The 72,089-nt window shown below is 41.5% G+C and overlaps 2 long non-coding RNA genes and 1 pseudogene across 2 annotated transcripts; 2 read left to right on the forward strand and 1 right to left on the reverse strand.

Annotated features, from left to right (window-relative positions):
* The first annotated feature begins 7,199 nt into the window (after nt 1-7,199).
* On the forward strand, nt 7,200-33,727 carry LOC147994739 (uncharacterized; annotated as a pseudogene).
* Nucleotides 22,215-31,951, forward strand: LOC103692052 (uncharacterized). The gene is made up of 5 exons (XR_015685941.1): nt 22,215-22,313; nt 25,249-25,455; nt 26,486-26,761; nt 26,856-27,063; nt 30,877-31,951. It is a non-coding gene; the product is annotated as an uncharacterized LOC103692052 (long non-coding RNA).
* On the reverse strand, nt 22,388-31,485 carry LOC147994740 (uncharacterized). The gene is made up of 3 exons (XR_015685942.1): nt 30,980-31,485; nt 29,114-29,224; nt 22,388-23,823 (listed from the first exon to the last, which is right to left on the reverse strand). It is a non-coding gene; the product is annotated as an uncharacterized LOC147994740 (long non-coding RNA).
* Nucleotides 33,728-72,089: the final 38,362 nt, after the last annotated feature.

Raw genomic sequence — 72,089 nt, forward strand, 5'->3', positions numbered from 1 at the left:
TCACTTTAAGCCATGTTAAAGAGATGGGGGGTGGGTGGGGGTGGGGAATACTTTTCCTTCCCAGGATCCCTGCCCCTAGTGGACAGCAGTCATGCAAAGATCTGCTTACTTTTCTGAATTATTTTCCTCCTGCATTCTCCTCCTCCTGGTTTAAGAAACATTCATTAGTCTTTTCTGTCAAACACCATACAACTTCTGTTTAGGACAAAGAAATCAAATCTTTTTATCTCTCCCATCTTTTGAAAAACCTTTATGCAAATGTCCTAATCTCCCACCATCAGGCCTTTGTTTACAAAGACTCCCAGAACTTCACTGATTTAAGAGGCTTCTCATTTTTTTTTTTTTTTTGAAGATTTTTCTAAAACTAGCCAATCACAAAAGACTGTGAGGTCAAACCTCAACCTAAGGGGAAATGAGGAAGTAACCTCATTTAAGTTTAATTAGAATAAAACCTAGTGCCTTTGCTGTCCCTGTCTGCTTGTTCTTCTGCTTTTGTGAGTAGCACTTCCTTCTGCCTTGTCATAGTTCTCGCTTTTAGACCCTGAATGTATTTTTAATGTAGACAGAAGCTTGCCCCCTGTGGGTTTTCTTTTAAACTCTAATAAAATTCCCCTTGAACTTAAATTCTTTTGATGAGATTTAAAAGCCCTGAGAGGGGATCCCGACTTCTCTGGTAGTACACCCATTCACACTACAATATATATATTTATTTTTGAGATTTCGTGAGACTCATATGAGAGCTGAAAATTGTAATCAGTTTCTTGAGCTCTTTCTAGTCTTTAAAGTATCAGCTACCACAGTCAGTTTCCAGTTCAAATGGGTGGTAAAGGCTTTAAGAGCATCAGACTAAGAGGCGGTGTATCGACTGTCCCTTTCTGAGGGGAATAATCAGAAATGTCATCAAAAGTAACAGAGAGAACTAAATCTTTGTAGAGATAGAGTAATCCATGTTTAGCCCACTTGAACAAAATGCTCTGCCCCCTAAGCAAAATAATGGCGACTATTAAGGAATGCGTACTTGATTGAATTTAAATCTCAGTTATTATGGCTTGGATCTAAAATTTCCCCAAAGTGATGCTCACGAACCACATACAGGTCTGGTTCCCAAGGAAGGTCATAAGAAGGTGTTAGATCCCCTGGAACTGGAATAACCAATAGTTATGAACTACCATGTGGATCCTGAGAGCAAACCCAGATCTTTTCCAAGACTAACAAGTGCTCTTAACCACTGATCCATCTTTCCAGTTTTGTTATTTGACTTTTTAAAAGAAATATTTTAAAATTATATATAATTTGTATTCACCCATACTTTCCTGCTATACAATACAGGAGATCCCCTGTACAGTGTTCTCTCCTAACTTCAACTTGGTTTTCTTCTTTCTTCTTCTCTTCCTCCTCCTCTCCTCCCCCTTCTAAATAACTCATGAGTCTGATCGGTGCTGACCTCATGTGAATGGGTTTGTGGACATCCATTACAACATAGTTGGATTTATCTTCTTTTGACACTACTTGAGGGGCTGAGTTATGTGGCTCTGTGATAGAGCACCTGTTTAGCCTACACTTTTAGGATTCAATTCCTAAAAACGGAAATGGCAGTTATTTTGACTTCTGATTGAAACATGCAGGAATCAAAACATCATACATAGAGCAAGTCCCGGAAGCTAATCCAGCAAAAGCAGGAACTAAGACACACAGGAATCAAAACACCATACACAGACCAACACCAGAAGTCATTGCAGAGAGATCAGGAACTCAAAGGAAGCAGCTGGATGCAAAAACAGTTCTGAGCAAGGTAATATGAAGCCAAGTAAGAGTGAAGCTAACACTTGTGAGCGACCTTCTTACCTACCAAAAGTAAGTGTGGGGCTGGAGGGCTGGCTCGGTGGTTATGAGTACCCACATCATGGAGTTCAGAACTGCAGGCAACTCCAGCTGGAGGGTATCCGAAGCTCTCCTGTCCTTTGATGGAACCTGCAGGCATGTGAACCAACACACACATATACACATAAAATAAAAATGAAAGAAATCTTTTAAAAACATTAAATAAGTGCTCAACAGATTTTTAGAAACTATGCTGTCAGAGATAAGGAGGGCTTCTGCTGGGAGTGTAAAGGCACCATGGGTAATTTCATGTGATGCTATGGTTTGGTTATGACGTGTACTATATAAAGGCTCATGTGCTAGGGACTTGTTCCCGGCTGGTTCCACTATTTTCGAGGGAGTGGAAAGCCTAGGAGGTATATCCTACTTGAAGGAAGCAGGTCACTAGGTGTGGTTCCTCATTGGTATCTTGCCTCTGTCCCCTTCCCATCTTTCTACTTGCTGTCTGTCATGAAGGGTGGAAACTACTCTACCACATACTCCTTCTGCCGTGATGTTCTGCAGAAACACAAAGCACCAAGGCACGTTATTGCCTGAACTCTTCGAAACTGTGAACCAAAGTAAGTCTTTCGTCCCTCACGTTGTTTGTGCAGGGCCAATGCATAAGTAACTGGCACATGGGTTCCTTGACTACAGGATGGCCATATCATCTGGTTATACTATTTCTGGGGATGTCTGTGAACAGCATTCTGAAACATAGATTGAGTAAAACAGATAGCTTTTCCCCGGTGTGCATTATCCAACCCATCTTGATCTGTTTATTTATAAGCTTGAATTAAAAGAAAAAAACCATGGAAGAAAGGAGAGAGCTCTCTCTCCATCTGATTGTTTGAGTGGGGACATCAGTTTTTTTCCTGTTTGGAACAGGATTTGCTATGTTTTTGTTTGTTTGGTTTTTTTGCTACTGTGATGACAGTATAGCTTATAGAAGGAAATATTTGTATTTTTAGCTTGTGGTTCAGTAAATACCTGGTAAGATATTTCTTTTTGGTCCAATACGAGGCACAGCATCATGGTTGGGATCATGTGGCAGAACAAAACTGTTCACCTCATGACAGCTGGGAAACAGAATGAGAAAGAATGACAGGACAGAGTGACGGACAAAATATTCCTTTCTAAGAGGACCTCCAAGAAATTTTCCTCGCAGTAGGCCTCACTTCCTAGTTCCTATCACTTTACCTCAACACCACCAGTTATGATGCCATCAGTGGATCAGCTCTTGATGATATCAGAGTCTTCACACTGTAATCTTCCCTTGAAGGTCCACTTCTGATCACTGGAGTACTGGGACGTTAAGTCTTATAAAGACTTAAGTCTTCAACACATGGTAGGCTTTTGGTCTTTGAGAGGACAACACTTTATACCTAAACCATAATTGGCTTATACTAGAGGGCTGCAGCTTTTATGACTTCAGACTTGACCCAGAATCTATTTCATTGATTTCCTGGTTCTAGTAGAGTCCACTTCAGCCTGAAGCTGCAGTACCTACTCTCATGGATGTCTAGCTTGTGCTTGGCAGTTCCTGAGACTTCTTAGCCTCTAAAACAGTGTGAACCAATTTCTTATACAATTACGCAGGAGACAGTAATATAGAGTAATAGTAACACTAATACTAATACAATAGAGGAGGCGGCATTCAAGAGAGATCTTGAAGTTGGATGGAATCTTAACATACAGGGGCAGATGAATGAACAGGGACCCATGAACAGAGCGCTGAGTCCTTGGTGCAGCCTGAATAGATTGTTTTTCTAAGAAGCTCCAAGTCCCAAGTGCTCCTTTGCCTACGGTATCCTTTTGAAATAAAATGAGAAAATGTTGTTCTAGATATGTGCTCAAATATAGGGCATGTGAGTCTCCCTTGCAAGTCAGCTTGGCAAGTCTGAATATCCCCCAAAAACAATGACGTTGGAAAAGGTCAAAGGAAGGGCACTTTAAACCATCAGAAGGGCAGAGGCACCTCTGAAGATATGATAATAGACTAGGAAATGAAGGGTTTTCTAACTGAACTGACAAAGGGAAAAGCAGGAAGGCATTTTGAGAGACTTATTAGCTCTCAAAGGAGCCAGGTAAAGGTAAATATGAATTAGTTCACCAAAGACATTTTTACTTTAGTGGTATAGTGAATAGATGACTGAAAATCTTTCTATGTTGAGATTAAAAGCAGCAGTAAGAATAAACAAAAGCCAATGTTACTTTTCCGTCTCTGCTACTTAGGAGCTGTGTAACACCACCAGCAGCCACCAGTAACAGTGGTAGTAAATGATTAGTTATTCAAAACTCTCAGTGACCTGATTGACACTATGTCACTGCACTAACCTACTTTATTCAGTAAGCATCAGAGGTGAGCTTTGTAGGGTTGTAAGCAGAGCTTGACCTTTTCTTTATTTAATTTTACTTTAATTCACTCTTAGCTTTTGCTATGTTGGTGACTGAGCCCAAGGCCTTGTACGTTATAGAGAGCATACTATTATTGAGTAGTTCTAGTCTGGAATAGGCTCTTTTAGCTCTTTTCTTTTCCTTTTCTGTTCTCTCTCTCTCTCTCTCTCTCTCTCTCTCTCTCTCTTTCTAAAGAAAGGGTCTCAGGTATCCCAGGCTGGCCTTGAACTATGTAGCTAAGGGAGGATATTGTACTTCTGACCCCTTGGATGGTCCTCTGAGTGTTGGCATTACAAATGTGCACCTTTTTGCTGAGGATTGACCCAGGGCTTCTTGTATGCTAGGCAAGCACTCTTGAGACTCTAGATGACATTTGTGAGCTGTGGTGAGACAGGTGTTGTTCAAGGAGTGCTGAAGAGGAGATGATGGTGTCACCAGGTGACTGTGGGGCATTCAGAAGGCAGGGTTCAGACAAACTTAAAGAAAGCGGTATTGGTCTGGAACCAAGTTGAAAGTGGACACACAGGCAGGAAGGAATTCCTTAACATTTTTTTTTTTTTTAACAGCATGGGAGTTATGCCAAGACATGCAGCTTGGTCTACAGGCTGCAATTAAGGGTAAACTTTAAAGAGGAAAATGAAATAGAAGAGAGTTTGACCCCTTTTTGAAGTTATAATGACATAATTTGCATGTTCAGCTCTTAAGCTTCCACCATGCCGCAGTAAAATTATGTCCTCTCTAACATGGAGGAAATAGGTGGATCACTACAAGAGAAAAGCAGAGGATAGGATCACAGGGCCACAGCATAGACAGGGATGCAAAGATCACCTCAAAGCTTGAACTGTTCATTGAAGGAGCTTTTCTTCTTGATTGGCTTGTCTGCTTTTCTCTCTGTCAACCCCATGCCGGGAGTGGGGCATGACAATCCATTTGAGAACTCTGAGGTTTGCTTCCCCAGCTCTCAAAAGATTACACCAGGAGCCAGAGAGATGACTTAGTGCTTCAGGATCCTTACTGCTTTTGGAGAGGAATCTGAGTTCGAGTCATAGATTCCACGTTGGTCAGACCAAAGCTGCCCGTACCTCCAGCCGCACTCCAAGGGCACCTGCACTCACGTGTGCATGTGCTCGCACACAGATACACACACGCACACAATTTAAAAACTGAAATAAATGTTAAATGAGTACACTGTTACAGGTAATTTTAAAAACTTGCGAGTTTGTTCTTTGACCGTCGATTGACCGAGGACATCCGTGACATTTCCTGGGCAGGCGTCAGGATACCGGTGGTACGCAAATTTGGGGTTAAACTCTGGAATGAAAAATTGATCTGTGCCAGACGTGCTTACAAATTTGGCAAAAACCTACATTTAATTATTCAAACCACCAATCTAACGCCGTTTCACAGGCAAACAGGTGCTTGCTGAGAGTTTTAATGGAGTCTACGCTTCCTAGGCATAAGGCTTGCTTTGCCCACTGGTCTTGTTCAGGACTGCCGTTGTTTTGAGGCTTTTTGAAAACAAAAAGAAAGTTATTTATTTATTTATTTATTTATTTATTTATTTATTTATTTATTTATTATGTAGTTTGGGGTAAATTTAAACCCACAATCCTCCGAGTTTTAGAATTGTAGGCATGTGCCACCCTGCCAGGCGGAGCTTTTAAAAAGCTGTTTATACTGTTGTATACTGTAATGTCACTGCTCAGAAGCCTTCGTTGTGTGCATGGCACACTCGCCTTAGTTTGTATTCCAGCTGATGAGCCCAATGCAATTCTCTATTTAAATATAGACCTGGCTATCCCACTACCTATGCTAACGTCTTTATTCCCAAGCCTTTACATACTGGAGTACATACTATTTTATTATTTGTATTCCTAATTTATACTTTTCTTGAAGTTCAGGCATGGTGTGTGTGTGTGTGTGTGTGTGTGTGTGTGTGTGTGTGTGTGTGTGTGTAGTTTGCTTGTTTGTATACACAGGCATGACTGTGTGTGTAAGCTAGTTTGATATTGGGTATTTTTACCTCTGTCCCTCTTTGTTTTAGTTTTGAGACCTGGTCTGTCCCTGGGTCTGAAGCTCACTGATTCAGCAAGTCCTGGGGATCCTCTTATTCCACATCCTCAGCCCCGGAATGACAGGTGGGTTATGTCATGGTCGGCTTTTCATGTAGATTGTGGATCCAAATTTGGTCCTTAGGGCTTGCTTAGCAAGGACTTTTCTGAGTTTCTCCCCAGGCCCTCTAGTTTATATTACTCTCCAAAAATTATTTAAATTACATATATTACTACTATTATTTCACTTGTGGTGTATGTGTGTGCACGCACATGTGCATGCCTACATGTGCTTATGTGTTTGGGTGTGAATATGTGTGTGGGTACAGGCACATGTCGCAAGCACATATGGAGATTAGACGACAACTTGTGAGATTCAGATCTCTCTTTCTACCACGTAGGTTCTAGGAATCTAACTCAGGTCATCAGGGTTGGAGTAAGTGACTTGATCCCCTGAGCTATCTTGCCAGCCTGAATTTATATATTTCCTAAGAAATTATCTTGGCTTAAGAAAATTAATGGTGTATATTGACTATACATCTCATTTTAGGACTTAACAGAATGGTTGTTGTGAAATGGCTTGGGCCTGGCAGGTTAAGGAAGCCAAAGCAGAGCCCATCATCCCACATTGCTTCCCTCCCTGACTTGAGTGAAGGAAAATTACAACCAATTTAGGCCAAGGAGGGCCAGAGGGGGAGGCAGGATCTTCCGGGGTTGACCACAATGCCCCAAATGGAAGAGTTTTTAATCTTTGGTTTTTGAAACAGAAGCTTCTAAATGCATAATACCAGATGATCTGAAAGAAAATTCAAAACAAAACCTAGAACCTCTTGGGCTTCTCAGGCAATAGGGAAGGGTTTCCACGTGCCGAGGCAGAGAGTTTGTGTTAACATGGTAACCAATGTCAGGTGAGATCAAAGACAGCATTCTTTCCTCCGCAGACTTAACAGGGCAGACGCAACGCTGCACATACAAAAAGCATGGGCCAACATATTCTTTATATGGAAAGGTTTGGTCCTCTTGGCATGTAATTTTCCTGTCTACAACAACCTAAATGGATTTGGGAAACATCACACTTAATGAAATAGGCCAGATACAAAGGGGCCAACACTGTCTGGGCGAAAGAGGTAAAATTCAAGAGAAAGGAATGAAAGATAGACTTCTAGGGTGTGGCAGGAGAGACAGAGTTTATTTATAGTTTTTACTGGACTAATGAAAAGCTTAGCGTGTCATAGCAATAAAGGCTGCATGGCATTATTTGTGAACTTAATAACATTTAATGTACACTTCAAATGACTGCTATAGTATGTATATCTTATCAAAAAAATTAAATTAAAATATATCTTGCCTCAGAAAAGGGGCTTAGCTTCTTAATATGAGTCTGTCCCTGGACTATGCAGACTTTAAATTCCCTCTTCACATGCACTGTTCCTGGCTCTGTGATCCATGCTGTGAATATGCCTTTCTTGTCGGGAGAAGAAGTAAACTTCCCCACCAAGTGACTCTCCAAAAGTGATCTTCAAATGCTATTTTCAGAAAATGAAGCAGAAAGGACGATTTGTCTGACGTACATGAAAGTGTATCCATCCCCAAACGCATTGTAATGAGTGAGAACAGTTTTAAACTCCTTTTGCTGCCTCTGTTCCTTTTCATGGCAGGCTGATTTCTTTGGGCAGTCGGAGGCTTGGGCAAATCACAGACCCTAGTATGCGCAGGGTCATTTCTCCAGTCTTTTCAGATTTTTAAAAAATGAAATCAACCAATCAATAATCAATCAATCAATCAGTCAAACAAACAAAACAAAACAAAACAAAAAAACCCAAACGTGTCACTTTCCATATACTTTTTTCTTCTTTCTTTTTTTTCCCCCCCCCCGGAGCTGGGGACCGAACCCAGGGCCTTGCGCTTCCTAGGCAAGCGCTCTACCACTGAGCTAAATCCCCAACCCCCTCATATACCTTTTGCTTATCAGATTTTTTTCTACAAAGAGGATTTTTCCAGGCACAGGGCAAACGGAAAAGGTACAAACTGACACTGGTTAAGACTACATGCAGCTGTGCCTGCAGAGGACCCAGGATTTGGTTCTCTATGTGGTGGCTCACAACTATCCGTAATTCCAGTTCCAGTCAATCTGACACTCCTGACTCTGAGGACTCCTGTGCACTCAAGGCGCACATACGTCTACTTCACCACACCCACACATGCATTTAGGTTTTCTTTCATTTCCTCGTACAGCCTGACTCCGCCTGAGGCTCCTTCTCTGACCCTACCTGTAACTTAGAGTCGCGGCTGCTGAGAGGTCCTGCAGTAGTCTCCCCGCCTCCTCCCCTCCCCTCTGTGTGTATGGGCGGTGGTTTGCCTGCCTGTATCTGTGCACATGTGCATGCAGTGCCTGCAGAGGCCAGAAGAGGGCATCAGAGCTCCTAGAACTGGAGTTACAGATCGTTGCGAGCTGCCATGGGTGCTGGGGATAGAACCCGGGTTTTTCGGAAGAGTAGCCAGTGCTCTAAGTTGCTGAATCATTTCCGACAGCCCCTCATTCAATATTCTTTTTTTTTTTTTTTGGTTCTTTTTTTCGGGGCTGGGGACCGAACCCAGGGCCTTGAGCTTCCTAGGCAAGCGCTCTACCACTGAGCTAAATCCCCAACCCCTCATTCAATATTCTTAAGTCTCTTATTTTGAGAGACTGTTTGGAATGAAATTTCTGTCTTTGGAGTTTATTTACTGGGTGAATGAAAGGTGGACTATTTAGTCTACTCGGGGAGGCAAGCAAAGGTATGCTTGGGTATCACCAGGACTTCTACTAAGTCAGTTCCACGCCAAGTCAGGGGCCAACAGCAGATCCCTCCATCTCCAGATCAGCCTGATAGATGCAAGAGAAATGTAAAACAAAACAAAACAAAACCCCAGGGGTATAAAGTTGTATTTTTTTTCTTTAATTTTATGAGAAAGACAAATAATAGTCATTGTGTTTTATCAGAAGAGTTAATGAAGTTTATTTCTTCAGAAGTTGCAGAGAGTAGTAAACAAATTAATGTGTCACTCTCCATTGGGTACACCAAGTGCCAACTGACAGACACACTGAGCAAATGTCTCCTCTTCTGGGAACATGGCGCTTGATGGCATGTGCAGGCAGAGGAGGCAGAGGAAAGAAAAAACACTGAGTTTGGAATCATGTGTGAGACTAGAAGGACAGGTTGGGTTTTTTTGTTGTTGTTTGCTTTTGTTTTTGTTTTTCATTGTACTTTTAAAGACTCTAGGAAAACGGATGTGTCATTGAAACCCACGAGTCATTGAAGACTTTGTTCTGAGATGTCAATGAGATGGATTTAGCCCTCAGAGTCTCTCATGAGTCGAGACCGGCATTTGGGAGGCACAGAGAAGGCACTGCCTGGGAGGCTGTATGAAGGTTTGAGATGACTGTGAGGAGGGCGACTTGGCCAAGGCTGGAGACTTAACAGAGCCAGGGTAGAGAGGAAAGGTGCCGTGGTAATACTCTATTTTCTTTTCAACCTCCTGTAGCAGTTACACAACCTGCTCACAGAATCTAGGACCAGTGTCATTTGGATGTGACCAACTGCCAACAGAAGAAGGAAAGCTAGAACCAGATGGTTAAAAGCCAAACCCAGGGTTTGAACGTTGTCTTTAAGACGACAACAGGCTCTTGGAATATAACAAATCAACCCGTTTGGAGAAAGAAGTCTTATGATCAGACACCATAGGTATAAAATACTGAGAAGGAACTTCACGGCTGTGCGAAAAATTGGGGCAGTTTCCACGCCAGCCCAATCCACTGCTCAAGGTGATAACCCTGGTTCCCCTGTTGTGGTCACTGACAAGGGAGGGCTATACTGTTATCCCTGTGTCCTTAGTACAGTCGTCCTGGACTCAGTTTGGAATCTTGTTGGACAGTCACCTGTGACTCCATTTTGAGTGGCCTGTGTTTCTTGTGCAAGGAAGATATAAAGGAGCTGGCGGGGTGGCCACGTCAATGCCTGTCTTGTAAAGGGGACCTTCCCTCACTAGGAACCACGGGAGGCCTGACCCCGGTACAAGGCCACATGGAAAAGCTGGCAAAACACCCCGCCATCGGCGGAGTACAGGAAGCGGTTTGCGCTGTGGCTACACCGCCCATGTGTTACACAATGTGATACGATGGGGGAAAGAAGTGGTTTTCTTCCTCTTCCAAATTAAAATAGCCTTTTCCTTAACGAATTAGATTAAAAAAAAAATTCAAGGGTTTTATTTTCTTCCCCAAGTATGAGGAATGATCTGGAGAAACTTGCCTGTTGGCTGATGAAATAAACGACTTACTAAGGTTAAGGGAAGACATAGATACGTTGACATTTCTTTGCCTCAGCACTGAGGGAACACAGAGACAGACAGCCCGTTTCATACTGGTCAAGAGCATGTGGCTTGCTGGTCAGGGGACAGGCCAGGGAGTCAGAAAGTCTGGGTTGTATTCCCAGCGTTGGCACCAACTCACTGAGTGACCCTGACCAGTGGCTGCACCCTTAGCGCCTGTATCCAGAAAACAGGGATTTAATGACAACCCCTAGAAAGGAATGTTTGAGCTGTTTCTAGGCATATGAGGCTCGATATTTTGAGGTCTCAGGCAAGCAAAGAGGACAAGAATTCCAAGATGAATTTTCTTGCACAGGGAAGCATGGTTGAGAGCCTTTAGCAACAGTTGGAACAGAGAGTGATTAAATCCCTGGGTGTGTTATAGATAGCCTTTCATATTTGGATTTTAAAACTCTCCCATCTCTGAAGCCACCTTGCCGCCTCCCCAAAGTTCATCCTGTTGGATCTGTTGAGTTTACTTGGAAACAATTTAAAATTAAATTCGCTGGCAGAGAATCCTCTCCAGCCAAGCACTGAATATTAAGGTGAAAGTCTTTTGTGACATTTAACACAATGGCTTCTCTGAGGTCTTAAATTAGACATTTTAAAGACTGATAATTTAATGTGCTGTCTCTTGTATGAACCCGAAGAAGCCATGGTGTAGATATTTTCAACTGGAAGAGGAATATTTTGGATATGAGACAAGGACATTTGATATTTGCCAGGTCTGGCCTTCTGTTTGTCCCATAAGCATTTGTGTGTGCATGTGAGTATGTTTGTGTGTGTGTGTGTGTGTGTGTGTGTGTGTGTGTGTGTGTGTGCATATTGATGACACCATACTGACCATAACACCAGAAATAAAAGCATAATAATAAAAATAAAATTAACACCCACAGTTAACAGAACAGGAGTTGGGGACAGGATTGTGACCCTGACAAGTCGGCTTCAGTGAATACGAACTTTTGGCATACGGACCAGTTTTTGTATCTGAGGGGTTATTCCACGTTTCTTTTTTCTTCCCTCTGTCTATCTGGCTCTCATCTGTCTACAACAACTATCTATAAATCGAAGTCATTTCGAGTACAAGAATCTGTGGGCGAGGCAGGGAGCGGACTTGGGATTTATTTACAGCCAAGCCGTGTGGGTTAGTGGCTCCTACGCTGGGCTGAGGGATGCCTATTTTGGGTTTTGGTCCAGTCATTAAAAAAAGAAGGCCTTTAACGTTTGGATGAAAGCCACTCTGTAATGCTCGCTTTGATGTGCCCTTGCTCTGTGCCCAGATACACTGTGGACCCCAGTGGACTCGAGCATTCCATTCCTTAGTCTGTCTTTTTACTTAAAACTGACTGTATTTGTCATAGATTTTTTTTTCCTTCGTCTACTTCATGTAAGTACTTTCATTTGAAGAAAACAAAACCTTGCTTAAAAAAAAAATAGTTTCAATAGTCAGGAGTTACCTCTCCCTGAGTGGAAATAGCTTTTTAAAGGAAAGAAAAAAAATACATGCTTACTTCTAAACATTACATGTCATATAAAATATAAGGCTACTTCATCTCATCTAAAGCCCTAGCTATCGAGTACAGTTATGTATCCAGAACTATGGACTATGGTTAACATTTTGACATGTTTCCATAAAAGTTTCTTCTCTATGTACATTTTCTTAGACTTCATATCAGGCATTATTTTTTGAAAAGGGAACATTCACTTAAAGTGGACTTGTAATATATATATATATATATATATATATATTTGAAACATATTTATTGTGAACACATGTATGTAACTTACTGTGTAAAGACATAGTTTTTTTTTTTTTTATAACTTTCAGCTTTTACACTTTATTCCAAATTCATGATAGCAAACTCATTTTGTTGTTTTCTGGGTACTTGCTTTTATAAATAGCAGCATATTGAATGTCTCTGCATGGGTATATTGTGTAAAGCTGAGCACCTCAGACTAGCTGTACGGACTCAGACTAGCTGTATAGACTCAGACTAGCTGTATAGACTCAGACTAGCTGTATAGACTCAGACTAGCTGTATAGACTCAGACTAGCTGTATAGACTCAGACTAGCTTTAGGGACTCAGACTAGCTGTATGGACTCAGACTAGCTGTCTGGACACTTACCTTCCTTTCTTTTTTCTTTTATTTGTTTGTTTTTGTTTCTTTGAGATGGGGTGTCTTTGTATAACAGCCCCGGATGTCCTGGAACTCTCTCAGGGAAGCAGGCTCTGCAAACCTCAAACTCACAGAGATCTGACTACTTCTGCCTCCCAAGTGCTTGAATTAAAGGCACGAGTCATCCCTACTTGGCTACACTTAAAAATTAATAATGGTTTAATCTGTATTAGGCAAAACAAAAAGCCTCAGAGGGTTTGGTTTCTTCCACAAAGCAAAGTAGAACCAGGTCCTGTGTAAAAACTGAAAGCTTTAAAACGCATGGGTTTTGTTGATGAGGCCTCAGACGGGCTGGTCTTAAAGGAATAAGGATGAGCTGAAGAAAACCAGTCACCCGGTCCTGCAATTTGATGGAGCAGCACTACTCCTAGGTGGAGTAGTAGCTAAGGCTCATTCATGGCTATGTTATTAATTACTTAATGTTATTTATTCTTTACTTATTTTTTTCTATTTCTATTTATTTATATTTTTTGGTGACAGGATCTTGCTACGTAGCCCAGGCTGGCTTGGAATTCGCTATGCAGTCAGGCTAACCTTCAATTTTCAATCCTCCTGCCTCAGCCTCTTGGAAAACTATAAGTCTGTTATTCACATTAACTGAGAATCATTCCTTTTCTCCTTTCATTTTAAGTTTTTTTAATACATTCACATAACATCTATTTTTAAATAGTGATAAGAAGCAGGCACACTAGGAAGAAAATCGATATAGTCGTAAAATGGCTAACCCTGAAGCAATTATACCAGAGCCTAATTTTAATTTACCAGGGGCCCAAGAAAAACTTTCTCCTGCAGGGTGAAATTAAGTTCTTCAAGAACATCTCTTTGATTTTGCTCAACCAGTTAAGGAAGAGGTCCTATTAGTTTTTGTAGTATGAGTTGATCTGCTGTGCTGCACAGTGCTGGCCTGTCATTCCTGGTGACAGCACGGGGAGAGGCCCTTTGATCTCCAGAAAGTTACAGCAGAGGACAGGAGTCACCGCAGATGAGAGAATTCCTACCCTCTGGGACAGACAGCGCAGCCCATAAGGAAACTAATCCTGGGCCAGGCAGGAGCAGAACCTTCACGGAGTCTTCCTCCACAGAATAAAATAAAGGAATGGAGGGACGAGGACAACTGTTTCTCATTTCTTAAAAGATCTGCTGTCATTTCCTTAAGATTCCACATCCCTTCCCAAGCTAGAGACGTAAGCCAAGACCTTTCGGTTACCGCTTGACTGTGTGATTCTTTTAATAAAGGAAGTCGGCACAGGCATTAATTAATAGCCACCCGCAAACGTTCAACTCGCCCATAATTCTCTGTGGAAGAAATAGAAGAGACAAGAGATAGAGCCCTTGAAGCTGCCTCGTGACTCTGAGGCGTTGGATCGTTGTGTCCTGGTCACCTGTTCAGTAAAAAGCTGGAGAGCCCATGGCTCGTGGGAGACAACCTGTCAGTGCAATGTTCAGTTGTTTATGATGGAGAAATGATTATAAACGGAAGTCGGATTGGCCGCTCTAGCACTGTTGTGATTGCTGTCCTAGTAATTGTTGCTCCCTGTCTCTCTTCCATCTCCTTCTACCCTCGGCCGGCATCGGAGCACAGCTTTACACTGCAACCAGAGAGCGTAAGTTACAGCCAGAAGTCTTGTGTTGCTGGGAAAAGACCATACTTTCCCAAGTTACATTATTTTTTTCCTGATTAGTATGTTTCAACTACCAAGATAAGGCTAAGAAAAAGAGCATAAGCTCAGTTTACCTAGAATGGAAAAAAAACAAAACAAAACAAAACAAAAAAAAACCAAAAAAACAAGCAAGCCAAAAAACCAAACCAAACCAAATCAAATAAAATAGCAACAAAAAACCCCTGAGACACAGGCTTCTTGTGTAGTCAAGGCTAGCCCAGAACCTGTGAGCTCCCAGCTGTCTTTTTCCGAATGCTGAGATCACAAGTGTGTACCATCATGCCACGCCTCTTGGGCAGACTTTTCATTGTCAATAAATTTGTTTACTTGAAATGTAATATACAAGGTATTAGACAGGCATTACGGCATTTTCCAACAAAGCATGTTTCAGTGTATTCTGTCCACCATGCAGTCTCTCGATGCCCTTGTACCTCTTTGTTTCCTCAGCCTCAAGTCTGAGACAGTCAGACTCTGAGGTTGGTTAGACTTCATTTACATAAGAGAAGTAAGAAACTGAGGCTGTGCTTGGTTACTGCTTCACCTGAGTGTCAAGACACCCTGGGTAGTTAGTGTCTGTCATACTTTAATATCATCTATTAACGATGAATACGTGTGGAGTGGACTTTTATTTTCCTCTAATATATGTAGAGAGGCATCTTGTTTTCTTAAAATTATTATTTTTTCTTTCTCATGGTATCTGTGGTCTACTCAATTTTAAAGACTAGACTATACATTTTATACATACTCATTCACTCATTCATTCATTCTTCAGTGTTAATTTTCATTCGGGGTGTGCTTACATGTGTCTATGATGTGTATGTGTATTTACAGTGCGTGTACCTGTACGTGTGTGTGAGTGTCCGTGCCTCTGGAGGTCCGAGGACAGTGTCTAGCACTGGTTCCCACCTTTCATGGTGTTTGAGGCATGCTCTCTTGTTTGTTTGTTGCTCTGCATGCTGGGCTAGTTGCTTGTGAATTTCTGGGCATTCTCCTGTCTCTGTCTCCTGTCTCACCCAGGAGCACGAACATTACAAATGAGCAGTGCCACACTTCATTTTCCATGGATTCTGGGCATCCAAACTCAGCTCTTCATGCTTTTGTGTGAGCATTTTACTTGTCGCACCATCTCCCCACCTCAGTAATGGGAATTTTAAAATTGTATGTTAACATGAAATACTGATGCCTAATGAAAGTCAAGCTTTCTTTGTTCTCTACCCTGTTGGTCATTTAGAACTGCAGCTGTTGACTTTGATGGCTGGGGGGAAGGACACATTTTCTTTTGTCCCCCACTTAGCCATTTGGAAAGCACTAAAAGATTTTGGTATTTGAATCATTCTTTGCTTTTTTTTGCTACTGTTGCTTGTTTTGACATAGTCTTGTGACACACCTCAGGCTGGCCTGTAGTTCACAATTCTTCAGCTTCAGTCCTGTCTTCTATGGGCTGGAGTTACAAGCATGCACGGCTATTCCTGCTTGGCTAGAATGGTTCTTGAATAGCAGTTTTAAGATTTCAAGGATTTGAGTTTACATGGGAGAAGAAATCCAATATGAAGTTAATATGTAGCCTGGTTCTTTTACACAGCCTAACACCCTGCTTACCTTTGAGCAGAGCACAGAGAACCGGAGAGGAAAAATTAGCAACAAAAGGAAGTTGCTGAAGGCTAGGAATCAGGTTCCAGACTAGACTCAGTTTTAGAAGCCCAACCAGTGACTAATCCCGGTCTCGCTTAGCCTCACCAACATGCTGTGCACAGGGCTTGCTGCTGAGCAAATGAATAAAGGAATGAGTGCATGGGTGGCGAGGCGAGGAGGTGTTCAGTAAATGCAGAGGGGCAGCTTCAAAGATCTGACAGTAGACAGGTTAAAGTGGTTGGGTTGTTGGGGGGAGTATTTCTTTTATCAAAGCAACCCTGTAGTCTGTACTTCTGGAAACGATGGCCAATAGCTGTTGTTTCTCACCGGATGTTCTGTATTTGGAAAGGGTCAGTCCTCCAAGGCTTTCTTCCTGCTCCTTGGTCCAGTGTCAGCCATGTTTTCCTCACTGCCATTGGATGGAATGTAGCCAGTGAGCTAAGGATTTGTCCAGTAGACGGCGCTGTTGTACTCTAGCCTTGCCCATCTGGTAAGGTCGTCCTTCCTCACTGTGGTTCACAGGTTTCCATAAGGACTCCAGACATTTGGTAAAGAGTTTTTCTTTCTTTCTTCTTTAATTAGATGCAAATCTCTCTCTCTCTCTCTCTCTCTCTCTCTCTCTCTCTCTCTCTCTCTCTCTCTCTCTCTCTCTTTTTTTACAATTGGGCTCACCCCTCATGTCTTTTAATAGCAATATAGTAAAAAAAAAGAAAATACAAAGTAACATTCACATTTTCTGGTTCTAGAATCCAAACAACAACCTTTAGATGGGATCCTGACACCTTTGACTGAATGAAGCACACACACAGTGTGTGTGTGTGTGTGTGTGTGTGTGTGTGTGTGTGTGTGTGTAAAATGGTGGTCAATTATCTCCAACATGTAACCGCCATCCTGTTTTGGTTAAGGGCCCCAATTCACACACTCGGTGGGAAGGTCTGGGCCGCCCACGCAGGGTCGGGTGGGTCTTTTCCCAGTGAGCAGAGGAACACTGGACCATTATGGAGTAAGGTGTAGGGGGCTCCTGCTGGATGGCTCAGGCACAGTTGTCCCCAGATGCCCACTACCAAAGAATCTACAGGGCAGCACCAGCTTTGACCTCAGAGGGACCGAGAAAGATGCCACCTTGGCCTGGGGTCAGACCGTGTATGGGAACAGGGAAAGGAATGTAGACTTTGGCAGAGCGAAGAGAGGAAATATGGGCACCTAGGGAAGGCCACTGCCAGGCAACAGTGTGGGAAGCTCCCATCTGACAGCTACCTGGGAGGTCTTTTTAATAAAACTCATGAAAGTAAAGTACAGCTGGAAACTGCAGAACATGCACCAAGTAAAGGACCACTTGGTGAAGATCCTCATTTCCAGCTGAGAGTTGGCAGGGTTGGACTAGGGATGGGAATGTGTCCATGCGAGCTAGGATTTTCTGGTGATGGGTCTTTTTCATTACCATAAAAACAGAACATTATCCCTGCTCCTACCCCGGTCACTGAGATGCTGCAACAGTAACATATGGGAAGTTTGTCAGCTGTAAAGTTCCAGAAGGGTGTGAAGCCCTGCACTTGCTAGAGACAGGGCTCCTCTCCTCTCCTCGTCAAAATGCTTCCTTGCCACAGCACAGAACTCAGAAATTTTATATACAGTACGTACTAAAACAAACAGACAAATCAACAATGAAACCAATGACACATGCTTGTCATCTCTGACAAACATCTCAGCAGAGTGATTTTCTGTTGTGGGGAACAACTACAGTTCACATTTGCTGTCTTGTTTTCTTCCTATGCACAATGTAAAGCCCTTCCCCTCAGAGCCTTCAACGCTAAGCTTTTCCATTGCTGCTGCTTCTGAGTTGATTAATACAATCAGATCCAATCCAGAAAAGAAGACTGGTTAGTGACCTCGGGAGTTTGAAGAAGCAAGCCTCCTCCAGGTTATAATTACACAAGAGATAGAACAAGATAAAAATGAAATGTTTGTAATAACCCAGAGTGCTGGTATGTTGTGGTGCATGTCAGTCTGATTTCTATATAAATGAGAGAGAAAAAAAGTTTTTTAAAAATATAGCTTCAATATGAGGTAAGACTTTGAGGAATAAAAGGAAAATCCCTTCACTGACAGAAATATCCTAAGAACAGAGCACGGAAACAGAAAACAAGTGGACCTCCCAAGTCCTTTAGAACCCTTCTAGCTGCCTCTAAGTTTTTCTGTAAACAAACATACACAAACACACAATTACAGTCAACCTAGGAATCTTTGCAGATATTTTTTCTATGTCCACCCTACCACTAGGATACAGAGTTAGAGAAGGTGGCTGAAGTAAATCCAAATTAAAGCGTCAGTGAATCAGTCCAGGACCTGAGGGCATAGGCTAGAGAGTGTCTGTTTGGTTTGGTTTTGGCCTCCCCTCCCCCTTCCCCACAGGGCCAGCTGCCGCTCTGTCTCCTGCAGCTCTGTTTTGCTGATCTGTTTTATGCTCCACACAAAAGAAATGACCACAAAAATCGGGGCGCAGGGAATTCTGACATGAAAACTAGAGGTGCTGTTAAACAAATAAACAAAGAGATGAACATCCAAGTTTAATGGGAGTTTCAAATGTCTAAGGTTCGGGGAAGAGTTAGTTACATGAGCACCCAGTAGCCTGGTGAGGTAGTTGGTGGCCATTTAAAGGAACAGAAAATGTTTACCACACCATGAGAGAGGGAGGTAGAGTTCCAGAGGTGCATTGTCAGAAGGCCCATGTGGAAGCGAAGGCAGAAAGGACGTGCGGATTATGGTCATATCTTGTAGATACATCTTCATCTCAGCGTTGCTTTTAATTGGATTTTAAACACTCGCTTTGCTTTTTTTTTTTTTTTTTTCCTAGTTAAAAATAGAGTTGTTCTGGATGCCACTTTGAGCGCCAGAAGACAAGGAAAAATAAATAAATAAATAATAACCCATGCCCCTAGAACCAACAGAACCTTCTTGATGCTGTAATGTTCAATTTTAGTTTGAGTTGTTTCAGCCTTCCTTCTTCCCTCCCTTCCTTCCTCCCTCCCTCTCCCTTCCTTCTTCCCTCCCTCCCTCCCTGCCTTCCTCTCTCCCTCCCTCTCTCTCTTCTTTCCTCCCTCCCTCCCTCTCTTCTTCCCTCCCTCCTTCCCTCCCTCCCTCCCTCCCTCCATCCCTCCCTCCCTCCCTCCCTCCCTCCCTTCATTCCTCCCTCCCTCCCTCTGTCTCTCCTTTTACTCTTTTATCTTCTAGAAGCTAAGGAAGCTCTCGCCTCATGCTCTTCAGTGTTTTTCTCTGGAGGAAGTCCCGGGTTGTTCTGCTTCTTAAGTGCACTATTGTTTGTATTGAAGAAGTATTTAATGTACTTCCCTCAAATAAAAACCCTAAGAAGATCTTAAAAGGTATAGATGTAAGCAGTAGGGAAAGACAGCCTACAATATCCTCCCGGTTACATTTGGCTCATAAAATCAGTTTACGTTTAGAATGTGCCATGATCAGAAATGACGCCTGCCCTTGAAAGAGCGTAAACGAGGAGCCGCGTCTCTCACTCCAATCGTGGGATGGGGTGCCCCCAGGAATCACGAGTAGCCATCTTGATGTAACAGCAGGAGGTAGCTTTTATTAACGAGATCCCGGGTCTTAGCGGGATCCCGGGTCGACACGTATCCCACACAGGAGACAGAGGAATCGACCCCGAGCTTCCAAACTCGGGGGTTTATATAGGGGCATTCGCGCGGTTACACATGATTGGTCAATTCAAATGGTGCACAGTTACTTTCGTCTCGAAATTACATCAGCAAGGTGTACGTGCTCTCTAGCAGCTCGGCAGGCAGGTAGGGTGGCTCATCTCACTCAGGGGGGTAAAGGAAGGGGAGGGGGTGGCTATAGATGGTCAATGTCCTTGGGGCTGATAGCTGGTTTGGCAAGTCCTATCTCTGGCTCTCCCTCAGGCACGTCCGGCCCTGCACATCCGGACTCTGACAATGAGTAACCTTTTTAAAACTCTAGTTCTACACCCTATAAGACAGGAGAGAGACTATTGATATGACTGGCTCTCGTCACGATCCAGAGCAACCTTTAGGTAGGGTCTAGACTGATGTCACACTGAGGGTTCCTCACTCAGGTTCCTCCCTGCTGTAGAGGTCTATAGTTCTACGAATATACACAAAAACTCCAGAAACACAGCCATTGGCAAAGTCATTTCTAGAACAGATGAGAGGCTGGGTTTGAACCCTAGTCTTCTCATTTCAAATGGAGGACTTTTCTAGTCTAACTTGTTTCTGTACATTGAATTTATTTAACTTGTCTTTGTTTCAAAAACAAGGCCACCTTATTTTTTGGCAGGGTCTTTCTGTACAACTCAGGCTTAGGCAAGTGACAGTGTGACTGGAGTGTATTTGTCCTTTTTGTTTGTTTTGTTTTTTAAAAAATGACTTTATACCTGTGAATTCTTTCAAATGCTATACTATAATATAGTATAAAATATTCGTCTTATAGCAAATAAATATGAGATAAAAGGAATGCAGACAAAAGCAAAACAGAAAATTGAAAGTAGAAGGACAAACTAGAGAGGTCGAAGCCATCCTGCTGCAGGAGATGGGAGCAAACGCAGAGATCGCCAGCTGGACCACTCCATCAGATCCTCCCCTCAGGGCTCAGGGTACCCTGCTGCACAAGAGGCTGAGAGAGTCTAAGAGCCAAAGGGGACCACCAAGGAAACCCAGCCTTCTAGACCCAACAGGATAGACAGACGTATGAGCTCACGGAGACTGGCAGCAGCACACACAGGACCCGCCCAGGTCCAAGCCGGATGGGGTCCTAGAGCTGAAAGGGGGAAGTGGACATGACTCTCATCCCTAATCCAGACGCTAACTCCAATAGCAAACTGCTCGCAAAGAAAAACTAGTTTTCTCCAAAGAAGTCTCCCTGGGAAAGTAAACCAACTGAATGGCAGGCCCTATGCCCAGCGCGGATGACCACATCAAACGAACTCAATGGAATTTTTTTTTTTTGAAATTTTTATTTCTTTTTATTTTTGTCTCATGCTGCATTGTTTGAACATTATTTAAAAAAAAACTTACTGATTTTTTGCTTATAATATTGTGGTTTCCAATTTTGTGTTTTTATGGTGTGTGTGTGCTTTGGATGATTTTTCTTTTTTTTTCCCCTTCTGTTTGTTTTGTTTTATTCTGGTTTGTTTGTTTTTCTTTTATCTGTCTGTTTACTTTGTAAAATGAGAGAGAGGAGACTGGGGGGGGCGGGGAATGAATACAACTGGATGGATAGGGATGATTTGGAAAGAGATGAGAAAGGGGAAACAGTGATCAAAATATATCACATGAAAAAATTTCATTTTTAATTAAAGGAAGCCAATGAGGGACATGGCCACAAAGGATTCCAGTAAAATGGTTTTATTTCTAATAATCAGTTTATGCTTGGGCAAATGTAATGTTATCTGACCCACAAGAGGCTCACCAGTTTCAACCTATATAAGTCTGGGTGTGATCCTTTACTTTTACCAGATGTCAGAGGACTCTGGGCTGACACATTTATGGGTTTGCCTAAGCAGGAGAGTAGTACTTCCATGGGAGCTAGACATGGTCCCTCTCTTTTGATGGTGATCCCTTGGAGCCAGTGTGATTGACACATCACTTAGTGAGGTCCAATGCTCTCGACAGATCTGAGAGCAGAAGGAGAGCTTGCAACTTAGTAAAAGAAGGACCTGAAATATGAGTTTCTCTTTAGTCTAGATAGTTTATTCTGGGTAATGAAGGCAAAATAAAAATTACTTCAGAAGTCTAGGAGGGATGCCTGGATCCTTTACTGAGGAGCTTTATGTCTGGGCAGGTGACACTGTACTAAGTTTTGGCCTAATTTCTAGGTGAAAATAAGGTAATTTCGCAATCTGATGCTTCCTCTGATTTGATCCCCCCCCTCTAGTATGTTGGTGTAACACCCCCAATTTGACAGTAGATGTGAAGACTCAGGACTGAGGATAAGCATCTGTTAGCTTCAGCAAGTCAGCCAGGCAAGTCTTCCTCCCTCAAGCATCAGCTGCCAAGTTTACCTCATCTATCACCATCTTATCTATCACCATCTTAGTTGGATCACCAATGACACTGCTGAATGAACTGAAGACGTTGTGAGGCTTCACTTGTGGCAGAAAAACACTTCCAAATATGGTACTAAAGAAATAATGCCAAGGTACAGGTAAGAAAAGATCCTGGGGAGGTAAGAGTAGGCAGAAATTCTCCACAGGGAGGGATGGAAATCGAAGATCTCTTAGTCTAACCGTCTGAATATTTATTAAGTTCAGGAATTTATGCTGGTGAGTTTACATATATGGTTGTAGACTTTTGTTTCCAAGGGTCTTTTAAGTTCAGAGGTGATATAAAAATACATATGTACAAGAATTTAAGGTAAGAAACAGGACATTTTGTTAGAATAGAGGGAGAAGCTGAAGAATCACCTTGACCACCATGTAAAGAAGTAAATACCTCTAAGGACTAGAAATGTCAGGAGAGAGGCTGGGAGTTGGTTCAGTGAGTGTATCTTAGTTAGAGTTTCCATTGCTGAGAAGAGACACCACAACCCAGGCATCTCTTATGGTGTGTGTGTGCTTTGGACAACATTTAATTAGGGCTGCCTTATAGGTTCAGAGGTTCAGTCCATTACCATCATGGCAGGAAACATGGCAGCATCCAAGCGGACATGGTGCTGGAACTGAGAATTCTGCATCTTTATTGGACTGCAGCCAGCAAACACTGTCTCCCAGGCAGCTAGGAGGAGGGTCTCAAAGCCCACCTTCACAGTGATACACTTACTCCAACAAGGTCACACCTCCTAATAGTTTCACTCACTGGGCCAAGTGTATTCAAGCCACCACATTCCACTCCCTGGCTCCCATAGGCTTGTCCAAACATATGAGTCTATAGGGGGGCATTCCTAGCCATAGCATAATACAAAATTCATTTAGTTCAACTTCAAAAGTCTATAACAATCTCAATAATGTTAAAAGTCCAAAGTTCAAAGTCTCTTTGAGATTCATTCAATTACTTAACTGTAATCCCCTACAAAATCAAAATCAAAAAGCAGATCACAGGATATACATTACTATTCCAAAACATTATAGTGAGGAAATACTGGTCAAAAGCCAGCAGGACAAACTCCACGCTCTGCATCTCTGATGCAGAAAGTACTCTGTTCGCTTCAGCAAGTCAGCAAGTCAAGTCTTCCGCCCTCAAGCTTTGTCTGATGTCAAAGTACTCTTCAGATTTCCAACTCCTTTCATGCTTTTTGACTGCTGTTGGCAGATTTGGTATTCAGTAGAAACAAATTTTGTTCTGTTGGGCTGTTTCCAATCCCTATTAACAGCTTTCCTCAACAGGTATCCCGTCTCTGACATTTTGGACTATCCAAGGCAACTTCAGCTTCGCAATTTTTTGTTCCAATGTCTGGGATTCACACATGATCTTCTGGGTTCCTCCAAAGGCCTTGGGTCATATTTTCAGCTCTGCCCTCTATAACATTCTATGTTCTGGTTGACTCCATTCCACTGCTGCTGCTGTTCTTAGTGATCATCCCATGGTACTGGCTTCTCCAATTCTCTGTAGTCTTCCATGATACTAGGCTTCACCAATAGGCTCTCATAGGCTCCCTTCATGATACCAAGCCTCAACTCCTTTGCATGACTCCTTTATTCCTGGGCCATCAACTGCAACTGAGGATACACCAATGACTTTCCATGCATCTCACAGTGCCAAGCCTCAGCTGCTCTCCATGACCCCTTCATGCTTTCAAAACAAGTAACTAAACTACCTGGGTAGTTCTTACATATTACCAAGTCCTGCTGAAGCACATGGTAAAGCCTTGGCTATCTCTGGAACACAGCTTCTTTGTGCTCTCAGAAAACACTTCCCAGATGATTTCACTTCAGTGATGCTGGTCTCTTAATCTCTGTTAATTTCTTAGCTCCAGCTGACCAGTATCAATTGTCCCAGTTGTCCTTTCTATTCTTACATCTTTAAAGCTAGAGCCATGTGGCTGAAGCTGCCAAGTTCTGCTGCTTGCTGGGGCTGAAACATGGGCCACTTGTTCTATTACATTATCACCAACTTTTTGTTTCCCGAGTCCTTCACCACCTAAGCTTGACTGTTCTGAAATTTGTTGTATAGATTGACCATGAACCCAGAGATCAGCATGACTCAGTCTAATGAATGCTGGGATGAAAGGTATTTACCACCATGTCTAGATTTGAGCTTTTATCTACTTGGAACTTGCTTCATCACCCTAGGTTCTGCTGGCCTAGAAGTTTTGGTTCCTGAGGAGGGAGTGTTCCTGCTAGGAACATTGAACTGGAAGCTCAGACTTCCTCCTGGTTATTTTGACATCTAATGCCTTTAAACCAACAGGCTAAGAAAGGAATAACAGTGTTAGGAGGAGCGATAGATCCAGATTATTATGGGGAAATTGAATTACTCCTCCATAGTGGAGGTAAGAAGGATTATGTCTGGAGTAGGAGATCTTAGGAAGGCCATGTCCTGTGATTAAACTCAGTAGAAAACTACAACAGCCTAATCCACACATATCCAAACCATCACAGTGGGTAAGGCGCTTGCCTTGCAAGCTTATACCTGAGTTTGATACTAGAATACACATAAAAGTCCAGTGCTGTGCTCTTGTAATCCCACAGCCAAGAAGGTAGAAACAGGGGAGTCTCTTCAGCTCACTGGCCTGTCACTGTAGCCTGCCTTGGGAACTCTAGGCCAGTGAGAAGTCATCTCAATAGAGGCAGGTGGCTTTTCTGGGGATAACAATTGAAAGTTTTCTCTGACTTCACACCATAAACATGCACACACTGAAATGTCAGGGAAGAAAATTTGAATGGGAAGTGCTTAACAAAGGGAAGCCAGATGAAGGCAATGGATGGGGGTGGAAGGCCTCCACGATGTCCCAAGGACAGTAGACAGATACACTGGTTCTGACTGGGTGCCAAACCCAAGAACTATAATTTAAGGACCTTGAATTGTTTGGGCATTTCAGAGCTGTCTAGAATCTAAGTCCTGAGTTGTTCTATGGGTGAAAGTCTTTGCCACGTGGTCAGAGTCTTTTTAAAAAAAAATTTTTTTTTTTAAAAATTTTTCAGAATACAGCAAATACAGAGGCGAATGCCAGCAGCAAACCACTGAACTGAGAATAGGACCCCCATTGAAGGAATCAGAGAAAGAACTGGAAGAGCTTGAAGGGGCTCGTGACCCCATATGTACAACAATGCCAAGTAACCAGAGCTTCCAGGGACTAAGCCACTACCTAAAGACTATACATGGACTGACCCTGGACTCTGACCTCATAGGTAGCAATGAATATCCTAGTAAGAGCACCAGTGGAAGGGGAAGCCCTGGGTCCTGCTAAGACTGAACCCCAGTGAACTAGACTGTTGGGGGGAGGGCGGCAATGGGGGGAGGGTTGGGAGGGGAATACCCATAAGGAAGGGGAGGGGGGAAGGGGATGTTTGCCCGGAAACCAAAGAATAATTATTAAGTATTAAATAAATTTAAAAAATGTTTTTATTTAATCAATTTATTTTGCTTTACACCTGTGAATGTTTTACCTTTTGGATCCTCTAGAACTGAGGTTACAGATGGTTGTGAGCCACCAGGTGGGGCTGGGGATCGAACCTGGGTCTCTTACTAGAGCAGCAAGTGGTCTTAACCACTGAGCCATCTCTCCATTCCACGTGGTCAGCGTCTTTATGACAAAAAGTAAAATTGAGTTCTTAATGACATAATGAAGGGATGAAAAGTTTAGAGTTACTGGGTAGATATTAATAGACCTCAAAAGTACACGTGAGAGGAGGCTTTTGTCTCAAGGTGGGTCCACTGGCAAGACGAGGCCACAGTGAAAGCCAAGATTTGTGGTGAGGCCCACATTGAGCTTCATTCATATGACGATCTGGGCCCATCACTCACCACTCTGAACTTCAGCTTCCTTAGCTCTAAGATGATGTCTATATAGAACCTCTCTACTTCCTAGATTCTTACAAAGACCAAATTAAACGAGGGCTTATCTAAGTGGATGCTTTGCTCTTCTTTAATGACAGGAATGTCTTGTGAGTCTTTGGCTCTTTAACCTCCAGCCTCTAACACTGCAGACAGCAGGCACCCGACAAATTATATTAAACGGCACGTTGCTTGCCTATGGTGCACAGGGCCCTGAGTTAGATTGCCAGCACTGCATAAATCTATGGAGTCTCCCGTGCTCATAATGACAGCACTTAGGGGGTGGAGGCAGGAGCAGCAGAGGTTCAAGGTCATCTTTGGTTACACAGCAAACCTGAGGCTAGACTGGACTGCATGAGACGCTATCTCATTTTTTTTTTAAAGGTCAGATTGTGTTGTTCTTTAAGCAAGCCACTCTCTGCATTGCTTGAAGCTCCTTAATGAATGTGACTTGGACTGTCCCAGAGGGCACTTACTCCTTCAGCCCATCATACCAGATCAAGCTGCGCTTCTCTGATGAAGTACATCATTGTCTTCCTCAGCTGCAACCCTTGAGCCAGTGATTCCATTATATCACGTGGCTTTCCTCTGGCCCCCGTTCATTCATATCCACACAATGTCATTTGTCGTATGAAGGGATTTGCCATTCAGGATCGCAAGGTCTGTTCTGTGTTAGTTAACAACTATCCACAGTGGACAGCTTAGCACACTGCTTGGCAGGAAATCACATTGCAAATGATTTGTTTTATTTCAGTCTTGTCATCCTGGGTAGCTCTGCGTTGCTTTATCTGAGCTTGCGAAACGGCTCCGAACGTGAGCAGTCAGAATCAAGTCCTGTTCTTGCCCTTCATCACACTTGGCACGTTCTCTTTCCGGACACATCCAGTGGATATTGTGCAGACTTTCTCCAGCTAATCTCAGGAAGACTGAAGTTTTTAGACAGCCACCCTTCATATTTAGGGGTAAGTGGCAAGTGCAGGAAATGCTTACTTCTGTTTGGACTGTGTTTTCTTAGCGTGGAGAGGAATTATAACTTAATGGGATTGATTAATGACCCCCACAGGAGACACAGTCCTGTAGCTGGAAGTGAATGAGCAGAGTGCCTAGTTAGCTTTTCAACTTCCCAGGATCTTTAGCAGTTCTGAAGCACTTACTTCCCTGGCTTACTTTGGGGGAATAGATTCTGTGATTTTAGCCCAGTGCTCTCTATAGAAGTTTCTGGAGACTGTTACCTCCAAAATAAAATGATGACAGTGTCTCATCTCATGGAGAACATTTAAAGTCACTTTCAGAAATGTTATGATTTCATTTGCTGATGTATTAGATGTAGTTGTTCATAGTATTTTACTCATTAATAGAAATATTAATGCAACAAGACAGGACACTGACTGCTCTTTAGAAAAAAATGTTGTAAGCTATAGCAAAGTCCTACCCTCGTGGAGCTTTCTTTGTGGTAGTAGAGAAAGCAATCCATGAGGAATTAAATGAAAAGTCAAACTGTGTGTGACTGCTTTGCCTGCCAAAGTGTGGGGTGACACCTAGCTGCTTAGAGCTACAAAAACTGACAAGGATCTTGTTTTATGTTGGGTGGCCAGGCAAGGTTCTCAAAATACCATTGGAGCAGAGGCTTGACTAGAGAGAGGAAGGGAGGGTGTGAATGGATCAACCCTGAAAAGGCAGTTCAGACAGATGAACAATACAAATACAAAAGCAAATGGAGTCTGGGATTGTGGTAGTGAACTTGTTCTCTGCAGTTTAGCTGAAATCCCAGCTGTGTGCCTTGACTAGCTTTCATTCTTAATGTGACACAACCTAGAACCACGTGGGAAGAAGGACCAGCAACTGAGAAAGTGTCCTGATCACATTAGCATGTGGGCCTGACTGTGAGGCATTTTCTTTATCCCTGTTTGACATATGAGGCCCTAGCCCACTGTGAGTGGTGCCATCCCCTACACAGGAGAACCTAGGCTGTATAAAAACCTGGCAAGGTATCAGCCTATGAGTGAACTATAGATTGAGTAAGAAAGTAGCATTCCTCCATGATTTCTGCTTCAGTTCTACTTGAGTTTTTGTCTCAACTTCCCTTCTATGGTTTGTGACCTGGAAGACATTTCTTCCCTTAAGTTGCCTTTGGTCAGAAAGTTTTATCATAGCAACAGGAAAGCAAACCAGAATACCAAAGGCAGTGGCATTCACTGAGAAGTTTCTGTGTATGTAGCTCCTTTAGCATGTGCAAGACCTCAGGTATAGTTCTCAACAGCACAACAGACACAACAAAAGTGAAACAAACAGAAAAAGCCAACACCCACGTGTCAGTTAAAACGTTAAGCCTTTCTACATTTATTTTTGTGTTGAATTCTCACATCAGCGCTGCAGCATTCACATGATTCTTAAATTCACTCAACCACCAAAGAATGAGACCCGAAGGGTTCGGTGTGGCGCCAGGGTGCGACCACTCCAGTTTGAGTCAAGAGCCAGTCGGTATTAATACCAAATAAAACTTGGGATGCGCAGAGCCAGCTGTGGGGGTGTTGGGGTTTCTGTACTTGGAAGTTTTTCCCTCCCCTGCCAGTGACCTCCTCTCTTCCAACTCTGCTTTGGGACCTTCGGGGGTGGTTTGGAATGGCAGTAGCCATGGGCTGCCACCTCTTGCTCTGGAGTATTTTCCTATAAACACCATTGCTAGCTCCTAAGCTCTGGCAAAACCTTGGTTTAGGTAAGGTGACACACCAGGATCATTGGAAACGCCAGTGGACTCGAGTTTGGTAAAAGCAGTGGCAGCCGATAAGCCTGACTCGGCGTGTGAACAGCTGTGTGACCTAGGTCAGGTCGTGGAATCCTTGTGCCTGTGTTCTGCACAAAACCAATTCATCCCATGTCACTTGTATGTCCTGCTAACGTGGTTTCTCTGTGTAAACCAAATGAGGTCCCAGGGAATCTGGCATCAAGTATATAATGCAAACAGAAGCAGCATTTGAGCACTAGAACGTGGTCATAAGCCTGAAAACTTACCTTCTGATGGCTCGAGCATCCATCACTGTGATAAACTCCTGGGCCTGCTTTACGTTTCTGTTTCTGATCCCATGGGTTCATGGCTCAGCCGATTCTTCAAATCTCATCCCTCTGATGAAACAAAAACAAAACAAACTGATCTCTTGGTTTTTCATTAACAGTTTAAAACCTGCTCTTCTAGACACTGAATCAATTAAATCAATTAGAGCAATTCCTACCTTTTTTTTTTTAAGATTTATTTATTATATATAAGTACAGTGTCTTCAAACACACCAGAAGAGGGCGTCAGATCTCATTACAGATGGTTGTGAGCCACCATGTGGTTGCTGGGAATTGAACTCAGGATCTCTGGAAGACCAGTCACTGCTCTTAACCGCTGAGCCATCTCTCCGGCCCAATTCCTACCTTTTGGAATGGAAGCTATGCAACTCTGAGATTTCTGAAATCACGTGTATTTACTTGATCTTACCCAGAAATCTAGGTGGGATGAGTTTTGTTTTGTTTTAGTTGTTTTGGTTTTGATGTGGGGGTCTTACTGTGTGGCTCAGTCCTGGCTGGAGCTCCCAATCCTCCTGTCTCAGCCTTCCCTGTACTGAGATCATAGGCAGGCATCACCAGGCCCAGCGGCAATTAGGATTGAGCTGGCTAATTCTGGTCTAACCCTAAAGAAAATGTGTATTAGAAACCCTTCTCTCCTTTTACTCTCTGGAAAATATTCTTAAAGTGTTAGTTTATAGCTCACCTGCTGTGTATATAAGTCTAGGCACATATGTGCCTATGTGGATATTTTATGTATAGCAGACTGACCGTCTCTGAGCATCTCTGCTGAAAACAATGTATGGCATGATACACACAGTTATGTACAGCAAATAAGTGAGTTAAGGATGAACTGAATCTAAGCCCAGTGAAGACCCCACCCCATATTAAAATGAAGTTCAAAACTGTAAAGTGGTTAAGGGCTCAGGCTTGATGCCAGTTTTCTGGGGAAGAAACCCTGGCCTGGTTACTTAGCTCTGAGGCCGTGGAGAAATGGCTCATTTTCTCTGAATCCCTCATTTTTTTCATGGGCAAAATGAAGACCGTCAGGAGACCCACTTCTCCGAGTGTTCTAGTAAAGGCAGGGCCTGATGTCTATTCTCACTTTAAAGACTTCTTGTTGGCTGTGACAAGAGCTTAGTTAGTGTGTCTAACACATTCCCTTTCACTAACTCTCTGAAACAGGATCTGTTACTGTTCTTATTTTACAGATGAGAAATCTGAGGGGTAGACATAGGAAGGAACTTACCCACAGCCAGTCAGCCAGGACCAAGGCAGCAAACCTGCATTTGTTCTAAACCCAGACTCCTAGTGTGCCGGGGGACTTGCTTCCTGTTCTGTCTTTATCTGCCTTCTTCTTTATCTTTGCCTTTTTCTCTATCAGTACACTTTCTCCACAACACACACCCACCTCCAATCCAGTACCAACGCCTGGGAAACGTTAGTGGGACGAAATGACACTGTACTGAGCAGTCAACACTAGACATCTGGTCATTTGGTTCCGTCTAACTCAGTGTCTCTGTGATTGTGGCCCTGTCCTCTAACCACATATTGGCAGTGGTCTTGACGAAACCACTTCATAATTAATAATTCTTTTTGTTTCAAACTTACTAAAGACATCCTAAGATTTACCTCTAAGATTCTTCATTATTCTACTTAGCTTTGGAAAACACGTGCTTGGAAATATTTCTTTTCAGCTAATGTGCTATCTTACATTCTTATTTTAGGATGTATTCTTCCACAGATCCTGAGGAAACCCTGAATGAAGTCCAATCAGATCATTTGCCCCTTGGTGCACATTGACACTACTCTCCGTAGGGTTTGACCTACCTTCTCTGAGGATAGCATCCAAAAAAGAGATCCCACCACGTCTGCTGATCCTAGGAATGGGATATGGCTGCGTTTTAGAGAGAAAGGAGAAAATTGCTTTTCCATTCCAAAAGTATAAGACTATGACTCACGCTGGAATTGGTTCAGGTACTGGCTGAAAAAAAGATCCAGATTGACAACAAAAGCTAAGGGCTGGGAGGAAGACAAGGTAACAGGTTAGAACTCAGAGATGTGCATGTAGGCCCTTAGGTCCACTGGAAAGATACAAGGGAGTAAGTTAGAGGCGCATTTTAAAACAGCGGAGTTACTAATGTAAACAAATCAACCGAAGAACCACCTTCCAAGTGATTTTCAAGATCCTAGATAATCAGAGGAACTCCAAACTCCAAACCCCGCAAGTGAAGGGGAAATCCAAAGAAAACGAACCTAGCCTCGTAAACAAAGTGGAAATTTCCTTCTGTCCAAAGGCGAGACAGTTCCAGCCGTAGAGGAAGGAAAGGGCGAAAACACAGTTCTGCCTGAAATGACCTCCTATTTTAAGAAAAATCAACAGCCCCAAAAGGAGGAAAGGAAAAACAAAGTTCCACCCAGAAGGAAATTGTATGTAAACAGCCCGAAGGGAACCGGAGGTCTGAGAGGGCTAGTACAGGGAACGGAGCAAGCAGGGAAAGGCGCCATTAGCCTCTGACAATGTCAGCCCTGAACTTTGCAAGGACTGCTTTGTGATTGACAAAAAACTGCTTGGGGGTAGGAGGCGCCAGACAAAAGCAAGTCCCCTCTGCAGCACGGAAACTTTGATCTTTGGAGTTTGCTATTTTTTCCCCCAGGACTTTGCTAGTGTGTAACTCGGGGAAGACCAGCAACCACAAATGTTGGCTATAATTTTCTGCAATTTGTCACATGCCCTCTTAGAGCCCTGGTGAGACGGTTTTCTTTGTTTTCCCCCCCGGCTGCATCCTGTATGCTAGCAAGGTAGTTCAAAAAAGATAAGAGGAATCCTCCTTCAATGCTTACAGTTTTGGGGCTACATGAACCCACAGTCCAGTGTGTGTGTGTGTGTGTGTGTGTGTGTGTGTGTGTGTGTGTGTAGTGTGTGTGTGTGTACGCACGCACACGCACCTTAGCAAACTTGTGCTTCAGGACACCATTTACATACCTTTATTTTACATTACATTATATTATATTTTATTATATTTTATTTTGTTTTTAAACGGGATCTCTAAACAGCCTAGAGCTTACTAATTGGGGTAGTCTGGCTGGCCAGTGAGCTCTAAGAATCTTGTTGCCAACTAAGACAAGGAATAGAGGTGTGTATCACGGCACCCTGGCCTTTATTTTGTTTTATTTCATTAATAATATTTTTAATGCGAATTCTGGGAACTCCTCCTGCTTATAAAGTGATGGTTTTACCAACTGAGCCGCCACCCCAGCTCCGATGGGCCTATTTTAATTTTATTTTTCTATAAACACATTTGTTTGGCCCAGACAGCATCTAATCCACCTTTGGGTCTATCGCTTAAGAATCAAGAGATTCCATGAAAAATTCGTATTTTTTATTTGCTGCTGACATTTTTGATAGCATAGATATTAAGCTGATATAGGGGTGAGATCTTCTGGGGCTGGGTACCCAATGCCCTGTTCAGGTTGGACTTGCACGTGATAACTTGACGTTCCATCAGTCGACTTGTTTCTGTCATGTCTTGCTGGGCCCTCCCATGGGAGTTCATATCGGTTTCCAAATTGGTCCGTATACATCCCTAGGAATTGTCCTTGTTTCATCCAGGGTGCCACAGACTGCTAGGGACATTAGGTCTGCTTTTGAACCTAGCATAGCGTTGTTTTGTGATGGGTGTTCTCTGTGAGAAGAGAGGGAATCCAGCGTCTATGCCCACACTGCTTCAGTCTGTAAGCTAGGTCCAGAGTGAATCGCAGCAGTCTTCTCTAAGACACATCCCCTACATGTGATAGTATTCACTCTAAATCTCTATATGCAGAATCATATTGATGCTACAGAAATCTCTTTCTTGTCAGAGACTTTCTAGGTAGCAGCACCTGGGACAGTTCAAACAGAGCCCAAAGTGAGCAAAAGGGAACAGCCCAATACACTATGTCACATAGTTTAGTACAAGCCTATGGAGCAATAATTTGTTCATCCATCCATCCATCCATCCACCCATCCATCCATCCAGCCAGCCATTCATCCATCCATCCATCCATCCATCCAGCATTCTTTTAGCTATATTCTCAGACTTATTCTCAGCCTTAGAAAACGGGCCTGCAGGCATTCGTCCACTCCAACTGTTTTTTGTACAATCTCATCATGGTTCTTTACCTTGGTCATTTCTGCAATTCAGTGGAGACCAGTATATAACCAACCCTTTCACACAAAATGGCCTGCCAGAAGCCCAGGGGTGAGCTGATTTTCAAAGGTCTCCAACCCTTAAGTGAACCTCCTTTGGTGCTTTCAGGGATTCTGTTGTTGGAGCCACAAGGACCCTTAAGAAAAATCCTTGGGGGCAGCTGGTCCCTGCTGTCATTGAAACCCAAAGGAGGAACACCATGGGTGAGGAACTGCTGCCTGGATGTCATGAGGTTGCTTGTATTTCAAAAGAACTCAGCTTACCACCTCTGTGGCTTTTAGCCTCTCTAATAAAGCAGTTTTTAAAAAGCTAAAAACGTAATCTGCCTTTTAAATCTGCTGTTCCTGCCGAGTCTAAATGGGGTTGCAGCAAAATGCCCAGCCAGCATTAGAGCTCCCTGAAGTCAATCAACTGAAATGCGGTTGCTTGGGGGGCTGAAATATATTTGAAAACACTCTGGGGGTGGCACAAAATAACTGAACAAAGGCGAATTACACGAAAGGAAGAAGCAGGCAGAGGCTTCTGAGGCAAAAGGATCCCTTCTGAGTTCTTGAAAGCATGGAAACTGAGGTAGGGGTCCCGACCTTAACTATTGATCTACCTCCTCAGAATAATGTTTTTTTTTCCTTTTGGCATTAGAAAAATATTATCACAGTGAATGTTGCTTCAAATTTGAAGCACAGACTAGCCAGAAATATGCAGACTGTTTGAGTAAATGCCCTAACACCCTCAGAGGACAGGCTGAAAACAAAGATGGGCTTGACTGTAAAGTCATCACGCAGCCTTTCAGGGGTCACTCTCACACGCTTTCCTGATCCCGTTAGGAAAGTACAAGAATTCTCAGTGACTTGGTTGTTTGCTAAGGGGAACTCTAGTTTTCTGTGTATCCCATTGAAAATAAGTCAACATGAAGAAAACTAGGAAGAAAATCTGCTATCAATAAACTAGTTTTTAAAAACAAAGACACCTACAAAGAAAGTATTATCTTCTTAATAATTTTTTGAAAGGATGGATGTGGTTTGTGAAAAGAGTGATGTATGGTGATTTATGGTGGCGTAGAAGTCCATTTTGGATTACCTAACAAACATAACCTATCTGACAGGGCTAGTTTGTTCTATCTTCAGTGTATATCTAGTGGGATATCAAAGAGAGAGGGAACAGAATCCACCTCTTAATAAATTAGCATTAGATTTAAATGGGTTGCCTTTAGATTGTATGTGGACCAAGTGAATTTTATACTTAGATATATGGAAAGGACAGCAATAGCAACACAGGAGGGTACTTGAAGGTACCTCTCTTTGATTTTCACTCTACACAAGGTATGTAGAGAAGACTATGTTGCTAGAAATTTTTTTTTTCTTTGTTGGATGACACTGTGGAGGTAGAAGCTTGTATGTACTTTTTCTTCCACTGTGCAATTGCTTGCTGTCCTTATAAGGCCAACGAGAGCTCTGAATGCACAGACACAAGAGTGCCACGTTGAATGTCCCAAGACACAAGGGTGCAGTGTGCAATGACCCAGGATACAAGAGCACAGTGTGCAATGTCTCAGGACACAAGGGTGCCTCGTGCAGTGCTGTAGGACACTTGAGAAGGTGGGTGCATTTGAGAACAAATTGCAAGGGATTGAAGCCTTGGTTTGGGTAAGAATGGAAAAATCTAGATGCTTGGCCAAGGCAGTTCTGAAGGACTTTGATCCGGATATCTCAGGAGAATGAACTTGAACCATGCCAGCATTCTCTGGTTTTGGACAGGCAAAGAATATAGTAAAGAAATAAATAAAACCCAGAATTTTTAATGGGTTTTTAGAACTTCCACTTCTGGCTGCAAGTGGGAGACAAAAGGCAAATAGATATTGTCCTGAAAATGCTAAGCCAGGATTTTTTTTTTTTTCTAACCTCAGAAAAACACTGGGGTTTGATGAGGTTCAGCTTTGGGGCAAGTTTCAGGACAGTGTTTGTTCTAGCAACTTCCTCCCTTCTCTGTGGAAAGTCTGTTGGAGTCTGTTGTGGTTCTGGAGGCCAAGCTCTGAGGGCTCTAGGCTTCAGTGTCATGAGACGGGCTCCAATCTGTCATTTGTGTCTCTGCCCACACTTTCCTCAGTGTGTTTTTTGGACCAAGGCCTTCCCAGACAAGTCCCTACATGAAGGAGAGCCCAGACCCTTTCTCATCCAGTTCTTTCTGGAAGAACCTCCATGTTTATGCCCAATCTCCCAGAATTCCCTGGATATACCAGTCTCTGCTCCCTTAGAAGGGTGATGCCCCTGTTTCTGCCATAGTTGTGTCCAATTCCACCATTAAGGATGTGCCTTGGATCTGGGGACATTCCTTATATGTTGACTCAGGGCAGAAGCTGCATAACACTTTAACTCTGGAAAATCATTATTGTCTGGGTCCTAGAATTCGGGATATATCTTCCCACCCCCCCCCCCCGGAAAAAATGGTGATGTTTGCTGTAAAACAAGAAAGAAGAAGATACTGGAATGTCGCAGGAATGCAGCACCTGATTTTGTGGGTGGAAAGTTTTAATCTCAAGGGCCACAAAATAAAAGAATTTTTTTTGGAAAGAGGATGGAGAAAAAATATTATTTTTTGGCCCTTAATATGCTATAAAACTCTGTGCCACAGTGTTCATGTAGGGCCACATTTAAATTTCACGCCCGTGATATGATTTATAATTCACACTGTCATAAGATTGTTGGATTTAGCTCAGAGCATGGTAGCCATCTTCTTCCACTGCATCCACTCCAGTCATAATCAATGTTTACACATTTGCCTACATTCAGCAAAATACACAATAATGCACTTTCTAAGATACATTGTTAAATTCTGTTTGTCTTAGTAAAGGGAATATCAAATTTAAAAGTTTTTAAAGTCTACTGTTCTACGAGTTCTGAATTTATTCTCAGGAGATGCAACACCAGGGACTGGAACTTTTTAATCTTTAATTTATTTTTGCACCAGAAAACTAACAGTTTTCTGTACTGACATTTAAAGTTTGAATGGTACATTAGTGTAATTTTCAAGATTTCAACATGAACATCGATTTCATATTTTTTAAAGACTACAAAATTACTTCTCTTTTTGGGTATGATAAATTCTCATTGCAGCACAGAGTTCTTGTTAAAAAAATCTTTTGTAGAATTCATATGCTAAATATCAAACCAGGTAAGTGTCAAGCTTTGTAAAAATATAAGGAAATTAGTGCTTTCAAATTTATTAGCATATAGAAGCAGGAATTTTGTGGCATGCATTTGAATACTAAAAGTTTTACAGCGCTGTTAAATGCAAGACACATTCGACGACTCTTTTGAATGTGGAAATCACCAAGCTGGGTGCTGTGAGAGACTCCCTCTCTCTAGATACTTAGTACAGTTTAATACACCAGGAGTCAACAGCATTTTCTGTAAAGGGATAGATGGTAAAAATGCATGGCTTTGTAGGTTACATGCTCTCTGTACTTCACTTTGTTCTTACAGAATGGCAGCTACCATAGACAATACACAAAAGGATGATGGTGACAGTGGTTTAATATTATTTTGTGAATGCACACTAAAATTTTGTAATTTTTCACATATCATCTTAAAGATATAAAAAAAAAGACATTCTCAGCTTATGGACCACACACAAGAAGGAAATGGGCTGAATTTGTTGTCCCATCTTTGGAATACATACATACATACATACATATATATGGTTTTATATATATATATACACACACATATATGAGGTTAGTATTGTTATCATACATGTGATTGACATATAGGGACTAGGAAATTGAGTTTGGGATTTCACATTAAAGGAAAAATTCAACTTTGCTAGAGTTCTCAGATAATTTGACTATAAGCAAAGACTCCGAGTGTGACATTCTACTGTTCAGATCCCTTCCATGGCTAGATAGTACATTATAAATGATAAAGAACAGTATTGATGGAATACGTTATGCGGTAGTGCTTTCAAATACAGCCATACCCCATTTTGATTGTGCTTCATTATACAACATTTGATAGGCAAGATATCCCATGCTTTCGGTAGACATTGAAGGTTTGTGGCAACTTTGCTGTGAGCAAATAAGTGGGCATTGTTATCCCAGAAGCAGTGCTCACATGTGTCTGTGTCATACCCTTGGAGGCTTGTTTCTTGAAACCTGACTGTGGTGGTGAGGGAGTGAAGAAAGACTAGACACACAAGCAGAAAACCCTGGGGTAAGGTGGGCTGCACTTGCACTATTGAAGGTGCACCAACTGTGACAACCATTTGGTATGTGTGGCACAGGGAGGAAGAGTTTGCCTTAACTGGAGATCTTTGTAGCGAAGCATTCTCAGCCCGTAGTCATGCAGGAGAAGAAGATGCAGTCACTAATTCTTGTACACACTGGTCAGTCATTGGTAAACGATCATATGTGCACACTGTTTGCGTTTGCACACAGACCAGAGAAATGTTTTGCCAATCGCCTGAGTTGAACTGGGGTAAAGCTTTTGCTCCTATGGCTCTGAGCCATTGGGGTCCTTGACATGGCTCTGCCTGTTTCAAGATCCACATTCACTCAGGACTTCATCTCTCCTTTTGCACACCCACTCAAGGCTTTTTTGGCTCTTCATACTTGGTAGGTCTTGTAATGTTTCAAGCTTTTTCATGGTTATTGTGGTGACCTGTGATCTTTGATGTCACGGTTTTAATGATTTGGGAGTGGCCATGGATTGCATCCACTTAAGATAAACTTCACAAAGCTGTATGTGGGCTCTGCCTGCTCCATCAACGGGTTATTCTCCATCTGTATCCCTTTTATTGAGATTTCCCTTTTCCTAGCATGCAATAATATTGGAATTAGATCGATCAACCCTGAAGTGGCCTTTAAGTGTCCAGGTGCAAGGAAGAGAGTTAGCCTTTAAATCCAAGGTTAGACATAAACTTGGGAAGGAAAGAGTAAGAACAGCTAGGCCAGGACCTCTGCACCAATGGAGAGACAGGCAGTGAAAGCAAAGAAGAAAAGTTTGATTCTAGTTTATTCTAATGGGAAGAGGGCAAACCAGCCTGACTGCTGAGGTGGAAAGTCTCAGTAGACTGGAAGGGAGCCACCATAATATTCCCATGAGTCAACGCCTAATGCAGAACAACACCCTACCTAGTTTCGCTTCTAAAACCTTTAAAAAGTGAGGAATCTGCTGAAGAGACGTGTGGAGGTAACACAAACTGGTTGACAAGTTTTAGGGAAGGAAGCCATCTTGATAACACAAAAGTGCGAGAGTGGGGATGCGGCAGTGAGAGATGATTTAGAACTGATGCATTTCTGGAAGATCTAGCCAAGATCAAAGGAAGGTGACTGGCTAAAACGAAACAATAACCATCTTTCCATGTGGACAAAATAGCCTTCCTCTGGAAGAAGACACCATCTGGGGCTTTCATAAGTAGGTATAAGTCAAAGTCTGCTTTCAAAGCTTCAAAGGTCTAGGAAGCTCTCGTAGAGGTTAACGACTTTTAGTTGAAGCCACTGCTCTATTCTGCAAGCCCCGGGGGGCCCTTGACTGTTATACTATGGCCACTCTGCTTGTTCTCTACATATGAACACCAAAGCCTGCACAGCTGCTCACAGGACTGACTGAAGAATTTAACCCCTGTATTGAGACTCACTGCTCAGAAAAGGGATTCCCTGCACGAGGTCACCCAAGAGCTGAAAATGTGCAGTGACAGGGATGCTGTCATGTCTCGGATCTAACTCCCACTCATGCACATGGAGAAACTTGACCTTTCAAACCCTTGTGTTTAAGGCACGCATCTCCGTGTAGACAGCAATCCTGCTGATGGGAAGAAAAACTGAACACCTTCTGGAAAGAATGCTAGGTGCTGTTAAAGTTTTTGTTTTTGTTTGTTTGTTTGTTTGTTTGATTTATCAGAAGAGGTCAAAATATTAACACTAAAAAGGGGTCGGAAGAAGTCATTTTGAACTTTCATGGGTGATGGAGAAGAAATGGAGGCATCGGTGTAGAAGTGACTGTAGATGTGGTGGAAATAGCAACAGAACTAGACACAGAGCCTGGAGAGATGCTGAGTTGCTGGAATATTTGATAAAACTGGGGTGGAGGGGGCTCTGCTTCCTACAGCTGTGCGAAGAGAGCACACGCATCAGTATGTATGGTGGTGAAATGAAATAAAATTTGGGTGACTCTCCAATCTCTCCTTCCCAGCTACAATTATGAATGTATATATATTTTTGAAAAAGTCAATTCTTAAAGTGGCCTTTTGTACTTCAAAATATGTGGGCTGGTTTTTGTTGTTGTTGTTGCTATGGGTTTTTTTTCCTTCCTTTCAGACAACCATATACATAATAGAGGTAATAGTGGCTGGATTTGTATGTGTTTGCTTCATTCCAGATCGACTGATTTTAATTGTTATGTCCTCAAGCAGCAGGAATCACTGGTACTATTGATGTAGTTCAGCCTAATGCCTTGCTATTTTATGTGGAAGTAATTGTGGATTTGGTGTTTAACAGGAAAAAAGAAAATGGCATCTTGAGCTGGAATAGATGCCCGCTGAAGGTGCTGTGCATATTGATGAAATGACAATAAGAGACTTAGAATATCACCTTAGCTTTATAAATAAAGCAGAGGCAGAATTTTGAGGGGACTCTACAGTCACCAAGACTATAACTTACGCAGCTCACTTTATCGTAATATTAACTTCATGGTGATGGCCTGTAGTGGAACTTCTGGTGTCGCTGAGGTATGCACGTTTGCTTTTATTTGTTAAAACTCTGAGAACGAGGGATTGATATTTCAGTTTTTCTAATAGGCTAGTTTGAAGACCCAGGATGGGTGTGAGTACAGGTTTACAGCGCTTCTTTACCCAGTCCAGTGACTGAGCATACTGATGGGCTCCCTTTATCTTACTTGTTCATTCTGTCTTTATTCCTCTTTCTTTCTTTCTTCCTTTCTTTCTTTCTTTCTTTCTTTCTTTCTTTCTTTTTTTTTTTTTTTTTTGGTTCTTTTTTTCGGAGCTGGGGACCGAACCCAGGGCCTTGCGCTTCCTAGGTAAGCGCTCTACCACTGAGCTAAATCCCCAGCCCCTTTATTCCTCTTTCTTATTGGTGCTGGGCAAGGTTAGAAACTCTCTTATGGTCTCATGGTTTTGTTGTCTTTAGTTTTGCCTGTGCCAACTGCCTTTTTCGTGGGTCTTTAATGCCTAAGTTAAACTCGAGTTCATTCTCTAAGTCTTCTATGACCTTCCCACAAAAATTCTCTTTCTTCTGGCTTTGATGGCATGTTGTATCTTCAGAAGCCCATTTGGTCCCATTTAGGTGAGCAAGTGTATGTTTTGTATATCCTGTTAGACCATAATCTCCTTACAGTATGAATCTCCTTTTAACCATTTGTATCCTCTACAACATCCAATTCAGTGTGCCTCAGTACTAAAGTAAACAAACACCAGGCAGGATTCAGTTCTCACCAGTAAGAGCTGTTATTGGAGAAGTATAAGAGAATAATTGGTTATAGTCGTGTAATTGGGTTCAATATATTTTCATTGAAGTCTGTAGAATGTATGCTTTCACTCACTCATTAATTCATTCAACAACTGTGCTTTGACTATGAAAACAGCAAATTTCTGTTGGGGTTTCATAATTGTGAGATAATTTAGATCTTATAATTTGTGTGTGTGTGTCTGAGAGAGAGGGAGGGAGGGAGAGAGGGAGGGAGAGAGAGAGAGAGAGAGAGAGGGAGAGAGAGAGGAAGAGAGGGAGAGAGAGAGAGAGAGAGAAACAAATGTATACACTATACTAGTTAATAAGTACTTAAGAAATGAAGCAAGGTACAGGGTTAGATGCCTAGAGATGAATAGCAAAATCTGGATAGGAACATGTTTTTAGACAAGAAGGTACTTGAACAGAGACCAGAAGGATCAGGGAGATTAAACTACAGGGGATTAGACATCTGAGGGAAGGTTGCTTCAGATAGAGATGGTTCAACTACAGCCTGAGGCAGAAACTTGGGAATACTGAAGTATTAGAAGAAAAGACTGAAAAAGATGTGGACATTTTACAAGCCAGAGAAATAAGGGCTCTGGAATAAGAATAAAACCAGTGGGCATTTCTGAGCATAATTGACACAACTTACCCAATGTTAAAAACGCGTGTGGGTTGCACGGCACAACTCTCCTTTTTGACCGAATCTTCTCATAAGGTGATGATGTGTCTTAGTTTCCCCCACACTCCTTTCCCCATCACTGGGGTGGGCAGACTCTTATTCAGTATTCACTAAATAACTGATGTTTACCCAGTATATTGGCTTCGAAGTCGAAAAGTTTCCTGAGGTATCACGACTTCACTGATACAATTTACTTGTAGAACATTCTGGGATTTCTCTATTTATTCAGTGAAGAATCATTTTGTTTTGCTTTGTTTTTCTCTACATTAATCTACAAGCTAAGGCTTTTGCTGCAATAAATGTGAAAATGTCAGCCTTTCTTCACAAACATCTTGTTTGAGTGTAATAACTATAAAGGCTTGGAAATACGGATCAAGGGAAAGGCATAGAATTCTAATTTTGGCTCTGTCCCTAGCCGTGCGATCATTGAAAGTAAAATAACCAGACACCCATTTCTTTCTATTGTTCTCAGCACTATCTCTGACATCAAGATGTCCACTGTCTGTCAAAGGACAGATATGAAAACGAAGGCAAGGAGTATAATGAATGAGGTAGCTACTGAGAGAACACATGCAGAGGCCTTGAGAGTAACCATCCCCAGTAGGGGAGTCAGAGACTCCAAGGCTGAGGTCACCAGGAAACCCCTGTTCATGTAGAAGTGTCAGGTGCTCAGGTTATTGTAAGCATTCTAGGGATGGACTGGGATACAGTAGTCAAGAACATGTCATTTTGTTTGCTGCAACTCGTGTTCGGGGAAGCCATCTCTTATCTGTTCCCTGTGGTTCCCATGGTTTGTCTGGAGCTGTGTGTGCCCTGTCTACAGTATGCTCAGGTAGGTCATCAAGGACGACCCTTAATAGTGACTTATCCAGCTGGACCATGCAAATGAGTTAAACGGAAGACTCCTGTGGAATTCGCTTAAAAACACAAGGAGGAGAAGTACATATTTTCTTCAGGATCAGTAGATGTAAGAATTTGTGTTTGGATGTGACAATGGCCATGTTTCCTGTCAATGAGAGGGAATTTGCCTGAGGACAACATACTGTGGGATCATACAGCTCATATTTGAGAAGAGGGGACATGTAGAATAGCTAGCTATCTCACTTGAAGACACTATTTGTAATACCACAGGAGCACAGAATTCTAGTGGACCTTCAATGTGTGGGAGTTCAAGCAAGACTCAAAGAAAGTACAAGATGGACCTGTTATAGCCATATCTAGGTAACAAAGAGAGGGAAGGACAATGAATGTTAATAGCTTCAAAGGATCACACTTTCTGTTTAAAACAGTATTATCCCATGACCAGGAAATCTTATCACTTCTTCAACTATTTAATTAATTTCTGCATTAGTCATTTATGCTAAAAATATTAGCATGGAGTAGGGGTAGAGGGTCAGGAAAACACAGGTAATCCATCAGTCTTCTTCCTTACAACCTTTATTCACTAATAAGAACATGATTGAATCTCTTGGGAGAATATGTGCATATTGAGAAGCAAAATTAAAACCACTGTGTTAGTTTAATACAAAATTCAGCTGCTGTGGTAAGAACACATGTATACATGAGCTACTTAAACAGCCAAATGTGTCTTTATAATTAGCATGGGCTTTTGTTTACTTGAGTGGATACTTTGAAGTGTTTTAAAATGAGTGCTTTCTCCTGGAAATCAAAATAGTCTCTTGAAAATCTTATTGACACTAATAATTAGCCTCCCAGGTTCTTTGTGTATTGACAATGAAAACGTTAATTGCCCTAATTTTTAAATTAATGAAGATTTAATTCTGATTTTATTGTACTCAACTTCTTAATGAATCAGAGAGAATATAACTATGTAGAAAGTCTAGTCTTTATGTGGAACATCTGTTAGGAGGGAATTCTACTTGGAAAGCTTGTCCGTTCAATTACCCTGTCCTTGCTGTGCTCCCTCGGAAGAAGAGGGCTTTGACTTTTCAGTATAAGAAGAAGGGGAAACTGTAAAGCCCACTACTGCCTCTTGACTTTGTGGCTATCAGTAGAGGCCATTTTCTGTTTATTCCCTTCACATTCCTCCACATGAAGTGACAATGGGACAAATGTGACAAAGGTATCGCTCCTGTCATGTTGTGGTGACCTCTTAGGAAACCTGCCTATCATACCACATTATCATACCAACCACATTCTCTGACATGCTATTCAATGGTGTTATATTTGTTGATTTCTTTAAGACATTGAGGTAATTTGCCTTGGGATAATAGTAAATCCTGAGGTGACCTTTATCAATTTAAGATGAACAGTGATGTTGACTCCCACTCACCATACTCTCTTCTGAATCTCTGACTTGCTACAGAAGTCAGGAGGGGATACAGAAAGAAAGATACAGTTAGTTGTGGGTCAACATTGTTATCCCAGTATCGTTGACAGTCAAGCTCTGGGCTAAGATTAGCTTAGCTGCCTCCCTTTCTAGTTTTCCTTCATTTTCCTGTTAGTTCTTCTGTGTCTCTGAAGGCTTACGATTAGAGAACTTTTCTTCAGTGTTACCAGGGGAAAATATGAAGGAGTGGGGAGTAAAGGTCTATAACACACCATGAGACAGATAACAGATGGGTGACACATCTCCTCTTTCAGGATGCTGGCACACCCTTTCCTGCATGTCTTTCAGATGAAAGCAGGATATGCAAAAACCCGTGGTCTCAGTGGAAGTCCTCAGTCTCCTCACACTCAGTCTTCATCTAGAGTGTAGATTCTGCACAGACCATATGCTGGAATGGGAAGTCCAAGATATGAATGGTCACATTACTCTTGGGTGACCTTGTTGAGGAATTCTGAGTTTTATTGCCAAAGATTTTTTTTTATAATAAACCAACCCCCCCCCAAATTTTTTTTTATAATAAACAATCCTTATCCTAACCTTACTTTCTCAGGAGCAAACTGGTGGCTATGAATGAATTAACTTATCTAATTGCTTTTGTTTGGTTTATGTGTTTGGAGGCAATATCTTACTATGTAGCCCTGGCTGGCCTGGTACACATGAGCCTCTTGCCCCAGATTCCTAAGTACAGGGCTGACCGGTGATCACCACCCCAGACTTCACTGTTTTCTAAAGATAATAACCAAGGAACCAAAGAACTTACTTCAGAGCCGTACTCTCTTTCTGGTTTAAACCAAATTTTCAAACCAAACAGCCTGGGCTCACTCATATTGCTTCAGAAATTCACAAGAAACTTTTCTCTGGCAGAGGTGACTTGGTAGACTAATGAGCTCCAGATAGCCTGGTGGTCAGCAGGCTCCAAAGGACTCTGTCTAGCCCCACCTTGGGTTTCCTCTTTTAATGATGTCCAGAATAGACCCATTCATCTATTTTTAAACTTTCTAAACTTAGCAATAGGAAAACAGAGCCCAGCAAGCTGAAGCTATAGGCTACTTTATTACCCCAGCTATTAGCCTGACAAAAATAAGTGACTTTCCATTAAACAGCAGTGACAGAGGAGGCGGAAGGTCTCAAGGTCAATAGCTCCTGTGATACGGATCCCCTAAATGTAGCATCTCTCCAGGGACTGTCAGAATGAACCACTGACAAGCTAATTGCTCTTATTCCCTCATTAAGCAAGCCTTGTTTCATTAGTAGCTTGCCACAATTGGACAACATTTCCAAGGCTCTGAAGATCTACCCATTGATAATTAGTGAGCAACTGAAATGAAACCAGCCACTACTTGTTGATGAGATTAATGAGATTAATTGAGTAATTATTGTTTCATCTGAAATAAAAAAGAAAGGAAATCCAGCTACGAATTCACCGTCAGTCTTTTCCTTGAGAATTCTCCTTAGAGACACATGAAAGCTTTCTATTAAGAAGAATCCATGAATCTGATCTGTTTACAAAGAATCTCAACATGGAATTTATAATTTATTTAGCTTTTAACTATTTTCAATAAAATATACTTTTCATATATTTATATATTTATGAAACATATATTATAAAGTATATATATATTTAACATCTGTATATATCATTTAAAAGAGTAGTCATGTGGATAGAGTTTGAGCAGGCGTCTGACAAATGCTCCACACATATATAACTTTGTAAAAACTAATAGTTTCAGCAAACTGTGCTTTGAAAGTTTTGGCAAACATATCAGAACACTGTGTTTGGTTTAGTTTGACTTAATAGCTATGATTTTTTAAATTGTTCAACTGGTTTTTTTTTAGTAGCGAGTTTAAAAGACAAAAAATTTACACCAAGCTTCCCTGAAAATTCTTCTTTGTGTATCATACATAATTAAGCACTCACATAGGTTTTGAAGCTTGAAAATTGGTCACTATGGACGGTCTATGATTTCGTTGTACTTGAGCCTGTTTTTTTCTCGTCAAAGACGATTTCAACTGTACAGCTCAAACTGTCAGTAGAAAAAAGATCCCAGCTGTCTTAAATATGATAGTCCTAGTGGAGACTTGATAGACTGTTCGTAAAAACTCATTGTAAAAGGTCTGGATATTTGCTGACCCTTCTATCAGTGGGAAATAAGATCGCACCAACAGGGGCGTTGGCTCAGAAGAGGGGAGGCTATCATTCTCTACCCAACTGGGCTGGCATTACCACTCAAGTCTATAGAATATGAGAAGCTATGGGCAAAGAGTTGAGAATTGGAGTGCTTAACTCCTCTCCTGCTGATAGCTAGATGAAACTTTCCTCTGGGGAATTTACTCTATTCTACCTAATTATGTATGGTGAGGACATGGTGACATAGCAGTGGCACCATTTCCTGAGTGTCAGACGGTGCCCAGTTCTGTGTACGGTACGGCACAGAATGTTTACCACAATCCTTGCAAGGGAAGAATCCTGTTCTTGAAAAGCGACGAGTCCTTTACAAAGTCTCATCAGTGGTAAAAGACTCAAACCCAGGATCATCTGGCTGCGTAACCAGGACCATCGATGGTGATTATGACTTTCAGAATTTAGATGCCCCAAGCAAATAACACCATTCTGAGAGAAGAGAAAGATCAGTACAGCCTGGATTGTTGGGAGGAAATCACCTCATAGGGGAGCTGCATCAACCACAGAATCAAGGGGATAACTTCTTCGTGAGAACTAACTTTTGCTCTTGTATGGTAGAGCCAATGTTCCTACCGTGACAGCAGTATTGGATGGGACAAGGCGAGGCAATCCCTCAGGGCAGAAGCTAGTTTGTATTAGCAGAGGCCACATCATTAAACCATGTTCAAGGTGGGTGAGGGAGGAGAAAACAATTGTAGCTGGCAGGAAAGTCCACACACTGGCCAGCAGAGCACTCTCAATAGTTAAGCCCTGGCAGGTGACTCCAGGCCTTGGATTCAAAACATGGTGGAGCCAGAATCATTCTCTCTCCATAGTTAGAGAGAATTTGGGCCAACACAAGTATGGGAGGGCACTCCAGCACTTCATAGGAGTCAGCAAGGCTACAGGACTAGCACGATAAACACTGCTGTGCAGTAGCCTCTGGCCTCCAGTGTCGATAACTTCTCCGTGGAAAGTCTGAATGTGTGTGGCTTCTAGAGCTTCCACTTGCTCATGAAAGGAACAGAATTTCTAACTTGAAGTTCTTACTGAGAGGACAGATAAATCATTGTACAGGTAGGCTGCTGGCTTCCCCCTTCATGACCAGATAAATCCAAAATGCCTCTGTCTTAAATTTCTTCCCCCACCCCCTGTAAATCTTAATTGAAGAGAAGGATTTCTAGATTAAAACAGAACAAAACAAAAAAAAAATGTAACGACTTTGAAAACCAGTGGATTAAAAGATCCTTGTGAGCCTTCCCCTATTCTGGGCATTTGTTAGTAGAGGAGAATTGAGAGCCCGAGCAAGCAGAGTTCTAATGGGAAAAAAGCCCAAAGCTTGATAAGATCTTCAAGCAAATGGCCAGGGCCGGCTCAGCCTGCATTCTTTGATTGGCCAGTGACCCCACTGGGTCACAGCTGTTGAAGGACCTGACGTCATTCATTCACATGCAGATGAAGTCCAACTGGATTAGTGGCCAGGGCTGGGAGAGTCTCCCCCAGGCTTCAGTCCCCAGAGGACGATGTCTCTTTAGGCTTGCATTTCCTAATTGCTGTTCTGTACAGGTTTGTAGTATGGGGTTAATTTTTTAAAAATGCTTTGAAATGCAAATATGCTGCCAGTTATAGACCGTGTAGCTTAGCTCTAAGTCTAAATCCTACTGTAGGAGAGATTCTCATAAGTATACCTTTGTTACAAAGAGCTCCAGGCAAACTAAAGCCAAAACATTTAAAAAAAAAAGTGCAATATGAGGGCCTATAGCAATTCTCTCTTGGAGATTTGAAAGTAGATAATTACCTGCTTACTGCTTCATCTGTTTGTATTGTGTTTTCTTAAAGTGGTGGATGACCATATTACCTGGAGAAGTACGTGCACAGCTGGGTTACCCGTTGCATAATTCATTTCCAGCAGACCGTCTCAAGGGAAAATTTTCTGAAGAAAAAAAAATATGCAACTTCAGAAAAGAATCGGGAAGTAGTCTTAGAAACAGATACATAACAAAGAATCAAAGGAAAATTGATTTATTTACTGTATACTCTGTCCTGATGTTTTTATTACAATTCTCAATACAGGACATAAATGATCATAAAGTCCCTGTCTTGGTTAGGGCTTTACTGCTGTGAACAGACACCGTGACCAAGTCAAGTCTTATAAAAGACAACATTTTATTTGGGCTGGCTTACAGGTTCAGAGGTTTGGTCCATTATCATCAAAGTGGGAGCACGGTAGCATCTAGGCAGCCATGATGCAGGCAGAGCTGAGAGTTCTACATCTTTATCTGAAGGCTGCTAGTGGAAAACTGACCTTCAGGCAGCTAGGAAGAGGATCTTAAGCCCACACCGACAGTGACATACCTACTTCAACAAGGCCACACCTCCTAATAGTGACACTCCCTGAGCCAAGCATATTCAAACCATCATAGTCCCCAACGAGTGGTCATATGAACTCTGTCTCTTGCTGTTCTCCATCAGGACTGTGGAAGAGGAGTTCTATAAGCAAGCCCTCAAGATTCCGAATCAGTGCTTTTAACTCTATTAGTTTGTATTTAAAGAGAGGGTTGGACTATGCAGCCCTGGCTTGCCTAGAACTCACAGAGATCTGCCTATATTTACCTCTTGACTATTGGGAGAGCAGGGGTCTTTAAAGAGGACTTTATGTATGGTTCTCTTGAGGACGTGGGAGGGATATGCAGTGTAATATGTCATCCCATTTTAAAATCCTAATTGGATATGTGAAATGGCACATAGAAGGGATTGAAAACAACCGATTGTAATTTAGCATTTAGTGAATAGCACGATAAGCTATTCATTCCAAAGCAATTCTATCAGAGAAACTTAGGAGTGCCCACAGCCAAACCTGAGCCCCATCATGGTACATGTTGAAGATACAGTCCCATGGCAGAGAACAGGCTAAAGTGACAGCACATATTTATAAAGAAATTGAACCCTACAAATTACTTTATCATGTTCAGGTCCATTTTCTGCCCTAAAAGCAATGCCTGTAGGGAGGTGAGGGGAGGGGAGTGACTAAGCTCTGAGTTTGGTCACTAGTGTCCTTCATGACTCCTACACCTTCAAGGTGGATGTTAAGTGGAACCCATGACCTTTGCTGCAAGCCAAGGGCATCTCATCGATGCTCTAGTCTTCAGGTCTGTACAGATTCAAACTCCTTTGGCATATGGATTAGTTGTGACACATGAGCTAGGGGCATGTGAGGAATGGCTAGATCATTCAAGGTTTTTCCCTCTTCAAAGGCTTCAATGCTTGACCTCTCAGAACCTAATATCAACATGATAAAGAACTGAGTAGATTACTAATATTGTAATTGTTTATAAAAACGCAAGACAGCATTTACATCCCTCAATGTGGGCCATGTGCTATGTCCCAGACCACCTTGGAATATGCTCAAGTCAGTAGCTGCACTTTTCATGGGGTAGGAAAGCTACCCTGCAGCCTCCCTTCCTTCAGGCTCTGGAGGAGGCAGCCCTTGGTTTTAGCACAGCAAGCCCGTGATGCTATATTAACAGCACCACAGCTTTTTCTACTTAAGTCTATTTGCTGTAAAAATAAAGCAGCTTGGGGAAGTGATTACAAATCCTAACAAAGGAAGACAGAACATGTACAGGCTTGGCTCTATTAGGGTGGCATGTTTCTCATTTATACTTCGGCAAACACGACACTCTTTCTTGTTAAAGCAAGTATCCTCTTGATTCTCTGCCTCTCTGGTCTCTGTCTGTCTGACGCTCTCTCTGTCTCTGTTCTCCATGCTCTCTCTTGCACACATACATTCTTTAAGTGTTGTAGATGGACTATTCCGCACATGGTGGCAGGCTCTTCTCATCACAGTCGTCTCTGAATCCGCAGAGACATTCTTGCATTCTTTTGGGAGAAAGAGATCTAAAAGATTAAAACAAAACAAAACAAAACACTCCCCCCACCCAAAAAAATCTACCAAAAAAAAAATCACCATTGTTTTGGCCTTCAGGAGAGCAGCTGTGGTTGCCTTATACATTCTAGCTGTGGAATATGTGTCTTGTACTTCCAAGATGGTGAGTAGGCTAGAAATCACTAAGTTGAGGATTGGGGACTCCACTACACTTGATCTCAGTTAAAAGGCCAAGAAGCGATGGATTGGGAACTCTAAATGAACATATTCACTTCAGCAGTATGTTTTCAGTTTTATTTATGTGACATGACTCAGAAAAATTATACTTATGCTACTAATTGTATGGAAATATTTGTATGGCTTAACAATTCAGTTGATTTGGTTTTAATGGAATCCACACCCCTCTATCTTGGAGAACCTGTTTTCTCAGCGGGAGTATGGCTGGAATATAGTACCAAAAGTACTGCTAGACAATGCTCAAACTTACAACAGAGGATGCTAAATATAGCGCGCGCGTGTGTGTGTGTGTGTGTGTGTGTGTGTGTTGGTTACATTTTTCTCTCAACACATTCCCAGTTGTCACAGGTAGATACGTGCAAATGTAGATATGCACTTACCTCTTGGGTTAATTTACCTCATTTAGCTCTTGGCTTTTCACCATTTCTTGCTGCCACTGTTGGGTTGGTCCCTTGAACCTGTGTGAGTCCCATTAGCTGCATCCCCATAGCTTCCACCCAGCAGGACCATCTATTATTTTATCAGCCACATTCAACTTTACAAAAAGATCTGTTTCTACGTGGGCTGATACTCCATGTACTGATTTCAGACCAAACCCCGCTGCTCTCCCAGCTTTTTCTTTCCGTATGCCTGAATGCAGAACCCCAGAAAGCAGGAGATGAATGGAAATGCAAGGAGCCTCTCAGCTCCAGTAAATGCAACAATTGCTTCACAAATCTCATTTGTACCGAGGTTGGGAAGAAAGAGTGACAGTAGGCTCCTGGTGGGGAAATGTGAATGTATTGTAGCAATGCTTTTTCTAGGACAAGGGAGCTGAACTGGGGCTGGTGGGTGTGGCAGCTTGCCTGTTCAACTCCTCCAGTGTCTGCCCCTCTATGTACTGCCCCTCCAGTACCTGCTATGAGTGTGTTGAGAAGTAGAGCTGTTAACTCATGTTCTGATTCTTTATGCAGGACTCAGAGGAGCACACGTAGCTTCCCATTTTCCATATTTTATGTTTCATGTTTACATCCTGTCAGAGAGCAGGACGTGCTTGTCTACATAGTGCTCCCCAGTTGATCAGTGGCTTTAAAATGAAGTAATACATTAGCTAATTTTTTTAAATAGACTATCATGCGACCATGCTAGCTTCTGACTCCGATGTAGCTCAACTATGATCTTGAACTCCTAACCCCTCTCCCTCACCTCCCACACGTTGGGATTTACAGTTGTGCACCACCATACCTAGTTTATGTGGTAGTAGTGATTGGCCTCAGGGCTTTGTGCATGCTAGGTATATGTTCTAACAACTAAGCTATGTCCCTAGCCCTCAAGTAATTTGAACAATTAAATAAAAAAAACCCCACCTCCGTCCACTAATTCTTAGTTATCTGACTATGACTTTTGGCCAGAAGTTGTAACTGACTATTACAGATCCTCGACATTGGAACTCACAGGCTAGATCTCCACTACGTTCATTTTTCAATTGTTTTAAATCTGCTTTGTTCTCCCTATCCCTCAGACAAGCCTAAGATATAGAGAGGAAGGGTTCTTGATGAATGTGGAGGAAACCTAGCTGTCTTTTTTTCCACCTTCTTCCATTCTTCTAGGAATCTTCCTCCTCCTCCTCCCCCCCTCCTCCCCATCCTCCTCCTCCCCCTCCTCCTCCTCCTCTCTCTCCTCCTCCCCCTCCTCCCCCTCCCCCTCCTCCTCCTCCTCTTCTTCTTCTTCTTCCTCTTCTTCTTCCTCCTCCTCCTCTTCTTCTTCCTCCTCCTCCTCCTCCTCCTCCTCCTCCTCCTCCTCCTCCTCCTCCTCCTCCTCCTCCTCCTCCTCCTCCTCCTCCTCCTCCTCCTCCTCCTCCTCCTCCTCCTCCTCTTCTTCTTCTTCTTCTTCTTCTTCTTCTTCTTCTTCTTCTTCTTCTTCTTCTTCTTCTTCTTCTTCTTCTTCTTCTTCTTCCCTAGAGTAATAGGAAGGAGGGCTAGTTCAGTTTCTTCTTCTAAGCCCAAATGTGGCCCATTGCCTGCAGGTTTGTTTGGAATGTAGGTATCTGCACTTCTTCATTTTGGTCAATTTAAAATTTACTGACATTTAACATGAATCAAATATATTTGCTACTGTGGGATTTGCTAGGACTTGCCTTTGGCAGGTTTCAGTTTGATCTTGTACATTTTATGAAGGGCAAGGTTATTCTTGGTTTGGTTTTCTCCCCTCTCCTTATCATTTATAGCTTTTAATTCATTTGTCATCATTTAAAGCCATTTTTAAATATTTTCATTGATGTAAACTTCATATAAGGTAAAAAAAGCCATGATCTTAAGCATGCATGCATGTTATGTTTTTACATATGTCTAAACACATATAACTATCTTGCAGAACAGGAAACAGACATTTCCAGTTTCCTAGTAAATTCTGACATTCTTATCCTCAAAGTTACAGCTATTCTGACCTCCATCAACTATCTCATTTTGTTTGTTTTTGAGTTTCTGTGGGTGGAGTCATACAGCATTTATTCATTTATATCTAGCTTCTTTTGTCCAGTAGATTTCCTCATCAGTTGATATGGTTTCTTTTTCTTGCAAACATACCAAGACTTATTTAATATGCTATGTGTCTATCAATCAAATCTAAGGACAATGCTTGAGAAAAACTACAGCCAAAATAGAATTCATTGAAAAAAAAATAAAGATAAGATGAAGAAAGAAAAAGGGGGTTAGAAAGATGGCTCAATTGTAAAAGTGCTTGTCACACAAGCATGAAGACCTGAGTTTGCAGCGGGGGCGGGGAACCAGATGGTGTGTATGCAGATACACAACTGAACTTGCTGGTGTAAAGTTTATGAAGCACATCTTCAATGAGACACCCTACTGCAAAAAAGAGATGAAGCTACAAGTCAAGAATACCTGCTTTTCCCACAGCAGTCTTACATGTCTTACATGCATAACAGGGATACCACATCCATGAAATCTTGGAATGACTTCCTAAACAAGTTCTGAATAATGGCACCACTAGTCAGCATGCCAATATACATGCTGGAAATCTCACAGGGCTCCACTCCTTTGATGAGGAGCTACAGATAATCAAAGGTTGCTGAGAGAGGGAGAGAGCCAGTTTTTTTTTTTTCAGGAAAGATTCCCTAGAAAAGTTATCCAGTCCTGAGGGGTCATCCCTGAACACATGTATAAATGTGCAATACTAAATGAACTCAGAAGGGTGTGTGTGTGTGTGTGTGTGTGTGTGTGTGTGTGTGTGTAACAATAATATTTATACAAGAGGTCATGGGTTTGAGAGAGAGCTGAGAAAACCCAAAAGATGGAGTGAGGAGCAGAAATGATGTAAATAGAATTTTTATGTATAAAATTCTCAAAATTTTAAAGAAAAAGTATGAATAAGTAAAGTGTAAAACACTTGAGGTAGACAACAATCAATGATTGGTGACCTCCACTCACAGATGCATATATGGGCATACACTTGCATGCACACACATGCACATGTACCAAGAATGAATATATACATGATACGTGTATGCATCTGACATATGCAGTGGCAGGCCTAACGATGAATCTGGAATAGAGGCCATATACAGACATATAGTGATGTTGCTCAAACTTTACTGTACACATGAGTAACCTGAAGCTCTTTTAATTTTTTAGCCAACTGTAGATGGCACCATCCCTTGATAGGTGGCCCAGGGCTGTATAAGAAAGCTGGCTAGATATGAGTCCAAAAGAGCAAGGCAGAGAACGAGCTAGCAAATAGTATACCTTCATGGCTCTTGCCCTGACTTCCTTTAATGATGGATTGTGATCTGAAAGGATAGTCTTTTGTTCCAAGTTGTTTTGGCCAGAGTATTTTATGTTTGCAACAGGAGCAAAACTAAATACAACATGCTGAGGATGTTTGGAGAACAGTCTAATTGCATACTTTTTAACTTTGATATCAGAATCCAGTGATTTGATTACTACTATTCTAGTGTGTTAGTTACATTTTCCCAATTCCTTTATGTTCATCAACACATTTTAGGCTTTCCTAAGTTATCAAGTTGCTGTTTTGAGTTCTTTTTTAATCTCAATAATTTCCATTTCTACTTTTACATGTAAAATATACATTTTCTTATGAGGTTTAGTTTATATAGTCATGATCATAGTCATGATGCAGTCCTTCTGCTTTTATTTCTCTAGGAAAAACATTCTCCTCACCTTTATTCTTAAAGAATAGTTTTGTTGGGTATAGTACTTGGGTTGGCAGAATTTTTCTTCTTTTTTTCTAGCACCTAGGATCTATCATCTCATTGCCTTATAGTCTGTACACTTTCTTCTGAGGAATCTGTTGATAGTCTTATGGTTATCTCTCTTTGTGTTTTCCTCTATCTCTCTGCCCCTATCCGTGTCTGTTTGTCTTCTGTCTCCCTCCCTTCACAACTTTTTTCACTTACAGAGTCCCAAAATATATGTACCATTCTAGTGAATGGTGTCCAACAAACCTTTTAGTTTTTCTTTTATCTTTTAATACCATTTTGGGTTCAATATTTACCAATATCCTGGCTTTGAATTCCCTGTACCCTTTTCCTGTTTGATTTTGTCTGTTATGGAACACCTCTACTGGGTTTTTCATTTCATTTATTGCATTTTGGTTCAACACTTTTGAAGTTTTCTGTCTCATTGCTTAAATGTTCACTTTGTCGCTGCATTATTATCCTGACCTAGGTGAATGTCTATGAGTATGTGAATTTTTCATCAGGTAAGTCATTTACTTCTGGCTCATTAGGATTATTTTCTAGGGATGTATCTTGTACTTTTATGGGACATTCTTGACTAATTCTTCATTTTGTTTGCTCTCTGTATTGTGTTTCTGTATTAAATAATCATTTCTCTTAGTCCACATGGAGTGTTTGGTACTAGAAAGATGTCACCTAGCAGTTGTGAGGTAACATTTGAGTAATTTACACTTGAGCTCAGGGGTAGAATCATTTTGGTGATTGCTAGCCCTGGTTTGTCATCTCCATCTTCACTTGTTTGCAGCAGTTAGACATGCCATGTCATGTAAGTACTCCAAGGCATTTTAGCCAGAAGCTAGATCTCAGGCAGACCTTGGAAGAGTTGGAACATTGGGCATATAGTAGTAGGTTTTGTTCCCTTTTGTTTTACTTAGTTATTCATTGCTGATAAGACATCATTACCAAAGCAACTTATTGAAGGAAGGGTTTATTTTGGTTCTATGATTCTAACATGTCAGGGAGGCATTGCTGCAAACACTGACCATGGTAGCAGGAATAAGTGAGAGCTCACCTCTTGAGCTGCAAGCAGAGAGAGCATACTCTCTCTTTAAATTCTCGAATCCTATCCCAAGTGAGGTACTTTTCAAGCAAGGGCAGATCTCCCAAACACAGTCACAAACTGAGGATTAAGCATTACAAATGCTAGGCAACCACCACATTCCATTCCCTGGCCCCCATATCTCGTCACCATATTACAATATATTTAGTCCAGCTTCAGAAACCCTCATAGACTTTCTGTCTCAATACTCTTTAAAAGCCTAAAACTCAATGTCTCTTCTGAGATTTATGGCATTCTCTTAATTGTAACTCCCTGTAAAATAAAATTACACACATCCAACATATAGTGGCACAGAATGTACCTCACCAATCCAAAAAGGAGGGATGTGGACATAGAAAAGAAAACAATGGAACAAACAAAGGTTGAAACCTGGTAGGGCAAATACCAATTGTTTTAGCTCCATGTCCAATTCCAAAGTGCTTAGGTGGCTCTGCCCTTCTAGATATTTGCCTGTGACATACTTTTTTATTCTTCGGTTGGTTCTACCCCTGTGTACAGGTCTTCTTGGCATATATCTCAGGGTTCTGGCAACTCTAAAACCTTGGTGTCTCCAACACAACTCAGGCTTTACTTTGTGAGTTTCACACAACAGCTCTGAGGGCCTCCAGGCAGGAGTCCCTGCCACATGCCTGGCCTCAGTTGCTCATTTGAACCTTGGAGGAAAATTCTATGGCCTATTTACTCTTGTATTCTTCATTGCCAGGTCCAGCATAGCCAAAAAAGGGACAGTGTGACACTGTTTCTGCTCCTGGAACAGAGCCAGCAGGGTGTGGGTCTTTTCAAATTCTAATGGTTGCTGTAGGCATAAGGCTCACTTGTATAATGATGTATATATTTTACTTTATGTTCCTCCTTCAGGGAATATACTCCCTGCCAAGGGTAATGACTCCATGATAATCAGATACAGCATGATTCCAGGAAGTGAGAATGTCTCTTGTGTTCCTCTACAAAATGTTACCATTTGTAGAGGTATGCTATGATCTTCAGGGCAGCCCTTAAGGCTGTGAGAAAAAATTCTGAAAACATGAGTTCAAGAATATAAAAATCAGTGTAAGAACTGTTCTTTAAGGGATTTTTCAACTATTTAATAATGAAGCAATAGGAATTGTATGAGGGACTGCACAAATGTGGAAGAACAGAGGTTGTAGCAGTAAATTGTTCAAAAGTCTTCTCTATGTTCCCAGCAGTGCACACAAGTCTCTGTACCTGCCCAAGAGCTCTAAATTCATGAATGAAACACACACACACACACACACACACACACACACACACACACACACACACACTGCCCGTGAACTTTATATTTAATGACCTTAACTAGCTCAATGGTTGGGCACTTCCAAACCTCATTGCAGATAGCACACACTCCCCTCCCCTCCAATATTCTTGAGTTAACACTTTCTAAATCTATATCTTTGCTGCCCTATTTCCTTCTGGCCAACCACCCCATGGGACTGCTTTCCCTTTGCACCTACATTTCGACTGTCTCACCTCCTGCTCCTTCTTGTAGTAGTCTGTCCTATACCCTTCTCATGGTGGACTCCTTTCTTCCTCTCTCCTGCTGGGAATCCTAAAAGTACCACTTCTGTTTCCCTGCCCAGCCCTTAGCCATTGGCAACTTTATTATGCAGTCTGAGCCAACTGGAGGCAGGCAGGCTTCATTTAGACAATGTGTGGAATATTGTAAACAGGTTTTTGGGTAACATAATTAGCATGAGAACACAAGCCACTACAAGAGGCAGCTGTACTAATGAGCCAGCATTGTCAGAAAGAAATTAAGGAGGGAGAAAAAGAGATTTAAGAAGTAATGATCTCAGGGCAAGATCTCACCCAGCTAAACTTATTGTTTGTCTTTCCAGTTGAACAAGGAATAGTTTGGACTTTTAATCTGGAATGAACTACAATCCAGAAATGGAGAGTACACTTGATCCAGATCTTGAGCTTGAAAGCTTTGAAACTGGACCTTGAGGAATAGTGGCCATGGAAAACTTAGGCCCAGGCATGGTTGTATATACCTTTAATCCCAGAAGACAAAGGCAAGCAGATTTCTGTGTTCTGGGCCAGCCTAGGAAGAGTAAGTTCTAGGTGAAAAAAAAAAAAAAACCTCAAAAAACATTAAGTTTAGACATGATGGTACATGTCTTTAATCTTGGCACTCAGAAGACAGAGCCAGGAAGATCTGAGTTCAAGGTCTTTCTACAGAGCAGGTTCTAGGATAACCAAGCTAAGTCAGTGAAGAAGTTGGAAAACAGAAAGCTGGTGATGTAATAGAACAATGGGACATCTTTGAACTCCAGCAAACAGCAAAACTTAGCAGCTTTTGGCCTGTCTTTAGAGTCAAGGGGCTAAGGTCATAAAATGCTGATTCTTGGAATAATCAAAAGGGAACCTAGGGTAAATGATTGAGCTGATATGCAATTCCCAAGGAATTCCTAAGGAAGTAGCTTATGCAAAATAAAAGACTGGGCTTTGATCTGCAAGGGAGAGAGATCTCAAACGGAGAGCTATCTGGAGCAGAACACAGAGTTTGCATCCATTACTGACTTTAAGTCCTTCATTCACTGTTCCCAAACACCCTTTCCTTAGGACCCCTGACCAAATCCTTGGCACTAATTGACACTAAACACCATGTGGAAGATGGTGCTACGTTCCACTGTCCACTTGGAATGAATCCTGACCCCTCTGAATCACATTTGCTGTAACTTTTGATTTTTTTGTTCCTTTCTTGATGCAGGAAATTCGTTAGGCTTTTTCTTTCACAAGCTGGAAGCTTAGCTGGGTGAGGTCTTGACTGACTTCATTTATTCCACTGCACTTTAGACCTCATTTTAACTTTACCTGTTTTAGCACTAGACTTGTCTGCTGTGTCTCTTTCTTTCAAACTACATATGTAGTAGTCTTTTTCAGCCCTACAAGCTCTTTTTTATTGTAGACTTGCATAATAATGATCACTATGTGACAGAGTCAATGTAAGGCTGTCTTGAGATCTCCTCTGCCCATTACATTTATTTATTTATTTATTTATTTATTTATTATTTATGTTTATTTCATTTTATGCCAATGAATTTTTTCCTGCATACATTTATGTGCACCGTGTATTTCTGTTGGAACCCCTAGAACTGGTGTTATAGATGGTTGTGAGTCACCATGTGGATACTGGGAACTGAACCCAAGACCTCTGCAACAACAATAAATGCTTTTTCTTACTGGGCCATCTCTTTACCTTAGTCTATTGCTTTTTTTAAAAAAATTATTTATTTATTTATTTTTTGAGAGGGTGTCTCTTTACCTGGCCCTGGTTGTCCTGGAACTCACTATACAGACCAAATGTTAGTTAATCCTGAGATTTGCTGGAGAAAAACCAAGTCCACCATTTTGAGCCAAATTTGAAGCAAGCTTTATTAAATGTTACATACTGTCCAAAAGGTCCAAAAGCAGTCAGGACCACTCTCTGGAATTTTCTAGATGAACAACCCTGAGACACATGATGTAGGGCTCTTTATGGACAAAACTCAAAGGTTATTACAGTTTTCTCATGAGTCTTTGTTTTCCAAGAACTACAACTTCCAGCATTCCAGGTTCTTCAGGAGGTGGAACTTTTTTTTTTTAATTTTATTTTTTATTTTTTTATTGGAGATGGAACTAACTACAACTCCCATCATTTTAGTAAGTTACCTAGTCCTTGGGCAGGTGAGGCTTATAGACTAATTTTGGATATTACACAAACTGGCCTTAAACTCACAGAGATCTGTCTGCCTTTGCCTTGAATGCTAGAATTAAATGTGTGCACCATTATGTCTGGTTCTATTAATTTTAAATTTAGCCTCAGGTAAGTTCTTAGGTAAGGGACAGAAGTCAGATCCTTTTTTTTTCCTTTTGGTCAAAATATCACAGAAACAACAGTCTGTTGCCCAGTTGCTAATATTGTTTTCCTGTGAAATTGTTTGCTCTGGGCAGTTTGCCCAACTTCCCACACTACTGTTTCAAGCTCCATATGTGAGAGAATACAGTAAAGAAATGGCTGACATGACCACTCCATGATATGGTTAAGGTTCTTATTGTAGATATAAGAGAAAGTCAATCAGAGGCATATTAAAGAGTCTAGAGCAAAAAGAAAGAAATGAGATTGAAATTAAACATGGCCAGCAGACTGGGCATGACCAGGGCTATCTGTGAGAGAAGGAAGATAACCAGAGATAAAGAACAGACAGAGTTTAGCAAGGGTAACAGCAATAGGAGAAGAACCTTGGTGTTATAAGGAGAGCAGCCTGGTATATGGGGGGAGGGAAGCCTGGAGAGGTGAGGGAGCTTAGGATGCTAGGGTAGACCTTGTAATGCCTAACAGGTACTTTTGGTATGGAGAGAGCCTGGAGGTGAGTATCAGTTTTATATGCAACCACAGGCATATGCTAATGAGGCTATTTGTCCATTCTGCCAGATAGGAAAATGTCTTTTTTTGGCAAATTGAAACTGGCTTCAGAAGTTTCAGAAGACTGCTGGCTTTTAGCTAAGCACCAGAAATCTTAGTGGGATGAGTTCATTTCTGGATATATGGCCTGCCTTTTGGAGTTTGGGGAATTGGAGTTTCCTTTGGACATAACAATAGGATGGCTCATTAAGCCCTAGTTTCAGTGGTCAAAGGCTTTTATTTCCAAGTCTTCCATATTCCTCCAAAGAGCACGATGGCAGGCCCTGACAAAAGAATAGTCACTCCTTGTACCAAGATGACTTTAGAAGGAAGGGTTTTTCATGGAGTTAAAGACAAGAATCCATCACCATCATGGCCGGGAGGCATGGCAGGAAGCAGGTAGGGCAGAAGGAACATCTGAGAGCTCACATCTCAAGTTGCAAGCATCAATCAAAGCAAGTAAACTGAAAATGGTGCCAAGTCTTTAAGCTTCCAAAACACACCTCCAGTGACACATTTGCTCTAACAAGACTACACTTCCTAAGCCTCCTAAACAGGATCACTAACTTGAGACCAACTAAATGTTCAATAATATGGGGGACATTTCATTCAAACCACCATACCTTTCCACAAAGAACCTGGAAGATGGGAGGCTTTTCTTCTTCTTCTTTTTTTTAAAACTAAACTGTGATCTGGTAGGGACTCAGTTATGAAGGTATTTCAGATTTCCCTATTGGCTTTGATGCGGTTTGGTTTCTCACAAAGGATCTATGAATCACTGTTGAGTCAAGGAGACTGGGTGAGTTTCAGGTAAGAAGGGAATTGTCTGTCTTTTTGAACTATGGAGAATACAGGGTTCTTTTTTTTTTAATGCTAGAATTTAATGCTGGGACAAATGAGATAAAACTGATATTGAGGAACACATAGCACAGAGAAGGAAAAAACTGGCTTATGATGCACCATTCATTGTTCAGCTTGTCTTAAGTTGTTTCCACCTTTGGTATTCTAGGTGTATGAGGTCATTAGCCAGGGTAGATAGGTATCAGAGAGTTTTGTGTAGTGAGAAATATATTTGGTAACACACAGAGTCAGTATGCAGGGACACAGACTTATTTAGCTAGAGATAATGGCTGAAAATTAGACAAAATTTTTAGGAAAGACGTGGGTCATGAAGCTGGAAACATCTGATGCTAGCACCTCTTCTTAATAATTGCCATAACTTATGCAAGTTATATGAGCTCTTTTTGCATCAGCTGACTAATATCTAAACAGTTAAGTGCCATTATTTATCAGAAATGGCATCAGTTGCACGGAGATGATATACATTGCTCCCTAGCTATAAAAATGGTACTGACGAGCATTAGTTATTATGGGAAAGATTTTCTTTTAAAGAGCTACTTTTATCTTTGAGTTTCATAGTGAAACTTTGCAGAAGAGCTTACTAGAATTTCATTCTACATTCCTCAGATTCATGTCTTTCTCATAGCCCACTGCACTCACCCTTTAGATCTTATCTCAAGGTCATCCATGACTTCCCCATTGTCAAAAGCAATTGGCTCCTCTGGGTTCTCATCAATTTCTCCCAATGGTAGCAGATTTACCAACAATCCCTTTCTTCCTTCATAATACTTTTTTTCTTGGCTCTAGGAAAACCTTTTCTAGAATACCCACTGCCTTTGTTTATTGCTCCTTGATGGGTTTCCCTTCTAAGGATGTGAGTGTATGGATATCCCAAAACTTAGTGGTATCCATCTTTTTTCCCCTTCTATCACCTCCCTGTGGGACAATTCAGGCCAAGCCTTTACTTGCCCTTACTCTGGTTTTGCTCTTGTGGCTGAGTCTCCAGCCCTTCTCTGGTGTTCGACAGCTACCTTCCAGATCGCCAGTTATCTTAATATAAGTATCACACAGAACGCATCTCTTCAGTCCCTAGCATATTCTAGTGGCTTCCTACAGCTCTGAGGATAGAGTCCAAATTTGCCATCGTGGACAAGACTGGTCCATCTAGTGTTCCTCAAGCCTCAACTTTTCTTCCTACCTTCCTTCTCATATGGGCCTAGCTCAGGGTTGCTGTAGTTGCCCCTCATCTGGAAACATAGTTCTAGTAGCTGGCTTTCTCTCATGAAATTTATTTAGTCTCTGGCTAGAATGGTATGCTTCTGACAGGCTTTCCCTAAAAGTCCCAGTGGCGCTGTCCCATTATTTCCTTCAGCTTTCTCAGGAGCATCTTATTGTTCACCTACCTCCCCTCTGTAGGTGCGAGCTGTAGAATAGCAGAAGCACGAACTGTACTATTAATCACTCTACTCCATTCATGGAGAACAGGGCTTAGTAGCTGAGGGGTTCTCAAAGGCTTCTAAGGAATAATGAATGAATGGGTAAAGGGAGTAGTAGCTATAATTAACACATCATCTGACCTTTGGTTGTGACCTTTCACTTACATTGTCTGGTGTTGTTCCTATGACAACTCGAGATAAATATTATCTTTACATTCATGTATGGACGAACTAAATTTTCTTTTGTCTTTTCACTGTACATGCCACAGGGGAAAGGACTGCATTTTTGAAGTCTCTATAGGAGAGTCGAGTTGAGGAACGTTAGTGAAATCGTTCAATAGGCTGAGCTAACCATCTGTGAAGTTTTGCTTTTTGTTCTCAATCAAATGTTAGAAATTGAACTACATGTGTTTCCATCCCAAACACTACAAACCATTCAGACAAAATGTTCTCTATTATCCTGGGTCCAGATGCAAGAGGTCCATGGTAGTCAATGCTCTGTAATTAAATGAGATTTCAGGCCGAGCTTCTAATCCCCTGAGACACAGAATGCACAGCTGTACTAATAACTCGGCTGATTATATGGAAGGCCAGCCGATTCCTTATTCCTTTATGTACATGCAAACATACACATGCACACATGCGTTCCCGTTTATGTTTTTAAAGCCAACAACAATTGAAACACACGGTTCTCATTCTATCTTTAAATATGGGAAATAATATTAGATTAAGTTAATGTAATCACTAACATCATGTTCTGTAAATTGAAAACTAATGCGGCTTTGTCCCCCAGACTGCTGGAGAAACCAGTATTTGCAGAACACCCAGATCTATACTTTTCAATGATAAAAATATATGTAGCCCACTTAGAACAAGGTGTATGGGTTATGATTTTATTGTGTTTGATTTATAGGCTTCCTCAACCCTTATTAAATTTAGGATTTTACAATTGAGGAAAGGCCTTAAAGAAAACATATTCTGTGGTTAAAGATGCATCCCACATGTGCTGGCTTGGCAATTTAAAAGGCAGGAACACTCCTCTGTGTGCCTCCGTGGCACAGCCAAATGCTCTAATCACAGGGCTAGGTTAGTGGGGCTGGAGTAGAAGGTACCCGCATTTGGGATACATACCGAGAGCAATGCTAATTTTTTGAAGTCTGATGTTAATGTCAAAATCTACTTCAAGGCAAAAATCCAATATAGAAAAGCTTTGAAGCATTATGCAAAAGTTTTTCTTTTACCTAATTTTTTTTTTGAGGTATTGAGGATTTAACCCTTACACATATGGAGTACCCCTAGCTTATGTCATGACAAGGTCTTCACTGAGAATGTGTTCAGAGTAGCAATGGGCAAACCTACCAACCCCTGGACAGAACCTTATAGATGCAGCTAGAGAAGGAAGGTACAGAGGCAGACACTGTCTGCCTACAATTCCAGGCGAACAACTTTGTCCTCGGGACTCTGGTCATCAGCAAGCATCCATGTTCTAGCTCAGCACCACTGACGGGTAGGAAGACCTTCAGCTTGTTCAAGTATCTCCCACCCCCATGAATCTTCACCGGAGTCCAGACCCTGTGTACTTGGGTGACATTTCTGGGGACACTAAGAGAGTGTCTCCACACACTTCGGCATCTCTTTGTGTCTGTTTCATCAGTGTTTGTGTTCCGTCCTGCCTTTATTACACAGCCAGGGACAGGCAGCTTCATTCTTTTTTATTTATTTATTAATTATTTATTTTGTCTTCTCTCTTATCTTAAGTTGCCCTTGGTTCTTCCTTCTTCCCCACCCATTTTACCACAATTGCCAGACCTTGTTGAGTCTCTCTTCTCACTCTCTTTTGAAACCATTGTTTCTTTACATTCCAACTGTCTTCTGTGAGACCAGGTCAAGTCCAGGCCTTGCTAATAGAATTATTTTTCTGACTCGAGTTTTGTCCCACCGTCTCCTGACTTAGCTGGTCCTTACTTTGTAGCCAGAATGAAGGTTTTACAATGCTGAGAACCACACTCCTTGCCTGACCCTTCAGTACCTTCTCCTTTCTAAGCCCCTTAGCATGGCTCGCTATATTCTGTGAGCATCTTTTCTCTTCTATCTACACTTCCCCCAAGCTGCTTTGCACACCAGGTATCATACCTGCTACTTTCTCCCTGGAAGAAAACGCTGCTGGGGATTTGTCTATGCTTCCTAGAACTCTCCCTGGCCCTTCTCCATGTTAATTCCTCCTGATACTGTGTTCATCTTAGATGCCATTTTGGCCTCTATCTCTCCCTCTCTCCGCGTTATCGTGCCCTTCTCTCCCTTCAAATTTTATCCATTTCTCATACAGTCCTTATCCGGTGTTATAACTAATCCTCCTTTCCTTTCTGAGATAAGAAATTCCTCAAGAATAAAGACTATTCTTATCCTCTCTCTTCTATATTGTTATTATCTAGTTCCACACCTGATATAGCAAAGGTCCCTTAACAGTTACTGGATAGACCTTTAGTCTTTATATTTTCCATACATCTTGACTCAGTACCTTGCCCACAGGAGACACACAGTACCGTTTTGATGAGTCTGACTCAACTGACACACTGTCCCAATTGTTGAATAGAAAGCCAAGGTCTATTATGTGAGAGTAACACTGTGTTGGTTTAAGGACTACTAGGAGGTTGATTTGCTGAAAGTAGATTTGACTGGCTGGTCATGATGTTTGACCATGAAGACGATAGAATAAACAGATCACGTTATGGTTGCTATTATATTTGCAGGCATCACTGTAGAACCTCTATGAGGCAACTTCATCTACTGCCTCAAAATTGTCTGCTAACAATTCTCAAGAATAAAAGTGACCATATGATAATTATATTAATAGCAACCGTTAACATACCACTTACGTTCTTTACATTATTGGTCACTGACACCTCACAGTGGGCCTGTGAGGAAGCTACTGTGCTTCAGTTTTCCTATGCAGTAGCTAAGGCCAGAAGGAGGTTGAATGTTGCTCAAAGTCACACAACTGCAGAGTTTGGCAGAGCCAAAGTCTGAACCTCCATGGACTTCCTCAGGATTCTCGTTGTTTCCCCGCACCCCTGCTGTGGAGATTTTGAATTTCTGAGCTACGAAAGGGCCTCGGAAATCTTGTGAGGGCAGCATGTGCAGTGCTAGAGAAACAAGGTCAGCCTCCTGTCATACCTGCTGGACTTGATTTTAATAAAGCGCTGTGCGCAAGGCATGAGAGAAATGGGAGCAATTTGGAAATAAATTACTTCCATTATGCTGCAGGATCTCCTATGTACTGTGGCATTTAGGAATTATTCACAGATGTATGTTTACAGTTAAAAAATCAACTATACTGTGCTCAATTATATGAGGGGAAAACTCTAGTAAACAGTTTATAATTGGATTGAAATTAAGATAAATTTAGGATAATGAAGGAAAATGTCTTAACAGCAAGATTTATAGACTGTGTGCAAAACTCCCATTGGAAGTGAAAGAAACCCAGTATTTTGAGATGCAAAATTTACATGCGCATGAGGAAATAGATTATGTGTTCAATCAATTTCCATGTAGTCATGAAATTCTTTTGAAATCACTTAGGGTATAGACGTGGGTTATTCAGGAGACAGATATGAACATTGGCTCTTATAATGTCCTAACCTAGTTGCTAAAGGAGGTTTAAAATTTCTTGAAATTTAGTTAAAGGCTTCAGTAACTTATAGTCTACGTGACTGTAGGTCAGATCTATTAAAAGAATATTAGAGGTGGGCATACTATGTCCATAAATTGAGAGAACTGGTTACAATATGTTCTTCTGGAAAGATAGTACTCTTAGTAAAGGAAGAAATGGGGTCCCAGAAGCATATAGATTTTCAAAGAAGAGAGACATGGTTTATTTTCCTTCTTGTCTAATCCTAGGTAGGTTTTAAGTATAATCACACATTTATTTGGACATAATATATAAAACTTTAAATTAGATCTTTTAAATATTAGCAAGATGGAGTAGGCATTTCCTTTGTTCTTCTATTTTTTTTTAATTGAAAATAGATTTTTTTCCCCCATACAATCTATTCTGGTTATTGTTTCCCCTCCTCCTTCTCCCTCCATTTCCTCCTTACGTTCTCTCCCATCTGTATTCACACCCTTTCTTTCTCTTTCCCATTAGAAAACAAACAAGCATCTAAAAATAATAATAAGGGACTGGAGAAATGGTTCAGCAATTAAGAGCACTGACTGCTCTTACAGAGATCCTCAGTTTAATTTCCAGCAAGTACATGACGGCTCACAACCATCTGTAATGGGATCTGATGCCCTCTGGTGTGCCTGAAGAGAGATACGGAGTACTCACATACATAAAATAAATAAATAAATCTTTAAAATTAATAAAAGAGGATAATATCATTTGAAATATTAATGTAATATCTAAAGATAAAATACTATTTGAGAATATTAAGAAGATGGAGTAGGCATTTTCTTAAATATCATACCTTTATAATCACATTTGGGGCAGACGCTGCAATAGTCTCAGCTCCTGTCTCTTAGTGTGGTCTATGAAGTACCAGGTATAAAAAGACTTCTTGGGAGGTTTCTAGCCCCTGTTGCTCCCAAATAACTCCAGGCTGTTTTTATGCTAGCTCTAGCCTGTTTTAGCTCCCGGGTAAATGACAGAGAGCTGGAATTTTTATTAACAGGCTTCAAGCAGTGGGTAGATTCTGAGGTACTCCAGTCCTGTAGGCTGCTTACCTGGCCAAGTGGCCCTTTGCCTGTATCTCAGTCTTGCTATAGTTTGCTCTCTTCCATGCGTGTTATCATGGCTGCCTTCTCAATCATGATCTCGTGGCAAATCCTCCTAGTGTTTCCATGGGTTTTCTATACCTTCTTCTTCCCTACTCTCTCTCTCTCCTCTGATCTCTCTAGGATCCCATGACTGGAATCGGAAGTCTGTTCTATCTCTTCTGCCCAGCTAATTGGCTGGTTGGTTCCTTTATTAACCAATCACAAGTGATGGGAAACCATTTTTACATAACACTGAGGCCAGACATGCTCGACCATGCCATCGTCCAGACAGCAGTTAGATGTCTGAGCATAGAAATCAGCATGTAAATACACAGTACACAAAACCAACCCCCAACAACCAGGATCAGCATCCCTTACATCAAATGCAAGTCCTCTTTATGATAACTTCTTCATCTGTAACCTACTTATTCCCCACTTATCGATACAGTATCGGTAATGAAAAATGAGGATGTTATATAGTAAGATGTGTATATGGCTGGTATATGATTTTTCTAAAACCCACTGAGTCATTCTTTCAGTCAGCAAGACCCCAGGCCCATCTGGACATTTGGGAGTATAGGATTTAATAATAAATCAGTCGAACAGAAGCCTTTGTGTCCTCACATCAAGGTGGCACTATGGTATCTACCTACCTTTCTGCTTCCCTCCCCAGGGCATCTTCTCCTTAGAAGTTGGTTTTCTCACCATTTAACTGAAATGCAAGCTATCTCAACTGATTTCTATATGTTCTTTTTAATTTTTCCCTTTTAGATTTATTTATTTTTATCTGATGTGTAGAAGTAGTTTGCCTGTATGCACATATGTGCAGGACGTATATCCCTACTGCTCTGGGAAGCCAATAGAAAGCATCATATTCCCTGGAACTGGAGTTACAGGCAGTTGTGAGGCCATGTAGGTGCTGGGAACTAAATTTGGGTTTTTATGTGTGCTCTTCACCACTGAATCACTTCTCTAACCCAAGAGGTGCTCTTTACTTGATTGCCTTCTGTTTCCTATTTGCCTAAGTCACACAGAACTGCCTGCATTCACTGAATATGTATGTTCTGTTTTCATGGCCGCTGTTGCTCTTAGCCTTCCCATATCAGATGACTCCCTTGTCCTTCTGGATTCAACAAAGCGTCCATGTCCTCTTCTCATTCTCTTCCCAACCTTGTTTTCTTTATTCTCATCGGACTTGATATAGTTCTAGATTATAGCTATAATTCGATTGTAATACAATTGTCACAGGTCTCTTATAGACACTGTGTAATGGCTGGATTTTGGGTATCAACTTGACACAAGCTAGAGTCATAGAAGAAGAGGAGCCTCTGTGGAGGAAATTTCTCCATGATATCCAGCTGCAAGGCATTTTCTTAATTAGCGATCAATGGGACAGGGCCATCCCTGGGCTGGTGGTAATGGGTTTTACATGAGAGCAGGTTGAGCAATGATATGAAGCAAGTTATAAGCAACACTTATTGATGGCTTCTGCATCAACTCCTTCCTCCAGGTTCCAACATCTCTAATGAGAGATGAATTACAGAATCAAAGGCATTCCTACAGTAAGAAGTGGGATTAGACATGGTCTGTATGGTCTGAACCCTAAATCCATGTGAAAACTTGGAGGAAAAAAGTGGAGAAACTTGCTGTCTGTGAACCCGTTATCTATTGTAGTTGAGGGGAAAGAACTGTCTTCTAAATGTTTGCATCCAGAAGCCTGCCCTCAGGTGGATTGAGAAATGTTACCTGGACTATTTAAATAAGAATTTACTTCAAAATGTGTGTCTAGTCATGGTCAATGTGAACTGCTTGAACCAACTTCCTTGAGTTGCCCCTTGACTTCTACCTGTCCAATGTGCCACAGGCAATCCTACCACCCCAGCAAGATAAATAAAAGCAAAACAAGAAAATACATCCAGTTGGCATGAATATTCCATATTCATAAATAAACCCCTAATTATAACACAAAATGGCAAATGCTTCAGGATATCTTAATGAATCTCAGATTTAGGAGACAGTAATCAATATATGTTTATGTGAATTTCCTGAGGAGATATAATTGTCTATTCACCCCAGGTGGGGTACTAACAACACACCAAAGTGATGAGTTGAAAAGCAATGAGTTATTGGGCTTACTTGTAGATTAAGGGTGACTTAAAGGCAGCTATGCTATGGAGAGCCCACTCCAGCATGGATTAGAACTCATAAAACCTACATCCCTGGAGCTTCCTCACAGCTGGACTGTTAGAACATCTCCTCTCTCCAGCAGTGGTGTAGCTGAGAGAGGGCCCTTGGGAATCTTGTAAGCTAAAGCTCTCTGGTACTGTTTTGTTCACTTCCTAAATCTTAAGACTAGTGTAGTTTATATATGATGGAATACTTTGTCACAAAGAATGAAGTTAGTCATTTGCAGGACAACTGGTACACTGGGGCATTGCCATATCAAGCAAATTAAGTCAACCCCAGAAAGACAGTATTACATGTTTTCTATCATCTATAGGTCTTAGAAATCATAGATATAAAAACCACATATCAGTTGATGACATGGAAATAGAATTGTGGGCCTCTTAGAAGACCAAATCGATACCTTGTCCAGTCATCATCAGACATTCTTCCTCCAGCAGCAGATGGGAGCAGGTGCAGAGATCCACAGGCAGACATTATGTGGAAAGTCTAAACTGGCATTTTCATTGGGTCTCTCCCATTAGAGCTCAGAGAACTCCACAGAAGAGGGGGAAGGAAGCTGCAGGAATCAGAGGGGATGGAGGATACTAGGAGAACATAGCTCATTTATTCAACTAAGCAGGCCTTACATGAACTCACAGAGACTTAAACAGCAAGCACAGGGCCTGTAGGGCTCAGCTCCAGATCCTCCGTGTTTATGTTATGGCTGTTAGCTTGGTGGTTTTGTGGGACTCCTAACAATTGGAGCAGGTGTGTCTCTTGGGACTCTTTTCCTCCTAAGGAGTTGCCTTGTCCAGCCTCAGTGAGAGCTTTTATTTTGTCTTATTCTTTCTTGTTTCGTTGTGTTTGGTTGTTGACTCTTGGAGACCTGTTCTCTTTTGAAGGGAAACAGAGGAAGTGGATCTGGGGAAGAGGGGAGGTAAGGGTGGGAAACTGGGGCAGGGAAAGGAGGAGAAGTAGTGGTTGGGATACAGTGTGTGAGAGAATAATATATTTTCAATTTAAAAAAAAATAAAAAGAAAATAGAATAGAAACTGTCTGAGTAACAACAAGGATCATGGGAAAGGAATGGTGTGAAGCATCACCAGTGAGAGTAGCAGGCTCAAAGCACACTATGTACTTGCATGAAAATGGACTTAGGCAGGTCTATATAACAACGAATAATTAAAAGAATAAAAACAATAGATTTTTCTGATTAAATTATAATGAAAGTCATACTGAATTAAAAAAAATACATGTAAATATAGTACTATTTCCAAAAGGCACATGCACAATATGGAGATATTCCACAAAAATGCTGGATGTTAAAGGATGGCAAAAGAGAAAGCCAGTAGAGTGGCAATAACACTGCCCACTTCCAGGCAGCGAAATTGGTGAAAAGCAGCCATGCATCAAGACACAGGGGTCTGCTATCTTGTACCCTTCAGCCTTTGCTCACATTGAAGTAGATTAGAAAGGATTACTAAACCATAGAGTTAGTATAATATGTGGAAAATTCTTGGAGTGTAATAATGTCAAAATATGTAGGAAACTTGTAGGGACAAATGTGCTTTAAGTGCTTGGATTGCTGAAAGCCAATGAGTACTGACCCAGTCATTGAGAAAACCATAGAATAAACCTACAGAAAATTAGGAAAGGAAGTAAAAAAGAAGAGTTGTATTACTTAGGGTTCTCTAGGGTCATAGAACCTATGGAATGAGTCTCTCTTTGTCTCTCTCCGTCTCTCTCTTCCTGGATATATATTATATTTCATATATCTTCCCATATATGCATGTATATGTATATATAATATATTTGTATATGTATTATATATGTATATATGTATGTATATGTATATATGCATATATATGTATTCCATATATATATATTTATATGGAATTTATTGGAATGATTTACAGGCTACAGTCAAACTAATCCAGCAATAGCTAGTTGTACATTGAAAATCCAAGACTGTATTAGTTGCTCAGTCCCAGAAGTCTGGGTGTCTCATCTGGCCTTCTATACATGTTGGAATGCTGAAGAAATAGATTCCAATGGATGGGCTCGCAAGGTGAGAACAAGCAGGCAAAGAACAAGACCCCCGCCCTTCCATATCCTTATATAGGCTTCTAGCAGGAGTGATCCAGATTAAAGGTGTGTCTTCCTGTCTCAGGGTCTGAATCAAAGTCCTATTGTCTTTCCATCTCAAAGGTCTAGACTAGAAATTGATTCACCCACTTCAAAGCAAGCAAAATATCTCTCTCAAATATGCTTTCCATGTCTGGAATGTAGTTCATTCCAGATATAGTCAAGTTGATGATCAAAGACAGTTATCACAAGAGTGAAACAGTTATCAACTAGAACATTCTGGTCAACAGTGTTAATGCTTGTGTTCTGAGAAAACCTTGAAAATGAGCAAGACTCTGGGGTGCTAGTGTTAAGAAAAGGAATAAGAGCCCACAAAGCCTCAACCCTACACAAAGAAGCAACCATGGAATTTAGAGAGTGGGAAAGACATGTTTTTTTCCAGGGAAGAGGTCGCCAACTGATTATCCAATACCAAATGGTCATCTCTGAAAACATACATACCAGTAACATTACATAGAACAAGCAGGTTGTACTCAAGTATTTAGGAGTATTTTGTGTGTGTGTGTGTGTGTGTAAGAACAATTAATGAAAAAAGTGGCCCTGAATTTGTAACTGGGAGAGTTTGGGAAAAATGATATAGTTTTATTACAATTTCAAAAAAAAATTAGAAAGAAAGAAAAAAAAAGCAAGACAGATATCAACAATGGATATGAGACACAAGCAGAGATATGTAAGAGGTAGATTTGGGCATCAAAGTGATTTGGTTTTAGACCCGTGGTTTGCTGTGATCTAGAAGTGTAGTCTCAGGCCAGTTGACCTCAGTGCCTCACTGAACAAGATGGACGGAAATATACTATGAGGCAGGAAGTAAGGTACTGGGCACATAATGCTGGAAAAATAATTCACAAACTCCCCTGCGCTTTTTCATTATTAGCATCAGAGGGCACTTCACTGGGTTTTGGTGTACACATGGGAT

Source organism: Rattus norvegicus, chromosome 4 (assembly GCF_021556685.1).
Source record: "Rattus norvegicus strain SHRSP/BbbUtx chromosome 4, alternate assembly SHRSP_T2T, whole genome shotgun sequence".
In the NCBI taxonomy this organism is placed as follows: domain Eukaryota; kingdom Metazoa; phylum Chordata; class Mammalia; order Rodentia; family Muridae; genus Rattus; species Rattus norvegicus.